Source organism: Chlorocebus sabaeus, chromosome 20 (assembly GCF_047675955.1).
Source record: "Chlorocebus sabaeus isolate Y175 chromosome 20, mChlSab1.0.hap1, whole genome shotgun sequence".
Lineage (NCBI taxonomy): Eukaryota > Metazoa > Chordata > Mammalia > Primates > Cercopithecidae > Chlorocebus > Chlorocebus sabaeus.
In genome coordinates, this window is record NC_132923.1 from 6,429,318 (window position 1) to 6,498,834 (window position 69,517).

The 69,517-nt window shown below is 52.8% G+C and overlaps 2 protein-coding genes across 4 annotated transcripts; one reads left to right on the top strand and one right to left on the bottom strand.

Moving 5' to 3' along the window:
* Positions 1 to 4,628: 4,628 nt before the first annotated feature.
* Positions 4,629 to 44,578, bottom strand: NTRK1 (neurotrophic receptor tyrosine kinase 1). Of its 3 annotated transcripts, XM_007976705.3 has the most exons (17): positions 25,312 to 25,598; positions 22,037 to 22,111; positions 21,666 to 21,737; positions 19,498 to 19,566; positions 18,030 to 18,175; positions 17,631 to 17,773; positions 14,374 to 14,506; positions 12,488 to 12,814; positions 12,069 to 12,086; positions 11,843 to 11,898; positions 11,461 to 11,563; positions 10,807 to 10,953; positions 10,232 to 10,362; positions 9,872 to 10,044; positions 7,101 to 7,341; positions 6,323 to 6,481; positions 4,629 to 5,021 (listed from the first exon to the last, which is right to left on the bottom strand). In XM_007976705.3, the coding sequence occupies exons 1-17, from the start codon at positions 25,521 to 25,523 to the stop codon at positions 4,836 to 4,838; spliced, it is 2,391 nt and encodes a 796-aa protein (XP_007974896.2). In that variant the 5' UTR covers positions 25,524 to 25,598; the 3' UTR covers positions 4,629 to 4,835. The 3 variants fall into 3 exon arrangements, with proteins under 3 accessions (XP_007974896.2, XP_072864368.1, XP_072864367.1); XM_073008267.1 differs by lacking the exons at positions 12,069 to 12,086; positions 25,312 to 25,598 and adding an exon at positions 44,084 to 44,578; XM_073008266.1 differs by lacking the exon at positions 12,069 to 12,086.
* On the top strand, positions 27,312 to 46,204 carry INSRR (insulin receptor related receptor). Its single transcript, XM_037997742.2, has 21 exons — positions 27,312 to 27,871; positions 32,014 to 32,565; positions 34,126 to 34,429; positions 34,528 to 34,670; positions 34,876 to 35,020; positions 36,826 to 37,040; positions 37,236 to 37,362; positions 39,535 to 39,773; positions 40,174 to 40,341; positions 40,478 to 40,673; positions 40,878 to 40,919; positions 40,995 to 41,215; positions 41,448 to 41,828; positions 42,011 to 42,116; positions 42,783 to 42,835; positions 43,028 to 43,257; positions 43,753 to 43,863; positions 44,006 to 44,165; positions 44,483 to 44,612; positions 44,750 to 44,884; positions 45,170 to 46,204. The coding sequence occupies exons 1-21, from the start codon at positions 27,787 to 27,789 to the stop codon at positions 45,411 to 45,413; spliced, it is 3,987 nt and encodes a 1,328-aa protein (XP_037853670.1). The 5' UTR covers positions 27,312 to 27,786; the 3' UTR covers positions 45,414 to 46,204.
* The last annotated feature ends 23,313 nt before the right edge of the window (positions 46,205 to 69,517 follow it).

A 69,517-nucleotide genomic window follows, 5' to 3' on the forward strand; every position in this document is an offset into this window, starting at 1 on the left:
CTCACTCCTGCCTCCCAGGCCACTCCTCTCCCAAACTGTGTCTCTGCCTGTCTTCCTTTCAGCAGACATTGGTAGCCCAGTGCCCACCCCAGGATATGGGTAAGGGGCTTTGTGAGAGTTTTCTGAGCCCCTCCCAACACCCCCGTGAGCCCCGTTATAAGACCAAGTGAGCCTGGAGACCTGGCGATCGATATTCCTCAAAGATGAAGACGCTAATAACTTTATCCCCTCTTGTCCTCCAACTCTCGCCTGCATTAGCTCTGACCACAGGCCCCAGGCAGCTGGGACCTGCCGTGGGCAGGCCTGGAGCTGAGTAACCCCTTCAGATCCAGGTGGGAAGCAGGAGGGTAGACTGTAAGGAAGGACTTCCTGGCACTCAGGAACGGGAAGCCACAGAGATAAGGGATACAAAGCTTTGGACGCATGTTTCCCGCTCCCAGGTCCATTCTCTTGGAGACCTGTCTCAGGGTCTATGAGGATTTGCGCCCTCAGAAGCACCCTTCAAGGGTACGAAGATCCCTGTCCAATCCCTCAGGGCTGCCCAGAGGCGGTGAGCTGAGAGAGAAATTCTCACTAGGGAAAATCAGGGAGTAGGAGAAGAGTAAATGAGGGACACGGGGCAGGGGAGGCTGGAGGCTTTTCCCGCATCAGGGCCTTCTGGATCAGTGCAGGGACCCGGAGCCCACAGGGTGTCGGAGGGAGGGAGAAGCCCCTTCCTCACCTCACACTCTCTGCAGCAGGGGACTGGCAAGACCCCTGCAGCTAGAGGGAGTGGTTGGGATCAGGGAGTAAGAGCTTCTCTTCGGCAAGCACTATCCCTTCAAAACATACAACCTGCCTCACCGCCCACATACCAGGGCTAGGGCCTGGGCTGGCAGGATAGAGAGGAGGAGGAAGAATAGGGAGGGAAGGAAGGAGGGGAAAGAGTGTTTTTACATAGCAGCTACTAAGGCCAGGCCCTACAGGGAAAGCTTTCCACATGAGACTTGTTTAAACCTCATAACAGTCCTTCGAGGTTATTGCTATTATTATCCTCATTTTGCAGAGGAGGAGACCAAAGTACAGAAAGGTTGAGTAACTTGCCCAGTGTCACACAGCTAGTAAATGGCACAATCAGATTCCAGAGTCTACAGGCTTAACCACCAGGAAACATAGCCCTTTAAGAAGTGGAAGGGGGCCCAATTCAGTGGGAGGTGGGCTCAAAAGCCTCTCCTCCCCAGGGCTGGACTAGAAGCAGGGCTCATGGAAAGCGCATGGCCTCTGAGGTTCTGCTTCTGTGGCTCTTGGGTTCCGTCCTGTATCTCAGGCTCTCTGCCTTCTTCTCTGTTCCCTGCACATGCAGGGCTGAGTCACTGCATGGGTCTGGGTTGCCTCTCCTCTCCGCCCCTCCTTGCCCCCGTGTGGGCTCCTCCTGCAGCTCTGGCCTGTCTTGTCTCTCTTTCCTGCCTCCAGATCTCCCTCCTGCCCACCACTCTAGAGCCACTGCTGCTCAAACTTTCCATCTTAGCACGGGAGTCCGTCAGCAATGGGGTGGGAGTGGAAGACAGAGAGAGACAGTCTGGGAGGGCACTGCTGTTTAGAGCAACGGGGCCACCTCACTCCCCAGCATCCCAGGGGTGCCTGAGTTGCCTGAGTCACCTGGCAGTTCAGTAAGCAGCGGGCTGAAAGTCTGGATTCCTGGGTCCTGGCTCCTACCAGAAGAATCCCCCTTCCCTACCCCTGCTGGGCAGCTTGTCCAATGCTGCTTCAGGAATTTGGCAAGACAGGCTCTCTCCAGCTGGTACTTAGAAAGGCCAGGGCCTCTGTCTGGAATTCTATCTAGGCTCTATCTTTGGCCTGGGGATCCAAGGGGGCACAGGCTGGGTCATTCTTCACCAGGGCTGTCCTAGCACTCTGCCTGTCCTTTTCCTGGAAGCCTGACAGATGCTCTGCTCTCCTGTCAGGAAACCAGCCCCTGTGGGAGCAGGGCAGGAAGGAGGCAGAGGCTCCTGAGGAAGGCTGAAGGGGTTGAGGGTGGCTTGCACCCCTGGGTTCTTTAGAGACCCCATCCCAGTGCTGGAGGCTCCTGGGGAGCCCGTCTGGTCTCTGCACCACTGAGTCTTTCCTTCTAGAGTAAATGCGGAGGAGCTGGCAGAGGCTTGCTTAGACGGGAGAGTTCCAGCTCCTTTCTTCAATGCTGGGTGTTCCTGAGGTGCCCACGACCCTTTCTGAGCCTCTGTCTTTCAACCAAGACAGCCCTCTCTGAAAAGGAAGGGGCCTGGGCCAGGTTGGGGGGAACCCAAATGTCCAATCTTTACAGCTTCAGGTTGTTGTCCTGGTCCCAGCCCCCAATGGGGTCCTTGGGGCCCCATTCCATCGATCCCCCAGCAGCAATCCATCTCAGCTGGTGCTCAGCCCCTGGGGTATGTCAGGGTGGGGGCCGCTAATGGACTTGGCACAGCCAGGAGGTAATTAACAGGGAGGGGGCAAGGGCCACAGCGGGGCGGAGGGGGGCACTGTTAATGACAGTGGAATCCAACAGCTATGAGTGATTGGGGAGGGGGGCTCTGTGTCTGTGTATGTGTGTGCATGTGTCTGTGTTTGCACATGTGTGTCTAGGCTGTGTGGGAGTAGGCCAGCTAGGACACAGATGTGCACTTCTGTGTCCATCAGTGAAGGGGAGAGAATGGGGTGCTTTCAGGGAAGGGAAATATGGGTACAAGCCCCCTCCTCACCAATCAAGACAAAGCCCCAGGGCCAGATCTACCTGAAGGGATTGGAGTGGCAGGCTCCAGCTCCTGCTCCCAGATCAATGAAAGATATCCAATTCCTTCTCCCTTGCCTGTCCAAACCTTATTCCCAGAATCCCTCACCTCACCTGCCCAGTTTTTCCAACAATACCTCTGGTTACGGTTTAAGAGCCTCTGATGTCCTCACGTCTGAGGCCTGATAACCTTGAAAATGGTTCACATGCCCTGGCAGCTGCCTGGTGCTACCTGACCTCCAAACCAGCTCTTTAGTGATGCCCCAATCCTGTTCTATATGGGGCGAACCTCAGGTCCCCTCCTGTCTCTACCCACAGAGCCTCGAAGTCTAGGTGTCCCATCCTCTCCTAGCCCCTGCAGAGAGGCTCAAAGGGCAGAGGTGAGGGGGCACGTGAGGTGGAAAGCCCCCTGGGGAGTCCATGATGTCCTCCTGGACTTCCTTCGATTGAGCCACTGCCCTACCTGTGTCTGTTTGCAGCATTGGTCTCACCCTCTGTCTCCATGAGTGTCCGGCTATGTCTGTGTGTCTGTCTCCATCTTTCTCTCTATCTGCATGTCTCAGTCTTTACATCTCCCTCTGCAGTCTCTCTCTATGTCGCCATGTCTGTACGTCCTGTCCCTGTCTCTCTCTGCACTGTCTCTCCCTTTGCATCCGTCCCTGGGCTCCCCTGTTGGATCTGATCCCTCAACTCTGCATCCCTCACCATGTTCCCAAGCCCTTTCCTCCCAATGGCTCCACCTGTTTTAAGTGCCCTCCCTCATAGGGGTGATGCGGCACCAGCCCCACCCATACCCAGCAGGAGAGGAAGGCCTGTGAACTTGGCCCTTGGGGGCCAACCACACACACACACACCCTAGTCCCCCCATCGATCAGCCTGCAGCCCTGGGTCAGTCCTCCATTAGCACTAACCAGCCTGGACAAGAGACAGACACACCACCGGGCTAGGCCTAGGGATGATAAGACACAGATTGAATCATGGGGCTGGGGGTGGGGTGGAACTGGCACCCAGGGACATGAGATAGCCATGTGATTAGCCCTGAGGAGCCATGGGAAGCTTGTGTTATTGCAGGAACTGGACAGGTGATTGGAAGTGATAGGGCTGAGGGTGGCGGGGAAGCTGTTCCTCCCTGGCTCTGGGTGGAATGCAAGCCTTTGGGTTAGGGAAGGTGGAGACAGGGCCCAGACGCCCTGACCTGATGGGGCCCAGTCTTAGTGCTGTTGACAGAGCCTCAGACCACTCAGTTAAGGCCAGTGGTGTTCCAAGAGACAGAGGAGAGGGGAGACCTCACCTACTCCCTTGGACAGAATGAGACAGGGAGATGGCTTTGTCCTTAGGAAATAGCCACTTTACATAGTCCCTGGCCTCCAGATGCTAATCAAAGCACCTAGAGCTAAGAAGAGTAACAGAGGGACAGGAATAAGGGGTCCTGCCTCCACCAATCCTTAGTCCAACTCCCTCCCTGTTCCTGTCACACACACACACGTTTCTCTCTCATCTGCTGCTCCGTGCTTGCTCTGTCCTGGACACACCAATACAAGAAAGATACCCCATCAATGCTCCCATCCTGTCTACCAGTACATCTAACTTCCGCCCCTTCCACTGTAGCACCAGCCTTCCTGAACATGAACTACAAAGATCGGCAGTTAGGCTCTCAAGGTCTGGGAAGTTTGACCAGAGGCTGCCTCAACAGCAGGTGAGCCAGGTGACCATGGGACTGGGATCCAACCTATAGTCAAAGGTGAGAGTGACAGGTCCATGGAGTAGGGGTAGGCAGCTGAGGGAAACCTCAGTGGGGAGGATCCCAGAGAGCTGTCCCCTTACCTGAATCCCAATGCCTCCCTCCTGGAACGACATCATCCCAAGAATTGGCAAGAGACACAACCAAGGGATAATAAATATAATTGCTATGACGGAACCTTGCCTAGAGAAGCAGGAACATCCTCTACTCCCAGCCCCCACCTGTCCCCTCCCGCATGCTGAGGGTGAGTTAGATGCTTTGAGATCACCCTGGGACTGCTGGGAGCTATGGGGGATGCTGAGGACAGGCCCCAGTATTCCGGCTAACCACTCCAGCCCCTGGGCCGGCCCCCTAGCCCAGGACGTCCAGGTAGACCGGAGGTGCCTGGGCCAGGGCTTGCAGCCGGGCGTGCACGTCCTTGATGCTGTGGCGTTGCTGGGGCTCCCGCTGCCAGCAGCCCCGCATGATGGCGTAGACCTCTGGTGGGCAGGCACGTGGCCGCTCCAACTCACGTCCCTGCGTGATGCAGTCGATTGCCTGGGGCCACCGGAGAGACAGAGGAGAAAGCACACTAGGCTGGGGGCAAGAGAGTGAGGCCACCCCAGTGCCCTCACTGAGGCTCCCAAGGCAGCTCATACCACTCATCTGGGCTTCTTAGCCACTAATAACCTGAATGGACACAGTGAACCCCAAGATTCATTTCTGCTCTGACACTGAGAAGTGAGAAGGATGAAGGCTTGACTCTGGGAAGCTTGGGCTGGGGTAGGATTGCTTCCAGAAAACTGGGATCAGATGCTAAGAAGACTTGCCAGGTGGGTTGAGGAAGGGGAGGGGCTGAGGTATTTATCAAATCCATCAGTTTAGTGTTGGGGGCTGAAAGGAGGAGGAGAAAGGCCCTCTGACTCTCAGTTCCAGAGAAAGAAAAGAAAATAGAGCAGAATTGCAGTTAAAGGCCTTGAAAAATAGCTGGCTTTCATTTTCAAGAAGAGGGCAATCCCCACTTCTTCTCTCTTCTGTGGATACCACTCTGTGGGACTAGCTCTCCCAAAAAGAAACTGCAGCAAGAAAGATCAAAGTTAGACTCTAGGAAGAACTGCTAAAGCAGTTAAGGATCCAAAGAAGGAGAAAGGGTGGCAGGGAGTGATTGGAGAAGGGGCCTGGAGCCTCTTTTCCCCTTCTTCCCCCCTCCCTATTAGAGGACTTGGGTTATGGGCGGCATTAATTCCATTTCTTCTCTCAGTGCTTGAGAAAATTAAAATCTATAACCCTCTTCCCCACCCCACCAGCCTCCAGGGAGCAGACTGCATTAGGAGGAGAAATGGAAACTGACAGCTGCGAGCCAAGGAGGGGGTGGGGGCAGCTGCTCTGGGAGACAGAACACCTGGGGCCTGCTCGGGCTGTGGCCAGCTAGGAGGGCAGGAGGAGGGGGTAGGACTGTCCTTCTGACAGTCTAACCTCCAGCCGTCCTGCTGCAGCGTTGGGCCTTCTTGTGCTGGGCTCCTCTTCCCGTGCTGGTCCCTTCCACTCTGATAATACCTGCTTAGGTCTACAAAATGCAGCTAGAGATGGGGGTCTGGGCTCCATGTACAAAGCACTTTGAGGTTCCCCCAGGGGCCAACTGGGCCTGGGCTTAGGACAGTAGGGTGAAGGCAAGAATAGGGGAGGAAGAGAAGAACAGAGCCGGGGTGGACGGAACACAGTGTCGGCATGGCGCTGGAAAGGGACCCCCAACAGGCTGTGGCGGAGGGGCGGAAGGGGAACCGAGTTCCCTGAAAAAGGGACCTGAAGGGGCATGGGAGGGGGAAGCCAGCAAAGGGCGACCATGGACCAGGGCTGACCTCAGTGTTGGAGAGCTGGTACCAGGGCTGTTTGCCGTAGGTGAAGATCTCCCAGAGCACCACGCCGAAGCTCCACACGTCACTCTCGGTGGTGAACTTGCGGTAGAGGATGCTCTCGGGCGGCATCCAGCGGATGGGCAGCATGGTGCGGCCTCCCACCTGCCGTGGGCGGGCGCTGCGTCAACTCCAGGGGCGCCTGGGACAGCCCATCAAGGCACAGCTCACCCCTGCCCCATCATTAAAAATAAATATGCCAGGCGCGGTGGCTCACGCCTGTAATCCCAACACTTTGGGAGGCTGAGGTCAAGAGATTGAGATCATCCTGGCCAACATGGTGAAACCCCATCTCTACTAAAAATACAAAAATTAGTTGGGCGTGATGGTGGGTGCCTGTAATCCCAGCTACTCGGGAGGCTGAGGCAGGAGCATCGCTTGAACCAGGGAGTCGGAGGTTGCGGTGAGCCGATTGTGCCACTGCACTCCAGCCTGGCGACAGAGTGAGACTTCGTCTCAACAAAAAAAATAAATTAAATAAATAAACAAACAGATGTGCCTCTCAGTGCTAAGAGGCAAAAACTGAAGGGTGCTGTTTCCGACCAGGATAGCCAAGGAGACAGAATCCCCACCAGTGGGGGCCGAGGAGGTAGGTTGAAAACTAGAGCCAGTGAATCTCAGACCCGTGCAGGCATCCTAGCAAGGGCAGGCTCTCAGTGGTCTTGGGATCCAGGGAGTCTACAGTTTGGAGTCAGGGAAGGCGTTGGGGACAAAGGACCCTTACACGGTAATAGTCGGTGCTGTAGATATCCCTGCTCATGCCGAAATCACCAATCTTGACCACCAGTCCTTGGCCCACCAGACAGTTGCGTGTGGCCAGGTCCCGGTGCACAAAATGCAGACCTGCCAGGTACACCATCCCCGCAGCGACCTGGCTAGCCACGGCCAGCAGCTGCCCCAGACCCAGGGGGCCTGGAGCCACATCCTCCCCACCAGCCAGCAGCTTGGCATCAGGCCCATGGGATCTGTGAACAAGAAAAGGAGTAGGGATAGGCTGGGAGGACAGAATCCCCAGGAGCCTGAGGAAGGTGATCCCCAGCAGCCAGGTGTGATGGGAGAGGAGACTGGGGGCCTAGTAGTGGAGGATTGAGAGAACAGTAGAGGCAGCTGTCCAGAGGAGCCGGATGGAGGAGCAGAACAGGCGTGCCCACCTCCAGGGCTTCCACCAGAGACAGCTCACGGTTCCCACATCCATGCCTTCCTCTCTGGCAGCTCCTTGAATTCCAGATGCCCACTGGCCCCTACATCCCTTGCCATAGGCACGTCAGACTCAGCCCTTGCCAATTGCAGCTCAGTGTCTTTCCCTGAGCTTGACCCTGCCTCAGGGAAGGGACCCTCCCCACCCAGGCAGACCCTGAAACCAGGGAGACCTTGATTGTCCTGTCTCTCTCCCCTTTGCCCTCAGTGACCAGCCATTCCTACAGGGTCTTCCTTCCTTTTGAAGGTGTCCAGGATGCCTGCCTTCTCCCCACAGTGAACACTTGGGTCAGTCCTAGTCACTCATCTGTATTCCCCAATGTTCCTTCTCCTGAACCTTTGCCTGAATCGATCACTTTGCCAAGAATGCCCTTTCCTACTAACCAATCTTCTCCTCATTCATTTAGTTGAGGCATTTGTTAAACATTTCCAACGTGCCAAGCACTGGGGCTACAGCGCAGAGTATGATGCAGATAAGCAGGTCATGGCAGTGCAGTGTGAGGGGCACCTAGCAGGCACGGTTGGGAATGGAAAAAGCCAGGGAAGGCTTCCTAGAGGAATGGACACCTAAACTGAAACTCAGCTCCTGAAGCCATTTGAAGGGGGCTGAGGCAGGGAGGGGTAGAGTCTGTGTGTCTGTCTCCATCTTTCTATGGAGGGAGGGAGGCCCAGTGCTCCAGGCAGAGGGAACTGGAAGTACAAAGGCTTGGAGGGGAGAAGGAACAGATGGTCCCTCCTAGGGGAAGTCTTCCAGACTCATCTCTGAGCATTAATGATTCCCTCCATTGATTCCCCCAGTGTTCCATCCAGCAGTTAGAGCCTCATCTCCCACAGCCTGGGCCCCAGATGGTGGTATCTCCCTAGCCTGTGTCCTCAAGACCAGCACTGAGCCTATGCCATGTCTGGGAGCAAAGAGAGAGGCTCCTCCCTGGCCTTCTCGGGCTCCTCTCTGCCGATCCTCCTCCACACTCAACCTTGGGTCTGGCCTCGCCTCCTGCTCCACACCCTGCATGGGCTCCCTCCTGGTCCACACGATAAGCCCAAGACTCAGGGGTCTCTCCTAGCTGAGTCCTGCCACCTGACTGCATGAATGACCCATCACTCCCAAGGGAATGTTTGGGGACCAGATCATGACCATCAGCTGGACAACCACACAGCGCTTGCTCATCCAGAACCACAGCCCTCCACTGTCCCTCTTACTGGTGAGGAAAGTGAGGGGAAAGCTACTCGGCAAAGAAGGCTCAGCTCATAAGTGGCAGCTGATTCCAAACCCTGGTCTTCTCCCTGCCTTGCAAACACTGCCCCATCCTCCCAGGGGCAATCTCATCAGAAGATGACCAAGGGACTAGACCGAGGGAACACGTGACCATCACATCAGGGGTTGAGAGTAGGGGCTCTGCCTGGGGTCACATCACCCCTGGGCCATTCACTACCTGTGTACCCTTGGGCAAGTCACCGAACCTCTCTAAGCCTTATCTGTGAAACAGGCACATTTCTCGAAGTTATTAAAATTAGCACAAATAGATAAACATATCAGAGTTGTTCTGTCCGAAGTCAAATAAATGAATTTTTTGTAACTTGCTTCAAGTATAGATTGCAATATATGCTTGGAGGCCATAAAGAATAAATACATATTTATATTATTGTACAAGATATATATGTCCCAGCACATAAAATCATAATAAGAACGAATCGTAGAGTCAGGTGCAGTGGTGTGCACCTGTAGTCCCAGCTACTGGGGAGGCCAAGGTGGGACAACTGCTTGAGCCCAGGAGTTTGAGGCTGCAGTGAGCTATTATTACACCACCACGGCACTCCAGCCTAGGCAACAGAGCAAGACCCCATCTCTAAAACAATAACGCTAATAAATACATTAAAATACAATAATAATAAATTATAAAGTATATAACATAGCACCTGGAACATAGAAGGTGCCTGATAAATGTTCATTACTGTTGTTATTGTCGTTGTCTGAATTGCTACCCTTAGAGGCCTGGCCTTTGTGTGCCACACACAAATGCACATACATCCTCTGCAAAGCCCACCCACCCCAATATTTTAGCTCACGGCCTTTGCCATCGCAACGTCCCTGACTACTGACACTTGTCCTTTGCAAGAGTCGCCCCTACATTCACACGTCTGTCTCCTCTACCATCTCAGAGCTCCTTGGGGATGGGAATGTGCCTCCTGATCTTTCTTGGTGTCTCCCCTTGGTTTGAAAGACAAGCAGGGATGTCTATAGGGAAGGGATGATGGGGCCCAGAGGCAGGGGCCAGCGCTGAGGCCAGGTGCTGGTACCGGAGGAAGCGGTTGAGGTCCCCATGCCGCATATACTCAAAGACCATGAGCAGGGGGCGGCCCTCAGTGCAGACGCCGAAGAAGCGCACAATGTGCTGGTGCTGCAGCATGGTGAGCAGCTCAGCCTCGCGCTGGAAGTCCTGCCGAGCACTCTCCGACACCTCCTTCAGTGCCTGGATGGAAGGGGCAGGCACAGGGCTGAGTGGGGGCCCAGCCCTCACTGCTGTTCATCCAGGGCAGCCCGCTCACCCCAGCCTCCAGCCATCTCAGCCCTCTGCATCTTCCCCCAATCTGTCCTGATGTGATGGAGCTCCTGGGGGTGGGACCCAGTCCAGCAGTGCCCCCTGGGCAGGGTCTCACCTTGACAGCCACCAGCATCTTGTCCTGCTCAGGCAGAAGGTTGTGGCACTCAGCAAGGAAGACCTTCCCAAAGGCGCCCTCCCCCAGCTCCCACTTGAGCACGATGTCCCGGCGCTTGATGTGGTGAACACCTGAGGGGGCTTGCAGGGTCAGACGGGAACCCCAATCTTGGGAGGGCTGGGGTTGTAGGGGAGGACTGTTTTGGCAGGGCTGTGTGCTGCACAAGGCTGCCCAGACAAGGGGCTGCATGGGGGCTAAAATTCAACCTGTGCCCCTTCACCAAGCCCCAGGTCATAGTATGGGGCTGCATCTGCCCAGACAGGACAAGGTGTGAGGAGCTAGCTGTGACTCCGGGCAGGGGCTGCAGCTAAGAGCCGGGCTGGACTCAGCCTGAGAATAGGCTTATGGCTGGAATAGGGCTGGGGAGGGGTGGGAGAAAGGGAGGGATCGTTCAGGCCTCGGTGGGTAAGGGCGATGGCCTAGGGGCTTCTACACACACAGACACACACACACACACACATACACATACACACACACACACTCGCCCCTGCCCTTGACCCAGCATAGCCCCTCACAGGCATCACTGAAGTATTGCGGGTTCTCGATGATGTGGCCTTGGAGTCCAGAGCCTTTGCCCTCGGTGGGGGACAGGGAGCTGCCACCCAATGTCATGAAATGCAGGGACATGGCCAGCCCGTCCTCTGGAGCCAGGACAGCCGGGCCTAGGGAGGAGACACAGCCACATGGAGGGGTTTGCCCACATCTTGGCCCTGCCTACCCTTGCCTGCAGGATGCCTGGTCATCCCCACCTTGTAACTTGCAGGGGAGAGACTGAGGAGCTAGGGAGCGAGACAGCAGGCACGGGGAAGACAGCACCACCGCCTCTCCCTGTGCTGGCTTCTGTCCCACCCGTGGCCCCATGGGCACCAAAGAACTCCCCCGCCCCACAGAGCCCAGACCTCCCAGACCCACTTAGTGCTTGACTACAATCCAGCCACCAATTAGCAGCTGCCGCCTCTGAAACTACCTCAGCACCAGCCCGACACACACTCACACACACACTCACACAAGCCTCACAGCCAGGCCTTCATTTATACCCCAAACACACTCACACGCTCTAGAACTCCCATGTGCACAGCCCCCCAGACAGAGACAGAGTCAAGAAGAGCCAGTAGGAAACAAAGCCAGGAGAACAGACAGACAGACAGCCCTCTGCAGCCTCGACTCACGGTTGATCCCAAACTTGTTTCTCCTTCCACATTTGTTGAGCACAAGGAGCAGCATAGAAAGGAAGAGGCAGGCAAAGACAGCCAGGCCCACAGCCACCGAGACCTGGTGGGAGGCAGGGGTGGTTAGATCCAGGGGTTTCTTCTGCACTCTCAGAGCCGCCCGTAGCAAGCCATTTTTTCATCCTGCATGGGAGCCCAGAACCAGGCGTCCAGACCTGCCTCATCCTCCCCTGGGGACCCCTGCAGTGGCTGTGAGGGTGGCAGTCAGAGCTCAGGCCAGATGGTAGTGACCTCCCTGCTCTGACCAGAAATGACGTGCAGATGAGCCTCTACCCAGCCTCCCGGTCCCAGAGTCTGCACAAGCTTCTACTTCCTATCTCACCCCAAAAGGTGTTTCATCCTTCTTCTCCACCGGGTCTCCAGATGTGCTGTTAGTATCTGTGGGGACACAAGGCAGGAAGGGTGAGCCTTGGTGCACACTGTCGCCTCCGGTAACCCCCCAACCCTGGCCCCAGCTGGCCTCTCAGGGATCAGGTCAGCTGTACCCTTTGCCCTAGCCTCGGGTCCAGAGACCAGGCAGAACCTACCCTCCACCTTGGGCTACTTACCCACTGGCGAGAAGGAGACTGCAGCAGGAGGGAGGAGAGAAAGCAGTCAGAGGGAGAAGGAAAACAGTGAGTCCCCTACCTATTCTGGGACTCATTCCTTCATGGGGTGAGGGGGGATGGAGGTGGGCTGCTGGGCCTCAAGGGAGAAAATGCATGTGACCCTTTTCCAGCTGGGCCATGATGCCCTGGTGCATGGCTGTCTCCTCAGCCAGCCTACAAGGATGGAATAGCTCAGGAGTTCAGGAGTCCTGGCTTGGGGAGAGGGTAAGGAGGCCAGAACAGCTGGACACCAGGACTCCAGACTCCTTTCTGTCCCGAACCAGGCACTCCAATTTCTGGGGTAAGGGCTATAGCAGGAAGTTGGCTGTAACCCAGGTGGAGCCCAGAAGTGGGAGCAGGGTTCAGGATAGCCCTCGCACCAGGGATGGGGTCCTCGGGGTTGAACTCGAAAGGGTTGTCCATGAAGGCAGCCATGATGGAGGCGGAGGCCTGGCCCAAGGGGTTGGCAGCCAGCAGCGTGTAGTTGCCGTTGTTGACGTGGGTGGGCTGGTTGAGGCGCAGACACCCATGCCGCACAGTCTCATTGGCCGCCGGCTCCAGGAACTCGGTGAAGATGAAGCTGGTCTCATTGAGCACGGAGCCATTGAAGAGCCAGCGCAGAGATGGTGCCGGCTGCCCATCCACAGAGAAGGGGATGCACCAGTGGTGCATTTCCACCGCCGTGTGCAGCTGCACACTGGCCGGGACTGTGGGCCAGAAAGAGCAACAGCAGGAGGTCAGGGCGCAGCTGGAGGAAGCCCAGCACACACCCGACAAGTCCAGGGGCAAAGCAAGTAGAACCCGAAATCAAAGGGCAGGCCTGGGAGAAACAGGTCAGCAGGCCCTAGGAAATTCACCAAGGAGAGACGTTTTGAAGAAAGTTGACAATACATGTTAAATAAATCAGGCAGCAGGCATATAAAATGCAGAGGCTTAAAGCCTGTAAGTGGTGGGCCATAAATAAGTCATAGCCCCACAGAAGTGGGGTACCAGCTTATGACAATTAAACATGGAGTCTTTGGTGTAAAGAATCTAGAAAAAGTCAGTGTAACCAAGCTGAAGAAGATGGGTCAGGGGGCCTAACAATCAAACAAGCTAAAAATATACACAGTTAAATTTGGGGGAAAAGCCAGGCACAGTGACTTGCTCCTGTAATCCCAGCTACTCAGGGTGCCGAGGTGGAAGGATCGCTTCAGGCCAGGAGTTCAAGGCTGCAGTGAGTTATGATCCCAAAGCATTCCAGCCTGGGCAACAGGCTGAGACCCCATCTCTTCAAACACACACACACAGACACACACATACACACAGACACGCACTTTTTGAAAAAGGTATGGGTTTGAAATAGACCCAATCTGGTAACAGCAAAAGCCCCTCAATGATAGAAAAAAAGTATATGTATGCATAAATAAATACATACATATATATAATATAGCATTTATACACAGGAATACTATTTAGCAATGAATTGTGTGAGCTACATACAGTGACTCCCATTAACATGAATGAATCTTATAAATATAATGTTGAGAGAAAGAAACCGGATACCAAATAATACACGCAGTATGATTCCATTTATATAATGTACAAGAACAGGCAAAACTAAATGATACCGATAGGAAAGCATATTTGAGAAAAATTATTTTTAAAAGCAAGGAAATGGTTGTCCTGACAAAAGTCAACATGAGATGGGAGAGTGCGATGGGATTGCGAATAGGGAGAGGTGTTGGGTGGCGGGGGCGGGGGCCTTCCGTGGTGCTGGTAAGAGTAGTTATTGTTTAAAGTATATACATTGTTTGCACATTTCTATGTACATTTCACAATAAAAGAAGAAAACTGATGTAAAGTAGAAAATTTAAGGTAATTTGTTGGCTGACCTAGAGAAATTAGGCAGTGAGCCTAAAGAGGAACTCAGGAGGACAATTTCCTCTTTTGAAACTAGGATGCGGGAAGAAGGACCCGATGAGGGACGGGCGTGAAAAAATACTTCGGAGCAGTGGGAACAGCCGGGCATCTGGTGTTGAGGGCCTCAGGTAGCAAGGCTTGGGCAGGGGGCCAGAAAGAAATCCATCTCTGTCCCTCTGGCCTTGACGAGCCCCCAGGACTTCCCCCGAAGGATCAGGTTTTCATGGGAATCTGGAAACAGCTGGGAGGGAGCAGCTGTGGAGACACACATCCCACCCTTTCCTCCAGCCCCCACCCTACACCCTCTTTTGAGGGAAGAAGAGATGAGTAGGGGCTGGGTGCAGGGGCTGCCACTGAGACTCACAGGAGACGTTGACCTGAACAGAGACCTCTGCCCGGCCTACATCATTCTCTGCCCAGCACGTCACGTTCTTCCTGTTGAGGTCACTGGTGACATTGGCCAGGGTCAGCCCCAGGGACGGCAGAGCCCCAGATTTCTAGATCAGGAAAGAGAGGTGGAAATCAGAAGGAGCTTTAGCCAGCTCGGGGCTGGGGCTGATGTCTTTGGAAAGCCCCTCTGACTCCAGATGGATAGGAAAGGAGGGCTGGGAGGGAAGAGGAGGGAGAAAGGGGTCGGAGAGAATGTAGCAGAGAATGTCCTTCCTCCTTTAGGTTTGTTCATTGACTATCTCCTGGATCACATTTTTTTTAATTTTATGTTTTATTTTTGTAGCGACGGTGTCTAACTGTTCTGCCCAGGCTGGTCTTGAACAGGGCCTCAAGTGATCCTCCCACCCCGGCCTCCCAAAGTGCTGGGATTACAGGCGTGAGCCACTGCACCCCGCCTGGATCACGTATTTAATTATGTGAAAAATCTAAAATATAACCAATAACCTCAAAATAGGCACAAAATATCCCAAACTGAAACTAAGACCAGCCATCTGAGCAGCTAAATGGATGTCATGCATCCCAAGTACCAAATCTGTACACCGCGCATTGGAGACCCCACTAGGACCTCACCACCTATTCATTCCTGTTTTACACACAGTTCTAACAAACGGAGTCTCAGCCCAAGGAAGATCAGAAACAAAGAGATGGTGCGAATAGCACAGCAGCAGTTAGAAACAACAGCAGCAGCGTCGCCTCCTGCAGCAGATCGAGGACCATGGGTGAGGTTAGACAGGCAAAGTGACTTGATTCTGAATCATCGTCAGGATTGAATCAGATCGCGTTTCTCTTCCTAGGAAACTGTGGATTTGTCATGTGTAAGTTACATGATCTTACAACAATTCTTCGCCTTGCTGAACCATGGGGTTTTTTTGTTTGTTTTGTAAGCTGAAGAGGTGGACAAATTATCTTCTGACACTTTAGAAAATGATTTTCACAAAATGATGAAAATAATGAAGTGGTGGATAAATCTCATTTATCTGAAAACTTCATAAATGTGGAATCCTCTGACCACATGCCAGAGGAGGTATGGTTTCCCCAGGCTTCCAGTGGAATACGTGAGTTCAAAGGCTCCAGTAGAGTTTCCAGCCTTTTGTGTAAGCTTTGGGTTCCAGCCACCTTGAGGGGAAGCCCTGCCTTGCCCTCTGCTTCCCTTGGCTGTCCCATCCCCTCCACTTACTATGAGGCCAATAACTCTTCCTCTTGAGATGCTCTGCCACCCTTATCCTCCTAACTGAGGGAGAGCAGCCTCTCTTCCCTCCATTTAACCCAGTTAGGGTGCAATTATTTTTTAAGAGATAGGGTCTCGCTTTGTTGCCCAGGCTGATCTCAAACTCCTGGTCTCAAGTGATTCTCCCTCCTTGGCCTCCCAAAGTGCTGGGATTACAGGTATGGGCCACTGTGCCCAGTAGGGAGTGACTTTTGTATAGATAGTTTCTAGAAAACACAGATGGTAGCAAACATGTAAGACTCCCAAAGAGAAAGCAAATCCTAGAATCGCCCCAAACAGAGAGTTGATCTAAGGTCTCTCCATGCAGGGGCATGGCCTCTGCCTGGTCCCCTTTCTTTTACTCACTCTAGGCAGCTTTGCTGTCTGGAGGGAGAGGATCCGCTCAGTGGCTAGTGGTCCCTCCACCACGTCTGAAGTCTCCTGCTCAGCGCCCAATAGCTCCTTCCTCAACATGGTTCCAGGGGCCTCCAGCAATTCTGGGGTTGACTCTCCCACCAAAGTGAAGGCTCCCCAACTAAACACCACACTCCCAGCCCCCTTGGCACACATTCCTGGTCCCTTCATATCTACTCCTCCGCCCAGGTGAGCCAGCTTTTTGGGTGGGCACAGCCCATTGTCAGCTGCTGTCGACCTCGTCAGCAAGGCCAACTGAGTTCCCTGTTGCTACTCTCATCTGCCCATCGCCAGCCTAAGGACAAAGGGTAAGGCCTGGGAAGGTGTCCAAAGACATGTCTGGATAACAGAGATAGAGGCCAGAGAACGCCCAGGGGCAGGCAGGACATCAGAAGGCCATCATGTCCACCTTCTCAGCTTACAGATAAGAAAACCAAAGTGCAGGCAGATTAAGGGATTTTTCTGAAAGTCACTCCCAGAATTAATTAGTGAGAGAGCTGGAGCCAGACCTATGCCTCCCTTACTAATGCGTTCATCACATGCCCAAGAGGATGCTCCTTTCAGAATCTCCAGAAAAAAAGACCACGAGGCCCCCAGGAACTCATCCCAGATGCAGTAAAACTGATATTGTGCCTCCTCCCTGGGTCCCAGTTTCATTATATAGAAAAGTGATCGGCCAAGCACAGTGGCTCATGCCTGTAATCCCAGCACTTTAGGAGGCAGAGGCAGGTGGATCACGAGGTCAGGAGTTTGAGACCAGTGTGGCCAACGTAGTGAAACCCTGTCTCTCCTAAAAATACAAAAATTAGCTGGGGGTGGTAGTGCATGCCTGTACTCCCAGCTACTCCGGAGGCTGAGGCAGGAGAATCACAGAATCACTTGAACCCGAGAGGCGGAGGTTGCAGTGAGTCAAGATCGCGCCACTGCACTGCGCTCCAGCTTGGGCAACAGAGCAAGACTCCATCTCAAAAAAAAAAGAGAGAGGGAGAGGGAGAGAGAGGGAGAGAGGGAGGGAGGAGAGAGAGAGAGAGACAGAGAGACAGAGAGAGAAAGAAAGAGAGAGAAAGAAAGAGAGAGAGAGAGAGAAAGAAAGAAAGAAAGAAAGAAAGAAAGAAAGAAAGAGAGAAAGAGAGAGAGAAAGAGAGAAAGAAAGAAAGAGAGAGAAAGAGAGAAAGAAAGAAGGAAGGAAAGAAAGAAAAGGGATGTATGGGAGAGATGGTCTGTTGGGTTCCTCTCAGCTCCAACATGTAAGATTTCTGTGACCCTCTCCCTTGCAGCCAACACCATGTTCCCAGAAAGGGGTCCTGAGGCTTCAAGTGTAGCCTGGGGTCCCTGCTGGGTCAGTGCCCAACCGGAGGGTGTGCATGCCCTGGGCTGCCCCACAGCATAGGCCTGAGCCCTGTAGGTCTAAAGCATCTCTGTCCATCCCTCAGCCTCAGTGTGCTCCTTATTTGTTGTCTCTTTCCTCCACAGTGTGTCTCTCTTTCCCCGTCTTTGTCCCCTGTGCTCTGCCTGGACCTCTTGGAGGCTGCGGGCGAAGGGCTTCTCACCATCACTGTGGCTGACTGCTCCAGCTCCGTGAGGATCCAGCCGGCCTGTTCCAGGCCCCGCCCCTCCACCTGGCACCACAGCAGCACATCGTCCCCTACATCCACGGAGGCGTTGGGCACCTGGACCTTCAGCATGGGCACACCTAGCCACCCAGGATGCCCGAGGGCCAAGGGGTGTTAGAGCTGGGAGTGGCCCCAGAATTCTACTGCAGGGTTACTCCTTCCCCCACCCTCCTCAGTGACCCGGAGCCCAGGCAATGTCACCCCAGGCAGTATCCCCCAGCCTTTGCCAATGCCCATTCCCCAGGCCTTTTCAGTGCTTGCTCAGTGCCCTCTCCCCCAGGCAGGTGGGTCTCTTTCCCCAGCCCCCTTACACCATCTCCCTCACCCAGCACCTACCACAGCTGGCATTGGGCATATGGGCCAGGGGCCCTTGCCTGTGACACTGCAGCTTCTGTTCATGCACTCCGCCCAGTCCCTCCTCCTCCCAGCGCTGTAGCCAGCGCAGGGCACAGGAACAGTGCAGAGGGTTCCCCGACAGGACCCTGGTGGGCATGGGGGATACCAAGTGAGTCAAGGAAGGGGCCTGAGGGATCACGGGGATAAGAGAGAGCAGTCAGTTAGGCAGCAAGGAGGACGGTCTACAGGTGAAAGGGAGGACACAGAGGTCTTTCCATCTGACTCCAGTAACAGGATGTTATTCAAAGAAATAGGCCGTTGGGAGGCCAAGGCAGGTGGATCATGAGGTCAGGAGATCAACACCATCCTGGCTAACACGGTGAAATCCCGTCTCTACTAAAAATACAAAAAATTAGCCAGGACCACGTGGTGGCGGGCACCTGTAGTCCCAGCTACTCGGGAAACTGAGGCAGGAGAATGGCGTTAACCCAGGAGGCGGAGCTTGCAGTGAGCTGAGATTGCGCCACTGCACTCCAGCCTGGATGACAAAGCAAGACTCCGTCTCAAAAAAAGAAAGGAAAGAAAGAAAGCAAGGGGGGGGGGGGGAGGAAAGAGAGAGAGAGAGAGAAAGAAGGAAAGAAGAAAGAAAGAAAGAAAGAAAGAAAGAAAGAAAGAAAGAAAGAAAGAAAGAAAGAAAGAAAGAAAGAAAGAAAGAAGGAAGGAAGGAAGGAAGGAAGGAAGGAAGGAAGGAAGGAAGGAAGGAAGGAAGGAAGGAAGGAAGGAAGGAAGGAAGGAAGGAGAGAGAAAAGAAATAGGCCAGGCGCAGTGAGTCACACCTGTTATCCTGGCACTTTGGGAGGCTGAGGCGGAAGATAGCTTGAGCCCAGGAGTTCAAGATCAGCCTGGGCAACATGGCAAAACCCCAACTCCACAAAAAGAAAAAATAATGTAAAAATGAAAGAAATTGAATGCAGAAAGTGGAAGACAAGACAGTTCATGGCTGAGGGATGCATGGGGCTCCCTCACCCCAGGCTCCCCAGGATGAGAAACCAGGCAAGGGCTCTCAGTATGGTGACAAGGAGGGAAGGGCACAGCCTCCCAGAGTGACCCAGAGGCCTTAGGTGCCCACCAGGTACACATGGACCCCTGCTGCCTCACTCACCCCTGTGCAGGGTGCCCTGGGAATGTTGTCAGATGTGCCGTGGACACACAGTGGGCCTGTGATCTGCTCAGCCAGGCCCAGCACACACACAGTCATCCAGGCCAGCTCCCCAGCGCAGTAGCCCCCTTAATGGGTGGTCCTGCAGCCCCTGCTTTGATGGGGGTTTCACTGGCATGCACATAGTCCCCAAAGAGACCCCCCAGCAGTGCCACACAGACACAGTGACCCAATGCCATCCCACAGATCCAAGTGCACGCAGGCACACACACACTTGGTGCTCTTGTCCCTGGAAGTGCCCCCACTCACAGTTCCTGTAAGGAGAGGCCCTGCACAGTTTTCCAGGAGAGAGACTCCAGAGCATTGAAGGAGAGATTCCTACGGGCGTGGAGACACAGCAAGACAGACCCCTTGAGTGACCCGACCTCACTCTGACCCAGAGTGAGGGAGGGGAGGAGCCGAGAAAGAAGTTGACATCTGGCTCCCCCTCCCCAGTCTAGGCAGCCAGAACAAGCCCTTGAAGGCAGTGTGTGTGGATGGATGGGGGGGCGTGGTGGAGGGCTTTTTGAGTCCCACTCCTTTCCCTGGGACAACAAGGGTTAACCCTACTTAGCCCCCTCTCCAGACCCCAGGGAGGGGGATCTGAGGGAACAGCCGCTCCTCCCTCCCCCACTGCTTTGGCCCCAGCTGGCAAAGTGCTGAGGCCACAGCTGGGGGAAGGGCTCCATCTGTGCTCCCCTCCCCACAGAGCCCAGGATGGGGCCAGAGGAAGAGGGGGAGGATTGAGGTTGCCACACTCCCTTGACCCTACCTGACCACAAGGAACTCAACGCACTTCCTCAGTTCCCCTCCACCTCCGCCTTCCAGGCCCTCTTCAGTGACTAAAAGGTCAAGCAGGAAAGGACCCACACCCCCAGCCCCCTCGTTGTAGGGATGGAAAAAGTGAGCCCAGCAGGGGCCTGGCCACACAGGAAAATGATGTAGGAGCCCCAGTGCCCTGTGCCCTTTGCCAGGCTGCTGCTGCTGGGACCCTCTGCCTCTGAGGGGCCTATCCTGACCCCTCTCTTTTCCTAGTCAACCTAGAATTTGTGGTGGCTGGGTTGGAGAGGTACCACCACATAGGGGCCAAAGACACAACCCACTCTAGAGCCAGATAGAGCGGGTGTAAGTTCTATCCTGCCACTTACAACTATGTGACCTCAGTCCAGAAACTCAACCTCTCTGATTCTCAGAATTCTCATCTATGAAATGGGGACAAGAACACTCTCTCTCTCACCAGGTTGATTGTGAAGATTCATTGACATAAGTACCGTGAAGTGTCATTGAACACGTTTTTAACTGAAGCCCCGGTGCATAGATGGTGATACGACATCACTTTATTTTGCCTTGTTAAATTGCTGGACGCAGCAGAGTGTAGAGGACCCCGCATAACTCCATGAATGTCAGCCCCACCATCCTTCCCATCTCTCCGCCTGTTCATGTTGGGGGACAGGGGAGCTGAACTCCCGCCCTCAGAAGGCCAGGGAGGGGCTGCCAGGGACTCTGATGGTCTCTCCTGCCCATCCCATGACCCTCTGTGTCCTACAGCAGGGGTCCTCAATTCTCAGGCCACAGATGGGTAAATAGTGCCACTGTTCTCCAGCCTGAGCAACAGAGGGAGACCCTGACTCTTAAAAAATAAATTAAAGAAAAAGAGAGGGACAGCGAGGAAGAGGGGCTATAAACAGGGTAAATATGTGGTCTGTTAGGAACCGGGCCACATGGCGTGAGGTGAGCAGCGGTGAGTGAGCATTACCGCCTGAGCTCCGCCTCCTGTCACATCAACAGCAGTATTAGATTCTGTGAACTACTGCGCATGCGAGGGATCTAGGTTGTGCGCTCCTTTTGAGAATCCAACTAATGCCTCATAATCTGAGGTGGAACAGTTTCATCCTGAAATCATCCTCCCCTCCCGCACCATCTGTGGTAAAATTGTCTTCCATGAAACCAGTCTCTGGTGCCAAAAAAGTTGAGGTCCGCTGCTCTACAGGAGGGATAGCTATGACTCCCGAGAATGAGGAGGGTGACAAGTGGCAGACCTAACACCCCAGCTCCCAGGATGTCCTAGGAGCCAAGTCAATGCGTCCCTGGGAAATGGAGTCCCAGCCAGAACACAGGAGTCCTGCTCCTGACGCTTGCTCCCTTTGCACTGGTGTGTATCTGAGCCTTGGGAAGAAAGATGGGGCAGGCACCTTTGAGAAGTATCCTTGCAGCATGGACCATGGAAGTGAGATGGCAAGGAGGACCTCTAGCTGGCGGGGGCAAGAGCATGCCATCCCTGAGGGAGATGGGAGGAAGCCCCAGGAGAATGGGTGAGGTGACTTCCCTGACCAGGCTTGGGTGTCTCACAATCATTCCCCGGGGAGAGCCAAGCCCATTAGCAGCCCAAGTCTGGGTGTCCTCCCCAATCCCCACTGCCCAGCACTGGCCACACTCACAGGCGACTGAGCCGAGGAGTGAAATGGAAGGCATCTGGCGCCACGAAACGGAGACCACTCTTCACGATGGTGCTGGGGAGGGGTGCAGGAGGATCAGTCCCCAGGTCTCAGCTACTCTGGGCCCCTGGCCCTCCCTGCCCATCCCAGCCTCCCAGTCCCCTGTGCTGAACTCCTACCCCTCCTCAGGCCCCTCATTGCTTCCTCAACTACCCTAGACCCCTCAAAGCCCTGAGCTTCCTGACCTCTCCCAGTCCCTCAGTCCTCAGCCTCTCAGGTCCTCCCAGGCCCTCAGACCCTTGAGCCCTCCCTGACCTTCTGGTCTCCCCCAGGCCCACGCTGAGCTCCACACCCACAGTCCCCATTTTCCTCACAGGTTTCTCAGCTCCCCCAGGCCCCTCAGGTCACGGAGCTCCAGATGCTGCAGATGCTGCTGGTTCTCGATGTAGCTGTGGGGAGAGGGGATGGGAGTCACAGGGCTCAGGCCCACACTTGAGTTCCCATGCCGACCCACCTGCTCCCTCACAAGACACAGGCACATGCCACATGCACATCACAGCCACACGCATATGCACCTGTTCAGACCTGCATACACACTTACATGGCATGCACACACGAATGCATACATATGCACATGAACATGTGTGCATGAACACACAAGCGCACACATGTATGGATCCCCAGACACTCACACATATGCACACTTTCACATACCTCTTGCACACATGCACACACCCAGGTATGCACATGCACACACGCAGAGGCATAAGCATCTGCACAGATGACGCCATGCACATGCACATGTGCCTTCAGGAAGAGGCTCATACATGGACACACAGAAACAAAGCTCACACCCACCTCTCACGTGCACACACACAAGTCCATTCTCACATTGTTGTTCTGCTTTTATATCAGGCATGCCTGGCACACGCTCACCAATGGGAGGTTATACTGAAACACTTGCTACCACAAAGGGTCAAGGCTCATCCCTGCCACTACCCCACCCAGCACAGACAAAGCCTGTGCTCATGCAAATGTATGTTCCCAAACGTGCCCACCCAAGGGCCACTGCCCGGGCTCACCTGTACTACACAAACACACACACACATATACACACACAAACATCTCTGCACCCCCATAGCCTCTGGCCCCTCTCCACACCCAAGCAGCAACCCCTACTCCACCGAAACCTCCCCTACCACCTTTTCAGCAGATCAAGCAAGAGGCTTAGAGGCTATCAGTCAGGGACCCCAAGGAGGGACCCAGGAAAGAGGAGAGGAGCAATGAGAGGGTGCAGTCAAAATGTTGGGAAGGGGAGAAGAGGCACAGACTGGCTGACTTACACAACGAGAGACAGCAAGAGAGAGAGAGAGGGAGAGAGAGAGAGAGAGAGAGAGGGAGAGAGAGAGAGAAAGATGGAAAGGTTCAATGAGGAGGGTGGGGGCAGAAGGGCAGAAAAACAAAGAGAGAGTGAAACAGAGACACTGAAAGAGAAACTGACAGGAAGACACTGTCAGAGAGATAGTGACAAGTAAGAAGGAAGACAGATAAGGGAAGGGAGACAGCGAGACAGATAGATAAGGACAGATAGCTACAGAAAGCAAGACAGACAAGAACGAAAGAAGAATGAGTAGGCATTCAGGTCTAGGGGACGGCTGATGCCCTGGGCCCTGCCTGACTGCTGGATCTGACGTACCAGGGAGTTCCTGAGAACTCAGCTGCCCTGCAGTGACATGTTAGTGTGCCCCCCCACCCCACAAAACACATGCCAGGGGCCCCTGACTCACTGCCGGTTCTCAGAACTCTCCCCCTCTACCCTCTAACTTTCCCTACCTTATAGGAACCAGGACCAGCCTAAGTGACCCCTCCCTTCCTCCTTTCCTCCCTTTCCAGCCTTGGCCCCACCAGGACAGCCAGGATCAGATCCTAAGTTTCCCTGTGGACTTAGTGGAGACCTAGAAAGTAACCTCCACTGACTACAAGGGAGGCCAGGTGCCTGTTCTACCCATCCCCCAGCCCCTGCCCAGAAGGTTTCAAACTGTAGGGACCCAGGGAGGGAGTGAGAATGCGGTGGGCTGGCAGGGTGTGTGTGAGCTGTCAGGCCAGCGTGCTCAAAGCTGCCTCATTCGTTTGGATTCATAATCAATCTGTCTATTCGAGTCCATTATCTCCTCGTTAGCTCTGCGGGTGAGGGAGGAGGGAGGCGCTGTGCAGGCAGTGAGGAGGGGGTGTCAGGCTGCAACCCCACCCAGGGGGACATCTCAGCTTGCCACCCTGCATGCCTCCTAGTCCCCAGTCCTGGCCTGTCCACTTCCCCTACCACTCCATCCCTACCCTGCTGGACCCACTTGGGACTTGGAAGGAGTTGGGAAATGCGAGCCCTGATGGCAAGCACTCGGGAGTCTGGACCCCAGTTTGAAGGCCCAGGGTGATGAGAGAACTGGACTAAGACTGGCAGCCTGTCTCTCATGCCCCCTCCCATCATGCAGAGACATAGGCCCAGACCAAGACAAGGCCATCTCCTCTACTCCTGGTCTCCCTGGAGCTATTAGAGAGATTGAGTACCTTCCCGTTGATTACCATAAGATACACGAGTAACTCAGTGCCAATTATTGCAAGCTGCTCAAGTAACTTCCAGACATTGATGATCCTCACCTTGATACCTTCCAGCCCATCACTGCATGGGGCCAGGGTTCCTTGTCCACCCTGTAAACCCCAGGCCACAGGAGGAGGATTTTCTCGCAGTTCCTCCCCTCTTCTAGATGTCTTGCTGGCCATGATAGCCATATGTAATATTCAAGTATTTTCCAGCCATCACCATGTGATGCCTGAGTACCTCCAGGCCAGTCATCACTGCATACTCCCATAGGTTTCATCAGCTGCTAAAAAGTACTTCAGTATTTTGTAACCAATTCCTGCAGAATGTCAGAGTCCTGCAGAATGCTGAAGATTCCTCCCAGCTTTGTGTACCAAAGGGAGGAGGGTTTCTCAGCAAGGGCCCTGACTCCCCGCCCCGGGTTGGAGAGGGAGATGGGAGTGGAGAGAGAAAATCCAGGAGGGGGTCCCATTTCCCAGATCCAAATCAAGGGGTTCTGGGGAAAGGAATGGTAAAAATGGAAAGAGGAGAGCTCACCCACCCAGCTCCTTACCACCTCCCACCAATGTCAGCCAGCTCAATCCCCAATTCCAGGAGAAAAGCTGGGGTTGCCTCCTCATAACAAGGAAGTGGGTGGGGGCTGGCTTGCCCCTAGAAAAGGGAAAAGGTAGTAAGGGTGTCAAACTGGGAACTTCTCTGCTGGTAACCACCTTTCTCTGTTGGACAGAGCAGGAGCCTCTGACTGAGTTCCAGAAAGCAGCTTCTAGACGGCTAGGCTCTCTCAGACCTGGTCCCCGGAGATACTCCCCTCGATCTCCCTGAAGCCGGCGGCCCAGCTGCCCTGAACACTAGGGGACATCCAGGCAGTGACCGTAAAGGTTGCTAGGGCAGCAGCGGCTGCGGAGGAACGCCCGTGCACCGCCAAAGGCTGCGTCGTGCCAGCCTTCCGTTGTACTCGCCCTGCCTGACCAAGCAAACAAGCGGAGAGTCCGCGCCCTCGGGGCATGGCAATTCCTGCCTGTCCCCGCGCCCCCTCGCACGCCCGACACTCACAGCTCAGTCAGGTTCTCTGCGCCGGGCAGGTGGTGGAGGCTATCCAGGGCCCCATCCCGTGTGCATCGCAGTCCCGAGGAGCCGTGGGGGCAGCAGGCATCGGGGCAGGGTGAGGCGCCCGCAGATGCCAACATCAGCCAAGCCAGCAGGCTGCCCGGCCCCGCAGCCCAGCTGTGCCAGCCGAGCTGCCTGCGCCGTCCGCCTCGCAGCATCGCGGCGGCGCCCGCCTTGCTCCGGCCGGGCAGCCGTCTGTGCGCTCTCAGCTGCTGCTGCCAGGCCTCCCCCGACATGTGCGCTGGGCGGTGTTAAAGACCCAGCCGCCAGGAAAGGGCGGAGCCAGTCGCCCCCGCCCGGCCCCGCCCCGCCCCTCGTCTCCACCCCCTTCTCTCCCCTCTGACGCCCCCAACTCTGCCCCCTCTCCTGTTAGGGGCCCCCAGCGTCAGCCTTCTCCCCGAGGATCCCCCCCAGCTCCGGGAGATGCAGAGGGGCCGCAGCAGAACGCCTCGGAGGTGTCTGCTGAGGCCGGGGGTGGGAAGTTGATACGTTATTTCTCTCAGCTTAAAGCAACTGCATTTTTACATTTGGGGAGGAGGGAAGATGATTGAGTTGAGGAAAGGTTGCTGTCCAGGTCATCCTAGTCAGCCCCAGACTCGGCGCTCCATCCTCACCGCGCGCGTGCCTGGGGGAGTGCACATGCCACTTGGAGTAAGTTAGGTAGAACATTTTCCGAACTCTAGGAAGAAAAGAAAAGGACTACCAAAGATCAATCGCAGAACCTGGGGAGGAAGACACAGACCGGGCAGAGAAAGGGAAGGGTCGCTTGATCTGGCCGAAGGGAGTCCAGAGAGCTAAGACCGCGCCTCCAAGAGAAGCCACAGGGTGGCGCGAGAAGCCCGCCCGGGCTGGGTGGCTGGGGGTGCGATCTGCAGCCCCCAATCAGCAACGCCTCAGGTCTCAGCTTCAGTCCCTGACCCGGCCAGCCAGCGCCGGCCCCGGGGCAGGATAGGGTAAGGCAGGGCAGGGCTGACATCGATCGCCTCCCTGACAAGAGCATCGATTTATTCGTGAAGAAATTAATAGATCTCTTAGCTCCTCGGACGGGGGAGCCGCCCGCGGGTGGAGCTGAGGACCGTGCACCTTGGTGGCCGCGCACCTGGAAAGCCCCGGGATCCCCAGCACCCAGGGCAGCAGAAGGCTGGTCCCAACCCCTCCCACCGCGCAAGCCTCTGTGGCTGCACGAACCCGTCCGTCTCAAGCTGAGGAGAGCAAGGGGAAGAGGGGTCTCTCTTGGCGGGGAGACAGGCAAAGCCCCAGGGCGCAGGCGAAGGATGGCCTCCTAGAGGCTCGCGGTTCTCCTCTCCGCCAAGGCCCCAGCATGGATGGTCCCCCAAATCCCCGAGACAGGGACACACTGACCGACCAAGCAGCCTGAGTTCAAGAAGGTGACCAGACGGAGGCAGAGCCCCACACAGTGATCGCCTTCTTCATCGGTCAGAACCAAGGGACTAGGCGGTGACGGAGCCTGGCGCTAAGGGGTCTCCAAAGAGGACAGGGAGGCCTCCTGGGAGGCTGAGAGGGGCTCTGAGAGGCCAAAGGCTGTCCACGTTCTCCCGGGTCGAGGCTGCCAGAAGTTACCCGGCAGGTGTCAAGGCACCGGGAAGCAGAATCTAGACACAGTCCTCCCCAGAAGCCCGGGCGCTGGCTGCCCCTCCGGCGGTGCAGCCCCACTTGGAAGAAGCCTGTGGTGGGGACAAAGGGTTGGGGGGACCCGCTGCAGCCGCAGCGGGATTTGAGGAAGCTCAGTTCTTGGCCCACCCTTCCCCCCGTATTTTGGCCTTATTTCCCCAACAGATACGTCCTCCCCTCAGTTGTTAGGCTAAATATTTTGGCTTGACTGGAGGGGCGGAGAGAACGGAGAGGTCCCTGGGAACCAATCTGTTTCGGCGGGGGGCGGGGAGGGCGGGAGCTGGGCGCGGCCCCTGCGTGCCTGCCCTGGGAAAGACCGCAGTCAGCGCGGTCAGCTGGCGCTGGGGGGGCCGCGCGCCCGGAGGGATCCAGGGAGACTCTCCCCGTGGAGTCTCACGCGTCCCGGGACCCCCGCTGCCCTCCTTGGGAGCGGTCCCCAGCCTTCTGCTCTGCCCTCAGGGTTGGCTGGCCTCTCGGCCTGCCTTTTGCTCAGAACCCTGTGTCATTTTCTCTCTCTCCCTGTCACTGTCTGCATCTCTGTCCCCATCTCTCAATCTCATGCTGCGTCTCTCTGTCTCCAGCTGCCTGTCACTGTCTTTGTGTCTCTGTGACTCTCATTTCTTTTTTTCTGTCTCCTGCTATCTCTGTGTGGGATTCCTTGTCTCTCTGTCCCTGCCCTCCCTCTCCTATCTGAACCCTGGTCTCTGTGTCCCTTAGGGCTTGTCAAATCCTTCTCCCCAGGGTCACCAGGAGGAGAGCCGGGACTGGACACAAACCAGGGCTGGGACAATGGCAGTGCCTAGTCTGTGGCCCTGGGGAGCATGCCTGCCTGTGATCTTCCTCTCGTTGGGATTTGGCCTGGATACAGTAGAGGGTGAGTCCCCAGAACTGGCTCCCAGACCCCTACCTCCCTCCCAGCCAGCTGGGAGGCCAAACAACTGAGCTTGCAGCCACAGCACATCCACTTACTCTGCACTGGAACACAGAGGCTGGGGTTAGCTCTCCAGAGAACTACCCAGCAGAAAAAGCAGTTAGTTCCCCACATAAAGGTGTTTTTCCCTCAGCTCCCTGAGAGGTGAGAAGAGCTTCAAAACGAGGATGAGTAGATATCTTCCATCCCTACTAGTTAAACTGCGATCCCAGTGAAGCTTGCCTGAAAACCCAAATGAGGCCATGAGAGTGTTAGAAGTCATCTCTAGGGCCACTGAATGGGAAGAGGCAGGGGTGGGATAGGTAGCTGAGAACCAGGCACCATTAAGTAATGGAGGCAATGTTGCCTACAGGAAACTGCAGCTCTGAGAACTAAGGGTAAATCTAGACTGGGTCCCAAGCTCCTGCCTCCAGGGCCCTGTCCTGTGTCCCGCCTCTTAGGGCGCAATCCCTACAGGGAGGAAGGCTGGTTTTGGGGAAAGATTGCTTTTCCTCAACACCCCAGGGCCTGTCCCACAGGCTAGATACTTCCCACGAATACGTTTTAGACAGGAGGGGCGGGGGCACTCTATAGACTAAATGACCCTCATGGAGGTACTGGGGGCTTGGTAGAAAGAGGAAAAAGAGCTGAGGGTGGAAGCTTCAAAAAGGGAAAGAGTAAGAGGTATCCCCTTCCCCAGTCCCACCATTCTCTTCCAAACTGAAGCAGCTCAGGAATCCAGACTCTGGGCTTGCCCCAGGGGTCCTATGATGCTCCTCGGACTGGGGGCTCCCAGGGGCAGGGGAGTCTCCTCTTCCCATGGAGACAGGAGAGTGATGCAATGGGCTAGGTAGGAGGTCCCCTGAAGGGTGCTAGTCACAGAGCCTCTGTCTGTAAGGCATAGCACCACTCCCCCAACCACCGAACCCCCCTCCTCTTCTGCACGGCACATGCCAGCTGGGAGTGTGGTTGTCAGGACAGGAGCACGTCCTTGCAGGGGCCAGTATTTGCTTAGGGGACCCAGATGTTCTGTTCCCAGTGCAGCTCTGCATAGAGCCAGGTCCTGAGGGAAGGCAGGGGTTAAATTGTGAAGGTTTTAGATTTGTTTTTCCAAATGACTCCCATCAGGGGAGCCCTGGAGAGGCAGGGGCATGATGGGAAGTGGGCGCCTGAGAGAACCCCCATCTGCCTGGCAGAGCCTGATTGGCTTTCGCCTGGAAGGGATAGAAGTGTTTTCTCATTCTCTCTCCCTCTTTTCTGTGTGTGTACCTGTGTGGGCTCAGACACACACACACACACACACACAGAGCTGCTGGGCAGAGCCAAGCTCAGGACCATTAATGACAACGGGGAGAAGATGTGAAGTAACCCCCAGGGAGTCAGCCTTGCCTGCCCACCTCTCTTAACAAACTATCAGCAATGAGGCCTGGAGAGCGTGGCATGTGGCGTGTGGTGTCTGTGATAACACCGGAGGGCTCGGTGGGAAGGGAAGTAGAGGCTGGAGACATTGTCAGGAGCTGAATGTCAGGCTGAAACATTCAAACTTGAATCTTCCGCAGTGGGGAGCCACGGAAGGCCCTCTTGGGAGCAAGTGAGTCCAGGGAGAGAAACGGAAGTGGGGCTTGGGCTCTAGTGAAGAAGCCAGACACATCCAGGTCCCCAAGGAAGGAGTGGACTTGGGATCCAGACATCCATTGTCCATGGTTCCTGAGTGCCCAGTGGTTCCAGCCCTGGACTGGGCACAACTGAGGGAATGCAGAGCTGACTGACAAGGGTCCCACCCTCCTTGGAGGGGGTGACAGAGATGTATACAAAAATTTTGGAGCAATGCCCCCAGGTAATCTGATGTGGGCGCTGGACTAAGTGTAGCTGAGCCTGAAGGGGAAGTGATTAACTCCAGGCCAGAGGGTCAGGGAAGGTAGGTCTGTCCCTAGAGGCTGAAGGACCCTTCTGAGGCTGGAGGCATTAGTAAGGAACAGTTTATCTACACCCTACAATGTCAGGCTGAGGAAATGAAACTTGAATCTTTAGCAATGGAATGTCCCTTCAAGAGTAATCAAATTAATTCAGGGAACAGGCATCCAACTCCCTTAAGGCTGGGAGAGACATGGGACCTATGAAGCTCAGATCACTTCTTCCCAGTCACAGAATTCACTCATTCATTCATTCATCAGTTATTTATTGAGGGCCAATTTTGTGCCAGGAGCTATACCAGCTACGAGGGTACAACATGAATTATACAAATATCCCTGCCCTTATGGAGCTTACAATAAACAAAATATATCTGTTTCTATAAATAAATATCTATATTAATATATAAATTATATTTTAGCCAGTGTTAAAAATAAGTATATGGCCAGGCATGATAGTTGATACCTGTAATCCCATCACTTTGGAAGGCTGAGGCGGAGGGATTACTTGAAGAGCCAGGAGTTCAAGGATGGAGCGAACTATGATCCTGCCACTACACTCTAGCCTGGGCAACAGAGTGAGACCCTGTCTCAAAATATTATACACACACAAACACATACACACAAACACATACACACACACACTAGTCAGTTTTAAGAATTATAGAGAAAAATAAAGCAGAAGGGGGAGTAAAGAGTGTCACAATTTTATTTTATTTATTTTATTATAATTATCTTTAGACAGGGTCTCACTGTGTCACCCAGGCTGAGTGAAGTGGCGTGATCACAGCTCACTGCAGCCTTGACCTCCTAGGCTCAAGAGATCCTCCCACCTCAACCTTCTGAGTAGCTGAGACTATAGGTGTGCACCACCATGCCTGGCTACTTTTTGTATATTTTTGTAGAGATGGGGTTTCGCCATGTTGCCCAGGCTGGTCTTGAACTCCTAGGCTCAAGTATTCTTCCCACCTTGGCCTCCCAAAGTGCTGGAATTACAGATGTGAGCCACTGCACCCAACCAGTGAAAATAGAAGTCAATTTTAAATAGGATATTCAGGCCGGGCATGGTGGCTCACGCCTGTAATCTCAGCACTTTGGGAGGCCAAGGTGGGTGGATCGATTGAGGTTACGAGTTGGAGACCAGCCTGGCCAACATGGTAAAACCTCATCTCTACTAAAAATGCAAAAAATTAGCTGGGTGTGGTGGCGGGCACCTGTAATCCCAGCTACTCGGGAGGCTGAGGCAGGGGAATCGCTTGAACCCAGGAGATGGAGGCTGCAGTGAGCTGAGATTGTGCCACTGCACGCTAGCCTGGGTGACAGAGTAAGACTCCATTATCAAATAAATAAATAAATAAAATTGGATGGTCAGAGAAGGCCTCTTTGAGAAGGGGACATTTGGCCAGACTTATGGAGGTGAGCAAGCCAGAGGGAAGAGGGTTCTGGCCAGAAGGAAGAGAAGGACAAAGACCCCAAGGCAGGAGCTTTGCTGGCTTGTCACAGTAGTAAAACTCCTGTTATATATAAGGAATAGCAAAGAAGTCAATGTGGCTGAAGAAGATAAAAAGGATGAAATCAGAGAGGCTATAGGGGCTCAAATCGTGCAGGGCCCTGTAGGCTGCGGTAAGATCAAGACAGATGGAAGTCATGAGGGGTTATATGCAGAGGAGAAACGTGATCAATCTGTGTTTTGAGATCACTCCGGCTGCAGAGTGGAGAATGTCCCAAAGAGGGACAAGGGTGGAATTGGGGAGACAGTTTGAGAGGCTATTACTGTCAATCCAGGGGAAGATGATGGTGGAAGCTATGAAGGTGTCGACAAGCAGTTCAGATTCTGGACATATTTTAAAGATAAACCTACAGGATGTAGAAGGTGAAAAAGAAAGGTGTTAAGAGTGACTTTAGGTTGGGAGCCTGACTGCAAGAATGAAGTTGCTATTAACTAAGAAGGGGAAATGGGCTTGGGAGAGAGGGTCAGGAGTTCATTTTTGCCTGTGTGGCTTATCTGGTAGAGACCCTGCAGACTGCAGGTGAGCCCTCCGGGGCCCAGGGAGGAGACCACCCCACACCCGGAGCAGAGCCTGGCTTCTCACTCATTGTCCTACTGCCAGTGTGGCTCCCCTCCAAAGCTGCCAGGACTGGATGGGGAGTTTGGCCTGGGCTGTACTCAATGCTGCGTGCCATGTATGCCCACAGTGTGTCCCAGCCTGGACATTCGCTCAGAGGTGGCAGAGCTCCGTCGACTGGAGAACTGCAGCGTGGTGGAGGGCCACCTGCAGATCCTGCTCATGTTCACAGCCACCGGGGAGGACTTCCGTGGTCTCAGCTTCCCTCGCCTCACCCAGGTCACCGACTACCTGCTGCTCTTTCGTGTCTACGGACTGGAGAGCCTGCGCGACCTCTTCCCCAACCTAGCAGTCATCCGCGGGACACGCCTCTTCCTGGGCTACGCACTGGTCATCTTTGAGATGCCGCATCTGCGTGACGTGGGACTACCTGCGCTTGGGGCCGTGCTGCGTGGGGCTGTGCGTGTGGAGAAGAACCAGGAACTCTGCCACCTCTCCACCATTGACTGGGGACTGCTGCAGCCAGCACCTGGCGCCAACCACATTGTGGGCAACAAGCTGGGCGAGGAGTGTGCTGACGTGTGCCCTGGTGTGCTGGGTGCTGCTGGCGAATCCTGTGCCAAGACCACCTTCAGCGGGCACACTGACTACAGATGCTGGACCTCCAGCCACTGCCAGAGAGGTGGGCACTGGCACAGAACATGAGTGTAGGGAACAGAAACAGCAGGGTCACATGGGGCTGGGTGGTCACAGGATGGTATGGCTCAGTACTTTCAGCTGCCACTGTTTTTTAATCCTCACTCATCCTATGAGGCAGGTAAAGAAACAAAGGCTCAGAAAAGTTAAATAACCAATGTGGCATAAGACAGCTAAGGGGTAGGCCCATGATGGCATCATGGAGTAGGTGAAGGACAGGTTCAAGGTGGGCATGGGGGGAAAACAGCAGGCACGAACAGAGAGTAGGCAGCACAAGAAGCAGTGTGCGGCAGTGGTTAAGTCCAAAGGCAGAGGGCCTGGGTTCGAGTCTCAGCTCTACCACTTACTGGCTATGTTCACTTAGCCTCTCTGTGCCACAGTTTCCTCAGCTGTAAAATGATCATTGGGTGTCATGAGGAATGAGATACTCTACAAAGCGTCAGAGCAGTGCCTGGGTCATGGTAGCAGTTCTATGTTCGTACTCAGAGTGGCCACAGCACAGTGTTCCAGGGTCAGCTGGCAGTACTGTAATGGGAGGTTGAGGTTTGGGGTGAGCAGGAGAAGAAAGGAGATGATCAGTGAAGAACTGAACAGGTGACAGCAAAGATGTAAGGTGGTACCTTCAGGATGATGCAAGGAGAGGAAAAAGGCAATAGAGAAAGGAGGAAGGAGAAAAAAGAGGGATGGCTGGTGCAGGAGGAAGCAAAACATTATAGGAAAGGAGAGGAAAACCTTTCAGAGGTGGGGAGCAGATCTGGGGTCCCCCAACCTGGGGATTTTTTCCACTCAGCTCCTGGAGGTCAGCTCCTCTTGCCCCCAGTGCCTCAGCAGCAGGGCAGGTGGGAGAGTAACCAGATCCCTGCTGCATCGGCTGTGCCCCACCTCCCTGATGCCTCCCTGTTGGCTGTAAACACAGCTGCTGCGCATCCTCTCGTGTACAGTGTCAACACGACCTGGCTGACCCCTACCCCACAGATCGTTCCCATAGCCAGCCAGCTGCCACTGTGCAGTTTTTAGGCAATTGGGCCCCCAACCCCAAACCCTCCCACTCCTGCTTGGAGCCACCTCCTGCCTAGGGCGGGGAGCTGAGGTGGGGGCGGTATGGGCAGGAGTGTGGGTAAAACGACGGATGTCGGCCCCTCCTTGCACACACACCCAGGCCCGTGGGCCTAGCTGCTCAGGAGAGGCTGGCCCGCTCACCCTGGCGCCATGCCCAGCCATGATCTGGGCACCAGGCCTAGACAGGATAGACAGGACAGCAGGCTGGAGAGCAACAACCCTGATGGACAAGGTCACTGCTCTGTCCTGAGCTCTGACACCCCCGACTAGGCACTGTGGGAGCTGGGGAGCACAGACAGGGCCACAGTCCTTGTCCTCAAGAATCCCATCAGAGGGGAACAGAGTCGGCTACCAGTGTCATCTGAATGGGAGGGACCTGGGTGCAGATTGAGTGTCATCCCAAGAGAAACAGGGTGGGGCCAGCATTGGAAGGACAGCCAGGACTGAGGGGGCATGGCCAATGTCTAACACACCACTCTCCCCACAGTGTGCCCCTGCCCCCATGGGCTGGCTTGCACAGCGAGAGGCGAGTGCTGCCACACTGAATGCCTGGGGGGCTGCAGCCAGCCGGAAGACCCTCGTGCCTGTGTAGCTTGCCGCCACCTCTACTTCCAGGGTGCCTGCCTGTGGGCCTGCCCGCCAGGCACCTACCAGTATGAGTACTGGCGCTGTGTCACAGCTGAGCACTGTGCCAGCCTGCGCTCTGTGCCCGGCCGCGCCTCCACCTTCGGCATACACCAGGGCAGTTGCCTGGCCCAGTGCCCTTCTGGCTTCACCCGTAATAGCAGCAGGTGAGTGTAGGGAGGGTGGGGGCACCCTGGGAGCAGTGAGGAGGCCTGAGGAGGCCCAAACTGGTCCAAGGCTCAGGATATCTGCTTGCTCCTGCTAGCATATTCTGCCACAAGTGCGAGGGGCTGTGCCCTAAAGAGTGCAAGGTAGGCATCAAGACCATCGACTCCATCCAGGCGGCACAGGATCTGGTGGGCTGCACGCATGTGGAGGGAAGCCTCATCCTCAACCTTCGCCAGGGCTGTCAGTACCTACTTTGGGGCCACACTCCTCCTCCTGGTCATACCCTTCCTCCCAGATACACCCCTTACAATGACCCAACTCAGCACGATTTTCCATCATCCTGGGTCCCAGTCCTGAGGGTCCACCCTCCCGGGGCCCCCATTCAGCCCCCTTGCCCCATGGACCCATCACCTTCCCTGCTCCAGCCCTGTCTTCCCATCCCTAGACAACCTGGAGCCGCAGCTGCAGCACAGCCTGGGGCTGGTAGAAACCATTACTGGCTTCCTCAAAATCAAGCACTCCTTTGCCCTCGTGTCCCTGGGCTTTTTCAAGAACCTCAAACTAATCCGGGGAGACGCCATGGTGGACGGGTAAGGGTTAGGCCTCTGACCAGCTCCTTCTATTACACTCCTTCCTCCAACACTCCCAGAACAGTGGTGAAGAGAATGGGCTCTGGAACCAATTTTGCTACTCACTAGCCGTGTGACTCTGAGTAGGTTAACTTCTCTGGTCTTCAGTTTTCTAATCTGTAAAATAGGGTTAATATAACATTACTTACTTCTTAGGGCTGTTTTGAATATTACTCAAGTTGTTATGTGTAAAACACATAAAACAATGCCTGGAACACAGTATATACAATATAAATTACAGTCACATATAACTCTATAACGGTTGGCTATAATTGTCATCATCTGGTCCTGTCAACTGCAGAGCAAGACTGCCTGGGTTTGAAACCCATTCCTATCACCTGCCAGTCAAGACCTACCTATAATGTAGCCAGGATTTTTTAAAATAAAAAGAATGAGCTGGGTGCGGTGGCTCATACCTATAATCCCTGCACCTTGGGAGGCCAAGGCAGGTGGATCACTCAAAGTCAGGAATTCAAGACCAGCCTGGCCAACATGGTGAAACCCCATCTCTACTAAAAATACAAAAGAAGTAGATGGGCGTGGTGGCACGTGACTTTAATCCCAGCTACTTGGGAGACTGAGGCAGGAGAATTGCTTGAACCCAGAAGGTGGAGATTACAGTGAGCTGAAATCGTGCCACTGCACTCCAGCCTAGGGCCTAAGTTACAGAGAGAGACTCCATCTTAAAAAAAGAAAAAAAAAAAGAATGTTTTAAATTACCATCCAGGCCGGGTGTAGTGGCTCCTGCCTATAATCCCAGCACTTTGGGAGGGCGAGGCAGGGGGATCACACGCCGTCAGGAGTTCAAGACCAGCCTGGCCAACATGGAGAAACCCCATCTCTACTAAAAATACAAAAATTAGCCAGGTGTGGTGGTGGGTACCTGTAGTCCCAGCTACTCAGGAGGCTGAGGCAGGAGAATCGCTTGAACCTGGGAGACAGGGGTTACAGTGAGCTGAGATCACACCACCACACTCCAGCCTGAGTGACAGAGGGAGACTGGCTCAAAACATGCATAAATAAACAACCATCCAGGCCAGATGCAGTGGCTCACACCTGTAATCCTAGCACTTTGGCAGGCCGAGGTGGGAGGATCACTTGAACCCAGGAGTTAGAGACCAGCCTGGGCAACATGGTGAAACCCGGTCTCTATAAAAAATACAAAATTAGCCTACCGTGGTGGTGCATGCCTGTAGTCTCAGCTACTGAGGAGGCTGAGGTGGGAGGATCACCTGAGCCCGGGAGGTCAAGGCGTCAGTGGGCCACAATTGGGCCACTGCACTCTGGCCTGGGTGACAGAGTGAGGAAAAAAAACAAAGTTACCATCTAGTCTAGTGGCTCCCTGTGGCTTCTCATGTCTCCAGACACATTGCATGTACCCCAGGGTTGTCCACACCTCAGCTGGAGAGGAATGGCCCAGGCTGAGCACCACTCCTCCTCCTGTCTCCCAAGCCTCCAGAGTCTGGCACATAGCCGGTGCTCAGTTTAAAGAGAGTCAAGGGAAGGATGGGGGCAGGGAAGCTGTGGATCCCATTTCACTGATGAGGAAAACCAAAAGATGGGGTTACTTGGCAGACATCATACTCCTAGTCAGTGGTACAGAGTGGGTATGCACGAATGTCCCCGGTGTGCTGGTGTGAGCCGGCCACTGAGTGCCCCCCTCTGTGGGCTCAGCAAAACCCCTCCAGGAGGAACCCATAAGCCATCCCCTTTCCTACCCGCTGCCCCCACCTCCCTGCAAAGCAAGGTCCCCTGGCCTCCCCCAGGAACTACACTCTCTACGTGCTGGACAACCAGAACCTACAGCAGCTAGGGTCCTGGGTGGCCGCAGGGCTCACCATTCCCGTGGGCAAGATCTACTTCGCCTTCAACCCGCGCCTCTGCTTGGAGCACATCTACCGACTGGAGGAGGTGACGGGCACACGAGGTCGGCAGAACAAGGCTGAGATCAATCCCCGCACAAACGGAGACCGCGCCGCCTGTGAGACCCCAACCCCAGTGCCTGTGGACAAGCGGCCACACACTAGACACGCGCACCCGGGGGAGGGGTGCTCGAGGGAGGACAGCCTGAGAAGTTCTCTTCGTGGTCTCACTGGGAATGGGATGCCGCGGAGTCAGGGTGGGCGCTCAAGCAGCTGGCGGGCGTGGTTGAGAGCAGGCCCCTCTTCCTACCCAGGCCAGACTCGCACCCTGCGCTTCGTGTCCAACGTGACGGAGGCAGACCGCATCCTGCTACGCTGGGAGCGCTACGAGCCACTGGAGGCCCGCGACCTGCTCAGCTTCATCGTGTACTACAAGGAGTCGTGAGTGCCGGGGGCGGGGCCGGAGCGGGGGCGGGGCCGGACGAGGCCAATTTCTTAGGGACCACAGGCAGGTGAGGGCGGAGCTCAGCGAGGCTATGAAGACCCAGGAAGCCAGGACCCCCAAGTTGTACTCCGTGGTAGGGTCCAGGTCTGGCTCTCTTCCCTCACCTTCTTCATGCCTCCGTGCCTCGGTTTCCCCTCACCAAGTGAAATGGAGAAGACAGGGCTTCTGAGAGCCCAGGAGAGCCATCGTGCTGGGAAGGCTTGGATCATTAAACTTCAATTTATTATGCTAATGTTCTACACTGACCACACGCTCCTGCCCCAGCAGCGGTTTGGGGAGCGCCCACTAATTTGGCCAGTTTTATGAGCAGCTCTGCCAGCATTTCATTTAAGCCTTAGGAAGGGAGGGAGCAGGGGCCGCCAGGGACCACACTGCTCTTTTCTTTGGCGAGAGTCAACTGACCCTAACAGTAAGGATAGTGGTTAGACCACAGGAAGAACTTCTCCAAAAACACAGCTAGGAATCAAAAGGAGACATCCTTAGAAGAGGGAGATGGATTTCGAATGCAGACTGAGACGGCAGGAGTAAGGAGTTGATACTCTGTCTCTGATAGGAAGTATAGAAGATGGAGGCCACCTGGCTTAGAAGCATTTCCTGTGAATTAGAATGGAGAGAACTTAGCTGACCACCAGCTCAGGGTCTGGTTTGGGAGGACAGAGGAAGGAAGTCAGTTGTAGGAGACCCACTCAAATGGCCAAGACTCTCCTAGGTCTCAGTGGTAGGTGAAGGTCTCTAGCATGGGCAGCTGGACAGTTTGCTAAATACAAATTCCTGGGCCTCACCCTCACTAATTCTGATTCAGTTAATCCTGAGCAGGGCCCAAGAATCTACATGTCTAATAAGCTCCTAGGAGATGTTGAAGCTGCTGGTTTGTGGACTGCACTCTATGGAGCACTGGCCTGACTACAATGTGAATCTCCCCTGGCTTCCCGGCTTGGGCACTTCACAATCTGCACAACTATACACAGCTGTCTCTGAGCTCATAGAGCAGAGAACCTTGGGAGCCCTTCAAGAAGCTTCCCTAACATCACTGCCTTGCAGTGTGGCTGCAGCTATGCTCCCTCAGAGACACACACTGTAGATCCTGCCCAACCCTGACTCCAAACAGACCCAGACCTGCTCAGTGTGTCATGCCTCACAGGACACCTGCTCCCAAGACACCCACTATGAGCCCCTGCGCACCCCTCCCCAAGATGCTCCTGGACTATCCTGCTTATAGGTCCCAACAAAGGCAGGCACTTCCAGCTGGGCCACAAGTTCCCCCATCACCACCCAATATGACCTCCCTCAAGTTTTGTCCCTGGCTCGACATGAATTCCATCACCCCCTTCCCAAACCAAAGAAACAAATATCATGAACATCAGTGTGATGTTCCATTGTCTCCCGTGGTCTATTCTGCTATCTCCCATGTGGGGCCCACTTTCATCTCCCCCAGGGAGCCCTCTTCTACCCCTAAAGCCAGTGATGCTTCCCCAAGCCCTGCCCCGAAACTGGCCTTCAGGCAGCCAGCACTAGTTGCCTCTGGCCCCTTAATTTCCCTGTGGCAATGGGTCTTGGCCTTTTAGGGTCATGGACATGTTTGGGAGCTGTTGAAGCTAGGAACCCTCTAGAAAATCACACATGCACAAAACTTTCCCTATAGTTTGGGAGGCTCATAAACCTCCAAAGTCAATTCAAGGGCCTAAGTGAAGATACTGGGAAGGGAGCAGTCTCCAGGTCCTGGTTCCAGGCAATTACACTTAGGGGAATTAGGATAACCTCATTGCTTGCTGTTTCTAGGAGAGGGGACTCTTTCACACACACTTTCTTGTTTTATTTATACAATGCAAGATTTGTTCAATATTCATTGAAACTAGAGCTCGATATTCCCTGCTAAGGATGAGGAGATACATCATTACAAATTTTACTGACACAGATATCAAAGGCCGTCCCCTCCCCACCTTTGCCAGGGTCTAACAGGTGGCTGGAGTCATGGCTTTGCCCTCACGCGTACTGGAAGAAGGACAACAATAGTCCTGGAGTGATTCAGTGTGGGGGAGAGGGTGGGGAGGTGCCAGAACTTGGGGGTGGGGTTGAATGACCCCTCAGCTCTGGGGATGGGTGTTCAGCCCATTCCAGAATGCCACAGAGCATGTGGGTCCAGATGCTTGTGGAACTCAGAGCTGGAACCTGCTGGATGTGGAGCTGCCCCTAAGCCGCACCCAGGAGCCAGGGGTGACCCTAGCCTCCCTCAAGCCTTGGACACAGTACGCAGTGTTTGTGCGGGCCATCACACTAACCACTGATGAGGACAGCCCCCATCAAGGAGCCCAGAGTCCCATCGTCTACCTCCGAACGCTGCCTGCAGGTAAGCATTTGGAGGGCACAAGAGTCAGTCAGACGCCTGCATCCATGAGAACAGGGGAGCACAGGCATCAGAAATAGAGAAGCCGCAGCACTGAACACCTGGCCCACAGAGACTGGGAGGCCAGATGCTTGAGTCCTAGAAAGAAGAGGGGGCATCTGCCTAGGTCCTTGCGGGGCTGGGATTGGGACAGTCCAGAGTCAGTAGCTGAGGGAACTGAAGGGCCTATGGCAGAGAAGGGGAGGACAGAAACAAAACAGTGAGTTCTAGGAAGGCAGAGATGAGGATCACCTATTCTTCGGGGGAACAGGGCTGTTGGACCCCAGAGAGAGGGGCTCATTACTAGACAGTATTCAAGAGGAAGCCCCACAACCCCTGAGTTGCATCCTTCTCGCACTCCTAGCTCCCACGGTGCCCCAGGACGTCGTCTCCACGTCCAACTCCTCCTCCCACCTCCTGGTGCGCTGGAAGCCACCGACCCAGCGCAATGGGAACATCACCTACTACCTGGTGCTGTGGCAGCGGCTGGCAGAGGACGGTGACCTCTACCTCAATGACTACTGCCACCGCGGTGGGCAGGGACGACGCGCAGGCCGGCCGCGGGGCGGGTGGGGAAGGGGAGATGGAGGCGCAGGGCCGGGGCAGATGGGGGAATCAGGGGCGGGTAGACGGCCTGTCTTACTAGTGTCTTCCCGCTGCGGCGCCAGGCTTGCGGCTGCCCACCAGCAACAATGACCCGCGCTTCGACCGCGAAGACGGAGATCCTGAGGCAGAGATGGAGTCCGGCTGCTGCCCTTGCCAGCACCCACCTCCTGGTCAGGTTCTGCCCCCGCTGGAGGCGCAAGAGGCCTCGTTCCAAAAGAAGTTTGAAAACTTTCTACACAACGCGATCACCATCCCCAAGTGCGAAGAGCGCTCGCGGCCTGGGCCGGTCTGATGGGTGGGGCCTGTGAGGGGTGGGTCTTACTGGAGGGGTGGGGTTTGTGGGCGGGGCCTTGCTTGTGTGGGCGGGGCCCGGGTTGTGGGTGTTTTGGAGGCAGTGCGCGCTGCAGAGGGCATAGGGGTGCATCCGGACAGGCCTGATAGGGCTACCCCTGGCCTCCCTAGATCCCCTTGGAAGGTGACGTCCATCAACAAGAGCCCCCAAAGGTGAGCAGGACTAGGGTCGGTGCTGAGGGGCGTGGCTTTTGGGGCTGGGCCTTGGCTCTGACTCGCTTTCCCCAGGGACTCCGGGCGGCACCGCCGGGCAACTGGGCCCCTCCGGCTAGGGGGCAACAGCTCGGATTTCGAGATCCAGGAGGACAAGGTACCCCGTGAGCGAGCGGTGCTGAGCGGCCTGCGCCACTTCACGGAATACCGAATCGACATCCATGCCTGCAACCACGCGGCGCACACCGTGGGCTGCAGCGCCGCCACCTTCGTCTTTGCGCGCACCATGCCCCACAGTAGGTGACCCACACACGCACCTTCTATCTCCATCACCGACCCCGAGGACCCTGTGCAAGGGTTTGGGGTTTGACTTCTTGCTAACCCCCGAGCCTCGCTTTGCTTGCTCCTCTCAGTTCCCATAATCCCAAAGCTTTCCCCATCTCCCAGCTCAGCCCAGTTTAGCTTGAGTTTGAACATAAAGTGAGATGAACCACTTTTGGCCTGGCTGCTGGATGCCCCTTCCCGCAGGAGAGGCTGATGGTATTCCAGGAAAGGTGGCCTGGGAGGCCTCCAGCAAGAACAGTGTCCTCCTGCGCTGGCTCGAGCCACCAGACCCCAACGGACTCATCCTCAAGTACGAAATCAAGTACCGCCGCTTGGGAGAGGTAGGCGCCCGTGGGATCCCCATCCCAGTCCCGTTTTGTGCCTCCATCGCCTTCTTAGCCAGCTGTTCTGGGTTACTCCAGGAGGCCACAGTGCTTTGTGTGTCCCGTCTTCGATATGCGAAGTTTGGGGGAGTCCACCTGGCCCTGCTGCCCCCTGGAAACTACTCTGCCAGGGTTAGGGCAACCTCACTGGCTGGCAATGGCTCTTGGACAGACAGTGTTGCCTTCTACATCCTTGGCCCAGGTATACGCAGCCTCTGTCACAGACCTGTATCACCGAAAAGCCCCACCTGGTCCCCAGCCCACCACAAGCCCCTCCCCCTGCATCCTTCCCCATCCTCACCTCCCAGCATGGAAAGAGAAGCATGACCTTCTCTCTGACTTCTACATCTTTGACTCTACCCTCTGCTGCCCTCTGACTGCCAGAGGAGGAGGATGCTGGGGGGCTGCATGTCCTCCTCACTGCCACCCCTGTGGGGCTCACGCTGCTCATCGTTCTTGCTGCCCTTGGTTTCTTCTACGGCAAGAAGAGGTGATGATAAGTCCCACCAGTCCCCACCCCCTTTTCTCCCTGAGCCCTCATCATAAAGTCTGTCAAAGGGAGGTAGATGAGACAGTAGAAAGACAGGTCTTCTGTACAGACAGTAACTCTTCCCCTGCGGTGACATGGAGGAAACATACCTCTCAGCTAGGGTGACCAACTTATCCGGGTTAGCCTGGGATTTTTCTGGTTTTATCAGTAAAAGTTCCGCATCCTAGGAAACCCCTCATTCCAGCCACACTGGGATTGTTGGTCACCACAATCTCAGCGCAAGCTGAGAAATAATAAAGCTGGTCCCTTATTAGGAGGAGAAGCAGGAGGCCTGGGGATGTGTTCCAGAATGCCTGATGTCAGATCCTTCCAAGGCTGACTGCAAGAGGAAAATGGGGCTGGACCTTGATCAGCTTGGCTATAGGGACTAGCTGATAGGGTGGAAGCCCCTTTACTCCTGTATCCTCCCTATTCCCTGTCGGAACCAGGAATAGGGCCAAGGCCAGCTTGGAGGGTACTTAGGGATCCCCAGCAGTCACCCTGACCAAGGCTGGGGGTGTGGTCAGTAACTTCCCTTCTCCTTGAAATGTCCTTCTTCCTTCTTCTGATGTTGCTCATTCCTTCCTGAGAACCCTTCCAACCTGACGCCCTCACCTCCCGTTGCAGAAACAGAACCCTGTATGCTTCTGTGAATCCGGAGTACTTCAGCGCCTCTGATAGTAGGTCTGAGAGTGGGTGGACAGGTGGTATGGGAAAGGGAGACAGGAGAGGAGCAGAGACAGACTTCCAGGAGACCTTCTTGCAGAAGATAGCCTTGGGACAGGAACCCTTCAGAAGAGGAGAAGAGAAGTTGGGGGGTGAGGTGTGGCAGAGAGTGCATCTTTGCTTTGCGACCCTCCAACTCGTTGCAGTGTACGTCCCTGATGAGTGGGAGGTGCCTCGGGAGCAGATCTCGATAATCCGGGAACTGGGCCAGGGCTCTTTTGGGATGGTATATGAGGGCCTGGCACGAGGACTTGAGGCTGGAGAGGAGTCCACACCCGTGGCCCTGAAGACGGTGAATGAGCTGGCCAGCCCACGGGAACGCATTGAGTTCCTCAAGGAAGCTTCTGTCATGAAAGCCTTCAAGTGTCACCATGTGGTAAGGGAGAGCCAGAGGCATTGTCAGGGTCATAATTAGTGTAAAGGTCATGTGGTAAGAAAGAAAGGGTCAGAGATGAGGTTAGGGCACAATTAAGGTCAAGATTGGGACCATGGTTAGGATCCTAATTGGGGTGAAGGTCATGGTTAGGGTTAGAGTCACACAGGGTCATAGTAGGGCCATGGTAGAGTCATGGCTAGGGCTGAGATCAGTCATGATTGGGGCTCAATATTGGGTGTCCAGATCATTACTAGAGTCCTAATTGGGCTCAAGGCCAAAGTTGGGCCAAGTTCATGATTGTGATGATCATCAGATATGATGAAGGTCATGGGTTAGGGTCAGGGTCATTGTTAGGTCAGGAGTCAGGTTATAGTCATGGTTGGGTTTAGGGTCAGATTTGGTGTCTGAGTCAGACTGTGGTCATAGCAGATCAGGCTTTTGGCCAAATGGCTCAATGGGAGCTAGGGGGTTTGCTAGGCCCTTTGTCTGTCCCAGGTGCGTCTCCTGGGTGTGGTGTCTCAGGGCCAGCCAACTCTGGTCATCATGGAGTTAATGACCCATGGGGACCTCAAGAGCCATCTTCGATCTTTGCGGCCTGAGGCAGAGGTAGGGAACAGGAAGACCCTGATCGAACCCAGGGGCTGGGGGTGAGAGAAGGGTTGGGCACAGTGTGGGAGGTGGGGGTCAGTTCTGGACAGGAGACCAGCCTCTGGGTTCCTTCCTCACCAGCCCCCAATCTTGACTCTAGAACAACCCTGGGCTCCCACAGCCAGCACTGGCGGAAATGATCCAGATGGCTGGTGAGATTGCAGACGGCATGGCCTACCTTGCTGCCAACAAGTTTGTGCACCGAGATCTAGCAGCCCGCAACTGCATGGTGTCCCAGGACTTCACCGTCAAGATCGGGGGTACAGAGGGTGCCAGACAGATGAGGGAAGCCTGAAAAGTAGAGAGATTCCCTTAAGCTAGGCATCAGGAAACCCACAGCCCTGGTCTTGACAGCCTGTGAGACCCTTGGCAAGTCACCCTTACTCTGGATCTTAGTCTCTTGTCTGAGGGCAGAGGGGTTTGGATGGGATGAGCTCTGAGGTCCATTGAGCCCCTACTTTCCAGGGTTCTTGGTGACTCTGGAGGATGAGAAGATTGGGAAAGGTATTCCAGGGGCGGGAGCAAGTGTGTGGCTCTTATGCCCCACACCTCCTCCACCCTCTCCCTCACTTTCCAGACTTCGGGATGACTCGGGACGTGTATGAGACAGACTATTACCGCAAGGGTGGGAAGGGGCTGCTGCCCGTGCGCTGGATGGCCCCTGAGTCTCTCAAAGATGGGATCTTCACCACCCACTCGGATGTCTGGTGGGGCCGAGCTGGAGCACAGGGCTCCAGGGATATGGAGATGGGATCTGGGGAGGGGCCTGGAACACCCCCGTCCCTTGCAGTGTACCAAGCGGCACGAAGAGTGCTGGGCTTAGGAGCTCCTACATGCCCTCCAGGTCCTTCGGTGTGGTACTCTGGGAGATTGTGACCCTGGCTGAACAACCCTACCAGGGCCTGTCCAATGAGCAGGTGCTCAAGTTTGTCATGGACGGCGGGGTCCTGGAGGAGCTGGAGGGCTGTCCCCTTCAGCTGTGAGTCACCTCCCCTGCCCCTTCCTCATTGCTGATCTACCTACAACCCTCCCCCACCCGGCCCCACGATTCTGGCTCACCTCCTCTGCTGCTTTGACATCCACTGACCCTCAGTTATGAGCGCCCCCCGTTCCAAACCCCCACGACTCCCATTTAATCCCTTCTCACTCTCCCAGGCATAATGGCCCACGATCCCCACTCCTACCAACTGACCCTCAGTGCAGGAGGCTGAGAGTGCGGCAGGGGCTCCCGGATGCCTCTGACCCTGCTCCCCACACCCACCAGGCAGGAGCTGATGAGCCGCTGCTGGCAGCCGAACCCACGCCTGCGCCCATCTTTCACACACATTCTGGACAGCATACAGGAGGAGCTTCGGCCCTCCTTCCGCCTCCTCTCCTTCTACTACAGCTCGGAGTGCCAGGGGGCCCGGGGCTCCCTGCCTCCCCCCGATGCAGAACCTGACTCCTCACCCACCCCAAGAGGGGCTTCATCAGACTGCAGCCCTCAAAATGGGGGTCCAGGGCACTGAGGGGCACCCCATTCCCTGGCTGGCTGGCCTCCCATGGGGAGAGAGGAAGGGACCCGACCTCTGTGGCTGAGAGGTCTGAATGTTCACCCCCACCCCCACTCATGGCAAGGGGTGGCCGAGGGTGGGGCAGAGAACAGGAGCAGGGGAGACTGTGGGGGTGGGCAGAGGGGTCTCACCATAGGAGCTTCTCAGACTCTGAGTCCCTCGGGGGAAAGCAAGCAGGGTCAAAGCCAGAGGAGTGGAGATCAGGCCAGGGACAGACGTCCTGCCCTCAGAGAAAGGGACGCCACTCAGACTAGGAAGAGGGGGCCCGCCCACCCTAGAGGTCCTGCCCCTCAGTTTGGGGTCTCCTGTGGACAGGTAGGGCCATTGACATGTTTGAAATTAGATGAGCAATCAGAAGCAGGCCTGGGGCGCTCTCCATGCATGTGTGGGAGGCGGGGTGGGGGGTCCACATGACTCCCTTGCTTGCCACTGCTTTTCAGCTCCTCCCCTTAGCTCCGCTGACCAGGTGGCGTGGGGAGAACCCAAAGGCCTGCGGAGTGGTTCCCAGCCTGCCTGCCCTCACCTCCTCCTCTCCTCTTGCCCCGCCCAGGGCTCCCCAAGCTTGGTGCTCCTTCCTCCTTTCTTCCAGGGGCATCCCTTGGAGTATAGTCACCCTTTCTCCAGTCCCTCCCCTCAATGATTAGCCCTGGATGCTTAAGGCTTTCAGAACCTGGTCTTCCTCCCTCCCCTCACCCTCGCCCAGCCCCGCCCCCACTCCTGCCTCTCATGGGAAGACTGGAGAAGGCACAATAAATGCCGAGGCCTGTTTGTACCCTGGTCCCAGGCAGCCATTATCTCTCCATCTACATGGTGTTAACACTAGATGAACTTCCTTTCTCCCTCCTCTGGGACTCGAGGTGGTGACCCTAAGGCAGAGACACAGGATAAATACACTGCTGTCAAACACCACCTCCATGAGGACCCGAGCAGCCAGGGTTGCCATGGCAGTGAGGCAGAACAATTTGCAATTATCTCCTGCTCAGGACCAGGAGTGGTTGAGCCCGGCAGGGAACCTTTGTGTCTGGCCTCCAAGCAGAACCAACCTGTCCCCAACATCTCATCTTAATTTCATCCCTTGTTATGTCTGTTATATCGTCCACTGGATAGGTATTTTCTGGAGTGTCACAGGACACACTTTAAGTGGTCAGACATGGGGCAGGGGAGAGGCCCTGATGACATCACCTGTTCATGCCAGATGCCCCCACCCAAGCCAGGGGACACACAGCAGAGCAGGGTCTGTGCGTCTGGCACCCTGTGGTTATCCTGGGAGGCCAGAATCTCAGTGTTCATCTGACACACCATTGAGGCATGTGGATGTTGCACAGGAGAGTCCGTTCCCAGGTTTTTCTGCCAGTGCCATGAGGGCATTTGAGAGGGAAGGTTGCAAAAGAATGACTTCAAACCTTGACGAAGCGGGTGGCAGCAGGAGGGGCTGCCCAAGGCTCAGAACTCTTTAGCTTCCTGCACCCAAGGGCTTGGGGTATAGCTGCTGTGCCACACACATGCCATGCGCTCTGGGTCTGGTAAGATGAGCCCTTCTGTGCACCCTTGCTCACGCCCGCCAGCAGCTGTCCTGCAAACCACAGCTCCCTCACACCAGAGTGGAGTGGGCACAAGTCTGTGTGAGGCCGTCTCTGTGACAACTACCCTGTTATCCCCACAGGGTCAGGGTGGGCAGCAAGGACCACCTGTGTGGAGCCCCACCCCGCCCCTGCCCCGCATTGGTGACTGAAGCAACAGTGACCCCTAATGGTTACCAGCAGAACTGCAGCTAAGGGAGAAAGTTGGGGAGTTTGGGCTTCCCTACCTTCTGTTGCTGGGTCTCTGAGAGGCTTCCAGGAGGGTGGAAGGGTGGAGAGACTCCACGAAAGCCCTGGCTCTGAGACCTGCACACTCACACAGAGCACACAGGCACGCCTGCATTTGCAAACGCCCACAGGGCAGCAGTGGGGTCAACCCCTCTCCCCACCACCTATGCCCCCTAACCCTCACAGTGCTGGTCGTCTGGATGTGGAAATGCTTAAGGAAGGGATTGGAAGTCAAAGAAAAGAGGGCTTCATTAATATGCCATCGGGGCTGCATCTGCAAAGATGGGCAGGTGGTGGCTGGTCCAGAAATACTTCTGGGGGAAGGATGTAGGGATGCTAGGAAACAAGCTCTATTGCTGTCCAAGTCCCAGAAAAGAAGTGGATTTAAGTAGGTAGCAAGATAGATGGAGGTTGGACTTCAGGAGGGACTTCCCAACGCTACAGGGAAGCTTTGAGGAGGGAAGACATGTCTCCTATCTGAGAGACAGTTGCAGACAGACAACAGGTTGACCTGGAGAAGGAAGGAAGGACACCTACCACAGAGGCAGAACAGTAAATGCAGCGACTAAAATCCAGAAACACCCATCTTGGTCCCCCACCTCGTCCCCAGATTCAGAGAGAACTCCAGAAAAAAAAAACAAAAACAAAAACAAAAAACCTGTGGCTGGTTGGGAGAAGACAGCTGAACGTAAAAGAATGGCATGTTTACCATCCATCCCTCAAAACTGTCCCTGTGGCCTTGTGGCAGATCCTCCACCCATGGGGACTATGGATCTCATACCCTACCCCCTCTAAGCTCAGGAACAACTGATGCATCTTTGTAGGGGCCAGGAGAACAGGTTGCAGTTCTCTGGGGAGAGAGGCCCAGAGGCCTGGGGGAGGAGGTGGAAATGGTCTGAAGTCAGGTGAGCTGTGCCACTGAGCCAGTCCTCGGTGGCAGCGAGATGAGGCTCCTCTTCCTCTGGGCTCACAGTTATTCTTCCTCTAGGCTCTGGCTATGGAGCAGAGGGTTGTTCCTGGCTGTCACCAAGTAGGAAGAAGAATGGGGTACAAGGACATGAGAGCTCAGCTTCTGACACCTGATTTTACCAACGTCTTTTATCCCGCCCTGTAATACCAAGCTCCAAGTCCCGGGAACTTGGACGGCAGAGTGCCAGGTCTCAGACGCCCAGCCAAGGGGCAGTCCTGGAGCAGACACTTTGGACCTTGCCCTTGGCCCAGTGTCGACACACTGTGGAAGCTCCTCCCCTGGTCCATTAGGTGTTTGACATCTTCTCCAGGTTCTGTTGAGGGCTAAGGACAAAGGGGATGTTAGTATGTGACCGCCAACCCACAGCGAAGGTCTTCCTGCTTCCAGCCAGAGGCTCCCATGCACAACTCCTCAGGCCACCACCACCTGCTCCCAGCGGTGGGACTGAAATTTTGGTCTCCTCCCAGCCCTGTGAGGTCAACTGACAAAGTGCTGACACTCCCTGCCCACCCCCTTTCTTTGCACAGGAGGCACAGAGCTTGAACCACCTGGGTCATCTCCTGGTCATCCACCATGAAATTGAGCCCCTCTGGGTTACTCGTCCAAGGGCCCACTAGTAAGTGATCACTAGGGTGGCACCATCCACTGCTGGAGAGGGTGGGGAATGTAGCATCCTCTTGAATGTGTGCCAAATAAGGAATCCAGGTGGGCGGAGCTGGGGATGGGTTTAGTGCAGATGATACTCGGTGAGCCCCTGGACCCTGGATGCAAAGCTGAAGTGGTGCTTGGGGAGCCCTGGCACATAGTGCACAAGGTACCTTGTGAGCCCCTGGTACACAGTTGGAGCCCAAGGTGCTTGGTGAGCCCCGGATGCACAGTCTGACGGGAAGGGCACTTGGTGAGACAAGAGCTGGAGATCAAGTCCTCAGCTGCAGCTGATGCCTGGCTGAAGCACGCTCTTTAAAGGGGCCACATGGCTCAGAGTTCTGATGTCCTTGCTGTTGAAAAGTGGCCTGGCCGGGCGCGGTGGCTCAAGCCTGTAATCCCAGCACTTTGGGAGGCTGAGACGGGCGGATCATGAGGTCAGGAGATCGAGACCATCCTGGCTAACACGGTGAAACCCCGTCTCTACTAAAAAATACAAAAAAAAAAAAAAAAAAAACTAGCTGGGCAACGTGGCGGGCGCCTGTAGTCCCAGCTACTCGGGAGGCTGAGGCAGGAGAATGGTGTACACCTGGGAGGTGGAGCTTGCAGTGAGCTGAGATCCGGCCGCTGCACTCCAGCCTGGGCGACAGAGCCAGACTCCGTCTCAAAAAAAAAAAAAAGTGGCCTGATGGGCCATGGGGCAACTGTTCAGAGTGGGTGTGGCGAGGGGTGGGGTGATCCCTGGGTGTGGATATCTGGATTTCCCTAACTCTGAAGTATTTGCCCTTCTCCAAACCCAGGAGATCTAGACCCCTGCCTAGGATCTTGGCTAATTGCATAGCTTGTCCAGCCCCAGCTTAGATATGCTCTTCATTCAGCCCTGTGAAATATGCTCCTCATTCAGTCCTGTGAAGGCAGCACATCTGAATGGTTTGGCCTCCCCGACTTAGCAGGCCCAGAGTTGCAGGCAGAGTCTAGCCTCTCCCCGGCGTCATCACTCCCACCATGAAAGAGGAGGGAGGAGGGAGGGGCATAAGGGAAGCACTCACAGGATGAAGGTAGGACTGAAGTTCCAGGGCCAAAAAGTGAGGCTAGTTCAGGGACAGAGGGCATTCCTTCTTGTCTCTCTCCCCACCTTCTCCTTCCACACAGAGGGAGGTAGCTGTCAAGCACCAAGGCCTCTAGATGTAAGAGGGAGGACAAGAAAGAATGGAGATGCCAGGTAGGTCATGAGGAGAGAAAGAAACAGAGTGGGGTGTGGGAGAGAGAGGCAGCGGGAGGCAGAAAGGAACTCAGAAACGTCCCTATGCACAGCTGTAGAAGCTCTGAGGACACCCCGGGACATTTTACCCAGCCCTGCCCCTTTGATGTCTGTGGGTCTGTCCCCCAACCCTCCCCACTTGTGAACAACAGGGGGACTTTCTGCTCAGTCATTTCCGGAGATGAGACAGGTCCCATCCTGGGGGCCCGCTCTGGCTCTCAGCTTCCCAGGTGTGTCACGCTGTGTCTTAAGCAGAACTGGACAGGAGAAGCAGGGTGGGCAGACACGCAGGAGGAGACAGGGGAGGATAGATGAAGCAGGGAAGACGAAGGTGGCAGCCAGGAGGAAATTCTGAGACTATGAAGAAAGATTCCCAAGAAAATGAGACAAAAAGGACAGAAGTTGACAGCAGGGTCAGACAAGAAGCGGAGAGGGAGAAGGGGCCTGGCCAGCATCCCCCCCTAGATGGCGGCGACTTCCGGGGCATGGGAGGTACAGGTGTGAAGGAGGCAGGGGTGCCTCTTTTGGAAGCAGAATTTCCTAGGGGAGAGGCCTTCATGCTGGAAGGCCAAGAGCTGAAATAAGATAATGGATGCCCAGTGCTTTGTAAGCTATAAAGCACTATACAAATTATTGTCATTGTTATCTGGTTGTGATATCATTTACAAAGATATTGCAGAAGTACATTTAGTGACATGGAAAGATGGCCACGATGAACTGTGGCGTGAAAAGAGCAGGTTACAAATAATATAAATGATGCCATTTTTTACATTTCCACGTACAGATTCAGAAAAAAATATCTGGAAGCATAAATATGCATCTGGGTGATGAGTTGTGGATGATTTATATCTTCTTTTTGCTTCTCTGTATTTTCTCTTTGTGTTTTTTAAGGAACATACATTATTCATGCAGGGAAAAACAAGCAGTTTGCTTTGAAAAGAACAAGGCTTCCTGCCCAGAGGTCTGGGCTCAGGATGAGTGAACAGAGACTTACAGCCCCCCGCTCTGCCTCCTCACTACCTGGGTGCGTACTACAGGCTGTCTCATACATACTCTCCAAGAAGAATTTTTTCCTCCATGTTTTAGGCTGGGCCAAAGTCCATTTTCTTGAATTCAAGATTGGCAGCATGTTTTTGTAGCCCTACCATGTCTTCCATCCCAGGAGACATAAAACAGGTGGGAAGTAGAGAAAAGCAGACACTTCTCAGAGATTCCTAGCAACCCTAGGCTTACCCCAAGGGAGGCCAATAGCTCTCTGCTTACAGGATCTTTGGGGCCACAAAAAATGAGGGCACCTTCCCCTCCCAACCCTGTGGGGTCGGCCTCTGCCTATAGTGGCTCAAACTCCTAAGTCTGGGTTCCCACACCCTTCCATTTCTCACACATTCCATGCCCATCGCCCAGGCATGTCTCCTTTTTCCATTCCTTCCCTCATTCTCTGCCCACCCTTTCCTCCCAGTCTGAGTGTGGACCATCACACCCCTTGAGGCCTTCCCCAAATTCTTCCTCACCGGGATCCCACTCTCCTCTCTTTCCCAACCTAAAAATACAACCTCCCCGCCGCCACCTGCTCCACTCCTGAATCTCCTCCCCCAGAGCCACTCATCCCCACCTACCCAGAATAGTTTTTGTTCTGTTTCATGTTTTGTTTTGTTTGTTTGTTTGTTTGTTTGTTTTTGTTTTTGAGACATGGTCTCTATCACCCAGGCTGGAATGCAGTCAGAATAACATTTAACATCAGTGACTCCTTACACTGGCAAAGAGTTTTCTATTTCCAAATTCGATTTTTTAAAATCTACTTTAGAGAGGGCAGCATCAATGATCTGAGAAGCAAAATGACTCGCCTAAGATCACATAGCCAGTTACTGGAGGTCCAGCCCACATCCACTACCCCAATCTGCCTCGAGGACTGAGAATATAGCTGCATTTTCCTCTCTTGGCCTTCAGTCTCTGTCTATAGTTATAAATCGCATCTTCCCTGTCCCTAGGCTGTGGCATTTAAGCCTTCTACTTCTAGCTGCAACCTGCCTTTTCAGCGTCATGATATGCCCCAGCCTAATACAAAGCTCATGTTTCAATCAGTTTAGACTCTTCCCTGACAGCTTGTACCGTGTCACCCTACCACCAAGCCTGGGACTTGCATCTTCTGAGACTGGCCTTCACATCTGTCCCCATTCCCTCCTCTGCATCCTTGGTCTCTGTGGCTTCCCCGTGATGCCCTTTCTGATCTCTATACTGCCCACAGGGCACTAAATACCTATTACCATACACAGCTATGGTATGAGTGTTAGGGGTCCCCTTAGGAAAACAGAAACCACTCTAGGTATTTCCACAGAGTGAGAATATTGAATATAAGGGATTGACTTTACTGGTGTGAAAGCGTTGACAAGCGAAAAGAGAACACTAAGTAACACAGAGATAACTGCAGGAAGAAGCTAACTCCCGTAGGCTGGGGGAACAAAGAGGTGAGGCTGAGGTTGTGAGAGTCTAAAAATTCAAAGGGACCCTATAGAGGTGGGGTCTCTCAGAGGAGGAGGTGGTGCTGCCCAGCTGGTACCCCAGCAATACTGAAAGGAAACAAACAGAAAGAAGTGAGTCTCCCTACAGTACCCACTACTGGCAGAACCTAACAGAGCAGGCAAAGGAGTCTGGGAAGTGTGGTTGGCAGAGTTTCAGCCCCAACCTTACAGAGTAGAGTATAGAAGGGAGGGTTTAGAGCCAAGAAACAATAAGCAAGTGACCAGCATCGTGGTAGCTATTATTTTTCTTCTACCTAAAATATATTGAGCACCTACCACATGTCTACGTTTGACATACTTTTTTTTTTTTTTTTTTTTGAGACGGAGTCTCGCTCTTGTTGCCCAGGCTGGAGTGCAGTGGTGCGATTTCAGCTCACTGCAACATCTACCTCCCAGGGTCAAGCAATTCTCCTGCCTCAGCCTCCCGAGTAGCTGGGATTACAGGTGTACGCCACCATGCCCAGCTAATTTTGGTATTTTTAGTAGAGATGGGGTTTCACCATGTTGGCCAGACTGATGTCAAACTCCTGACCTCAGGTGATCCGCCCACCTCGGCCTCCCAAAGTGCTGGGGTTACAGGCGTGAGCCACCATGCCCAGCCTTGATATACACTTTAACACACAAAACAATCTGGTAAGCTCACACTATTGCTGACATTTACAGATGAGGAAACTGAGCCTTACAGAAGTCAAATAACTTGCTCAAAGTCCCACAACTAATAAATGGCAGAGCTGGGGTTCAAAGTGAGATCGGTACGCATATTTTCCACTGTATCACGCTGCCTACATGATGCACCACTCTGGACCGAGAGGGCTTTGGAGATGGGTGGGCATAAGTCCTTATGAGCAGGATGGTGTCTGTATGGCCCCAGCACCAAAATGTCTTTAGCAAATAGTGATGTGTTGAATACCCGCTCACAGCAGGTCCTGCAGTGGGTGAAGAAGTCTCACAAAGATGGGCAAGAACAAGCCCCTGCCCTGAGGGGCATGCTGTCTGCTGGGAGAGAAGATATGTAGACAAACAATTGCAGTACACCATGGTAAACCCTCATGGAGCTGTGTAAGAGCCAAATGCTACAAGGGCACCATAAATGAAGGAATGAGGATGATGAAACTCGTATCTCGATGCTTCCCTGCTGAAAATCCTTCAATGACTCCCCAGTGCTGATGAGGTAAGCACATAGCTTGCAGGCAGGCCTACCTCTAGGCTTCATCTCTCAAGCCTCCTGCCCCTTCACACCCATACCATCCTCCAGAGGGCTTTGCAACTCTAAGCCTGCATGCCCTCATTCACTTTGCTCCTGCTACTCAGCATCCTCCACTCTCCTCCACCTCTCCCTTCCCATATATCTTGAGGATCACCTACTTCCCCTTTAAATCAGCTCTTTCAACTGCTGCCTCCTCTCTGAAGCCCTTACTGATTTCTCTTCCCCTTGCAATCTCATCCTAGGCAGAATAGACCACTCCTTCTTACACCCCTTCCCCCAAATCTTTGCTTCAAAGTTAAACTCCGAATGACCTGGATTTGTTTGCCTATATATCTTTCTTGCCCTCATGCCTCATTTATCTTTGTATCCCTTGAAACCATAACAAACTCCAGCACATTCTAGGCTTCAAATAGATGCTTGATGAATTAATGACAACAAACCAACTAGGGGCAGAGAGTACAGAAAGGAAAAAATATACTACCTTGAGAGCCAGACCTGAACTGAATCTTGGTTCAACATACTTAACTAAAACTAGTTAAGTTTAGTTTGCTCCTGCAAAGTTATTGGTAATTTACTTCAATCCTCAGGTTAAGTCGCCTGTCAAATGGAAAATCCACCACGTACCTCGGGACACATGATCCCTGAGCCAAAGCATCAGCTGGACCAGCTGCCTCTTCCCTCAGGTGCTCAGGGATGATGTTGGGACCAGATGTGAGGACCTCAGTCCCTGGGGCTACACTAGGAAGTCTGGAGGCCTGACTGTCATGACTCCTCCTCAGCCACCAAGTCTACACTCAGCCATGACAGAGGAGGGAAGAGTGAAACCCTTCAATCTCCCCTCCCCTCTAGCCCTCTAGTTCCAGCGCTCAGAGTCTGTGAGATCCTCAATTCCCTCTAACATCTTTCTGCCCTAACTATCACATCCTCTAGTTGCTGTGATACCTCCAGCTTCATGGGTCCCTCAGAACATCTGGAGCCTCCTTGGGTTCTCTCGGATATCTCTTGGTGTCCTTGAGACCACCAGGATACCAAGCAGTTTCCCTCCCTGATGACTGCCAAGCAGTCCTGGAACTTGGCTGTCAAGTCGCCAAGCACTCTTTCTGCCAGCCTCTCCAGATTCCCAGGCTCTCTCGTTCTCTTCACCATCCCTCTCCACCCCCTCCAGGTACTGCCAGCTCTGACCCAGAACCATCTGGACACACAGCCACCTGACTACAGCTGCTGCAGGGCTCCTCCCCCTGCCCTCCTGTCACCGTTGCCCCAGCCAGTTCATTGCAATTCAGTCTAACAGCAAATTCAGCCTCAGGAAACTTCTGGAAGCAAAGTACACACAGCAGGAGAGAGAAGGAGAGAAGTGGGAAAGGCAAACTGATCTGACCCAGCGTGCTCCTGCCACAGCTCCAAGTGACCCCCCTGCCTCCACATCCTTGCTAAAGCCCTTCCCTATGCTCGGGACACCCTCTCCACCCATGACTTCTTATTGGGATTCTGCTTAGCTCTCAAGGCCCAGCCCAGATGCCCCCAGACTGCACTCTCTTGAGTCTCCTCCCCTTCTCTCTAGGATGTAAGCCCCTCGAGGAGAAAGGATGACATTTGGGAGCCCTTTCAGGGCCCTGCAGCATGCAGGGTTGAAGGGAGAGATAAAACCAGAGGGGAGACCTGAGGTCTGACCCTCAGCCCTAGTCAGCAAGAACAAGAAGGTTGCTAAATGCTCCCTTCAGGATTCTGGGGGCTGGTAGAAAAGAAAGGAAGAAAATACCCAAGCCTCTGACGGCTGGCACATCCATTTGCTGATAGAATCCCAGAACCTTGCCGGGCACAGTGGCCCACGCCTGTAATCCCAGCACTTTGGGAGGCCAAGGTGGCCGGATCACCTGAGGTCAGGAGTTTGAGACCAGCCTGACCAACATGGCGAAACTCCATCTCTACTAAAAGTACAAAAAATGGCCGGACCTGGTGGTACACGTCTGTAATCCCAGCTACTCGGGAGGTTGAGGCAGGAGAATCACTTGAACCAGGAGGCGGAGGTTGCAGTGAGCAGAGATCACACCACTGCACTCCAGTCTGGGTAACAGAGCAAGACTCTGTCTCAAAAAAAAAAAAAAAAAAAAAAAAATCCCACCTCTCTTCTAGAAAGGTCTTCTTCCCCCATTTATCAGACAGCAACTGAAGCTTGGAGAGATCAAGTAACTTGCCCAGGTTCACCTGGGCACAAGGGTGGAGGAGGGGTGAAGACATAATAAGAGAGGCTATTTCCCAGCTAACTCTATCCCAGTGAAATGTCGAGGCACACCGGAAATTCCTGTCAGTCTCATAACCTGGGCTGCGTGTAGACAATGCTGTCATGGAGGGCTCAGCTGTTCCAGTGTCCGAGACAGCCCTCTCTGCTTGACAGAGCTGCTGTCCTGGGCCCAGGCTTCCACACACAGAGTAACTGATTCCATTTTAAAGGTATTGCAGTGATTACAATGTGTATCAAAGTGGTCAGCACGTTTCCAGAAGTGGGCTGTGCAAAGCAGAGTTCAGGCCATGCAGCGTGGAGCCACAGATGGGCAGTGCTGAGACTGCCCTGTTGCCTGAAGAGCAATGCTTAGACAGCAGGCTTCGGAAAGAATGGCAATCAGGTGTTTGAATGCCAACAATCAGACTCACTGCTCTCCTTGTTTGGCCCTTTTCAAATAGAAAAAGACAACTGGGCCAAGCGCAGTGGTTCACACCTGCAATCCCAGAACTTTGGGAGGTCGAGGCTGGTGGATCACCTGAGGTCAGGAGTTCAAGACCAGCCTGGCCAACACGGTGAAACCCACATCTCTACTAAAAATACAAAATTAGCCAGGTGTGGTGGCGGGCACCTGTAATCCCATCTACTCGGGAGGCTGAGGTAGGAGAATCCCTTAGAACCTGGGAGGCAGAGGTTGCGTGAGCTGAGATTGTGCCACTGCATTCCAGCCTGGGTGACAAAGCAAAACTCTGTCTCAAAAAAAGGAAAAAAGAAAAAGACAACTGGTTTGAGTCTGGGGGTTGATACTTGGGTGCAAGCAGTCCTACTCCTTAAAGTGTCATCCTACCCAGAGCTGGGCCCAGTGAGAGACCGTCCATCCCCAAGGGCCTCCCTGTCCAAAAGGCCGGATCCTGAAGGTGGCCAGGACTCTGGAACTCTCTGCAGAACCTGGGCTGGGGAGGCAGACTTCTGGGCTGGAGGGACCTGTGCAGCCACTCCACAGCCCTCCCCACTGCCTTTTTAGTTCCTCCCCATCTTCGGTCCTGCTCTGCTCCACCCCAGAACTGAAGAGGGGGATAAGGGATGCAGGGAGCCTTGTTCTGTGGCTGTGCTATGTGCTCTAGGTGGTGGCACCCACTGTCCCTGTTGGGACACTCTCCCTAGAGCTTGAATGGCTGGCTTCTCACCTGTCACCTCATGGAGAAGCCTTCCAAAAGCATCACCTACCCTACATCTAACACCCTACGCTGTCATCCTCATACCTCCTATTCGCTCCTATTGTGAGCTGAAATCACTTTTCCTATTTGTTCATAAGTTTATTTCTCTCTCCCCCACCAGAATAAAGGCTCCCAGAGAGCGAGGCTGTGCACATCTTGTTTGCTGCTATATCCCCAGGGCCTGGCACTGCCAACTACATCAAGGGAGGGCTCCACTCTTGAATGAGCTGACTGGATGGACTTCCACTTCTTATTACTCCTCTAAGGATATGATAAATAGAACAATGATAATAATTCCAGCCTGACAGCAGCAGCCTTTTACAGTTGACAAAGCAATGCACTGAGTCACTGGTCATTTCCTACGTACAATGACTTAGTCTGGGTTATTCCCATTTTACATATGGGGAAACTGAGGCTCAGAGGGCCTCTAGGATTTGCCACAAGCCACGCAGCCTTTCTGGTGGCGGAGCAGAGACTCAAAAAGACCCTGACTCCCACCACTCTCCTTCCATAGCCTCACAGTCATCCGTACAGGGAAGGGTAAACCACAGCTCCTTCTTCCTCATCATCCTCGTCCATGCGGGTGCCCGTGGCAAACACAGGCGTGTGAGTGAAGAATTATCTGCCACACACAGAGGCTGACCCACGCCTGTGCATGGAGAGAAGCACGGAGGCAGCCTGTGAGGCAGCCCAGCCAGGAGCATGGAAGAGGAGTCTCTCCCTGGAGGGGCTGTTATCCTCTAAACCTTCCTTTTCTTCCTTTCTTTGCTTTTTTTCCCCTCAAAATGTCAATACATAGTTATTCAGCATATCCTGCATGCCAGCATTTTACCAGGCACTGAGAATTCAACATAAATAAGACAAGGTTACCACCTCAGAGTGAAAACAAATGAAGAAAATAAACTCGAAACCTATCACTTCTGTCATTGATTTATTGTCTATTCAAGTAAGTCAGTTGATCTTTGAGCCCACTATAATATATTAAAAACCAAGCAAATGATCTAATTTATCAATATCAATAATAATATTACAATTGCAAATGGCCTTATAATTTTCAAACATTGGATATATTATAGGCTGGATGTGATGGCTTATGCCTGGAATCCCAACACTTTGGGAGCCTGAGGCAGGAGGATCGCTTGAGCCCAGGAGTTTGAGGCCAGCCTGGGCAACATAGGCCCCCATCTCTTAAAAAAAAAAAAAAAAAAGATATATTAATATACTACATAACATTTTGTGAAATAAGTTTTTTTCATACCTTCATAAGAACAAGGAATGATTTTACTAGGCCTGGCTCATTATAAATTCATGCACTAATTCTATAATAAAGCCTGATTTAGAAACCCAGTCAGACACATGGCAGACCCACAGAGAAAAAGTAGGTGTTGAAGTCAGGACCAGAAGCTGACCATTTCAGGTTCATAGTCTCTCGCTTCCATTTCACTTCTTTTGTTACCTAATTTTTCTTTTTTTTTTTTTTTTTTTTTTTTTTTTGAGACGGAGTCTCACTCTGTCGCTCAGGCTGGAGTGCAGTGGCGCAATCTCTGCTCACTGCAAGCTCCGCCTCCCAGGTTCACGCCATTCTCCTGCCTCAGCCTCCTGAGTAGCTGGGACTACAGGCACCTGCCACCACACCAGGCTAATTTTTTGTATTTTGAGTAGAGACGGCGTTTCACCATGTTAGCCAGGATGGTCTCGATCTCCTGACCTCGTGATCTGCCCGCCTGGGCCTCCCACAGTGCTGGGATTACAGGCGTGAGCCACCGAGCCTGGCCACTTGTTACCTAATTTTTCAATTAGAAGTAAGAGGCACTAATATGCAGCCAGGCAGAGTGGCTCGCGCCTTTAATCCCAGCACTTTAGAAGACTGAGGCAGGAGGATCAATTGAGCCCAGGAGTTCAAGATCAGCCTGGGCAACATAGCAAGACCCATCTCTACAAAAAAATTAAAAAACAGGCTAGATTCAGTGGCTCACGCCTATCATCTCAGCACTTTGGGAGGCCGAGGCATGTGGATCACCTGAGGTCAGGAGTTCAAGACTAGACTTGCCAACATGGTGAAACCCCATCTCTACTAAAAATACAAAATTAGCCAGACATGGTGGTGCACACCTGTAATCCCACCTACTCAGGAGGCTGAGGCAGGAGAATCCCTTAGAACCCAGGAGGTGGAGGTTGCAGTGAGCCAAGATAGCACCACTGCACTCCAGCATGGGTGAAAGAGGGAGATTCTGTCTCAAAAAAAAAAAAAAAATTAAATTAAAAAATAAAAATTAACTGGGTGTGGGTGGTGGTGTGCACCTGTGGTCCCAGCTACTTGGGAAGCTGAAGTGGAAGGACTGCTTGAGTCTGGGGGTTCAAGGCTGCAGTGAGCTGTGATTGTGCCACTGTACTCCAGCCTGAGTGACAGAGAGAGATCCTGTCTCAAAAAAAATAAATAAAGCAAAAGTTAATATGCAATAGTTATTTTTTTCCCCCAGAAGTGAACTCCAAAACAGGGAGCTGAGTTTTTATTTACTTTTGCATGTTTGGTGAACTGTAGGCATAGAATCCATAGTGTTGACTAAATAGATACAGGAAGAGTAACTATAAAGTAATGCTTTGGCTCTACAAATGCTTAGAACTGCTCAGAGAAAAGGCATTATGCGAAATCTAAGATATCCCACTGCTCCTTTCAGTAGTGTTGTGGGAGTATGTTATGATTGCCCATGATGTTGGCAAAGCACATTCTGCTGAAAGAAAAACTACTTGCAAAAAGATACTATGGTTCTGCAAATGAGTGCATGTTTTGGGTTTAAAAGGCTGCAAAGCATACGTTTCTGCAAGGGTAGGGTTTGGGCTGGTGGTTAGAAAAACATCCTGGATTCCGGTTTCTTAAAGCTTGAAACTCAACTGGAAGCAGGGGTGTGTGCCTCTGGCCCCAGCTACTGAGAGTTCAAGTCTAGCCTGGACAACATAGCAAAACCCCAGCTCTTGAAACAACAAACCAAAAAAAGCTTGAAACGGGTCTTCTCAGGGCAACTCCATACAGAGCTCTTTTGCTCTAGTAATAGTTCAAGGCTTTGGAAAGTCCTGCTCCATTTCCTTTCTCCTCAAGTGTCTTTACCATGAACTCATTCCGTGGAAAAACAGTTGGCAGGGCCCACCCATCCGTGGGGGGTTGCGTCCGTAACTCTTTGGCAGCTATACTGGCTATTGATTGAGATCTCAAAATCTGATACCAGGTCATCTTGTTCTAATCCCCACTTCTTTTCTGTGTGACCCTGGGCAAGTCATTTAACCTCCCCAAGTCTCAGACTTCCTGTCTGTAAAGTGGGGAGAATAATAATAGCACCCACTTCATGGACCAGTTCTAAGGGTAGGTGAGTTCAGACCGGTAAAGCGCTTAGCACAGCATTTGCTCATGGCAAGCAGGACATGACGGTATCTCTCTCTCCACCTCCATGGTCTACAAGTTCCAAACTGGAAGCCCCAGGTTCAGACTGATGTTCTTACTGTGTGACTGAAGCTAAGTCTCTTGACCATGATCTCAGTTTTCTCACCTGTAAAGTGGCACCAGGTAATCGTTAAATAAGGCAAGACCAGGCCTTGGCAGTTATTTGTCAAATAATAACTGAGTATACAAGGTAATGATGGGCTGTTGTTAAGGTCTGGACACAAACGGCAGGATGGTAAAAATTAAAACCCATCAGTTGTGTTCCCTGAAAGCAGACAGTAGGATTAAAAAAGTGAAGAACTCTATCTGTATGATCCACTGTGCATATTATTCTTGCTATATCGGACACAGACCTCCTCAGATTCCCTCCATCACCACATTCTTTCCAAAAGCCTCATCCTAGAACTTGCTATAAAGGACCAGATGTTGCACCCTGCGCTTCCTAGCACTGAGAAAGAGGCAAGGCATTTACTTGGCCTCTTTGGATTTTGGAGGCAAGATATGCTGCACTTGAGAATCTCGTTCAACCTAGTTATCGGGTGACCCAGAATTCAAGCAGCTGATTCAAGCGAGTCCCAGGATAAGAAAGGTCCCTACTGGGTGGGGTGCAGGGGCTCATACCTGTAATCCCACCACTTTGGGAGGCCAAGGCGGGTGGATCACCTGAGGCCAGGAGTTAGAGACCAGCCTGGCCAACATGGAGAAACTCTGTCTTTACTAAAAATACAAAATTAGCCGGGCATGGTGGCACATGCCTGTAATCCCAGCTACTAGGGAGGCTGAGGCAGGAGAATCGCTTGAACCCGGGAGGCGGAGGTTGCAGTGAGCCGAGAGGCGCCATTGTACTCGAGCCTGGGTGACAAGAGAGAAACTCTGTCTCAAAAAAAAAAAAAAAACAGAAAGAAAGGTCCCTACCACCATTCAGGCTGTGGCACAAGCTGCTCTGCCTCCTGGGTTAAGTGACCCAGCATGTCCAGTGGTGCTGGAATCACCATGGTGGATAAAGGATGGAGTCTTTGGTGAGCTTCCAGGGAGAACTGCAGCACACACCCTAGAGTTCTAGAATAACCCTCCCACGTTATCTCTGACAAAGATGTCATGCTCTCTCTGACAAAGAATTACACTCTGAAAAATAGCTGTAGTATGCTCTTGAGCCCTAGCAGAGACTAAGTGCCTGACCAATGGGCATCAAGTGACCATTCAGCCTGAGATGGCCATCCTAAGCTGAATGATGGGACATAAGGTTGGACATCCAAGGCAGCAATCCATTACGTGATGGGAGCAATACATTCAAACCAGGCTCAAGCTGGTTCAGAGCACATAAGTAAATTGCATGAGCAGGTGGTGGCCCAGACTCCTAAATCACCTGCCTCTATTTCACTACTTCTTCAGTCCACATGTATGTCCTCTGGGCAGGGGTGGGTAGGGGGTCCATATAACCAACTGATAAATGTGCCAGGATGATATGCTGGTGCTAACAGCACTGTGGCTCCACTCGGGAGGTCCCTGAAGAACAACAGTAAAGGAGAATCCTGCCAGGGATCAGAGCTGCAAGCATGTAGCTGGTCATCCACTTTGCACATGGGAAGCGATAGTCCAGGGTAAGAATATACACTGACTACGGGGAAGTGGCACCTGGCCTGGCCAACTGGGCAGAGCTCTGAAAGCAATAAAATGGAAAGACTGGAGAAAAGAAAGTCTGAGAAAGATATAGGGTATGGCAGGGCCAGGACTAGGGAGCATTTGCACAATCCTAAGGATGAGTGCCTCGCTAGGAACCTACTTGCCTCATCCAGGCCCAGCCCTGACAGATGGGCCTATGGAAGTGGGCGCACAGGGTGCAGATCTCTGGGACTCACATTAATGCCCACCAAAGAGCATCTATCACTGGGGAGGCAGTGAACAACGCACTGGGCAGGATAACTCATCCTGTAGATGTTAATCAGCCTTTCCCTTCAGCCACCTGTACCCCCAGTGCTGGCACAATGGGCTGATCAACATAGTGGACTTGGTGGCTCTTCATGGGCTCAAGATCATGGACACCTTCTCACTAAGGTGCAGAGCTACAGCCAAGCGCCAAACTTGCTGGCAGCAGATTGACACTGAGCCCTATACCTGGTACTATTCCTTAGCAGGGAGAGAAAACATCCAGCCATAAGGTAACAGGTTGATGACATCAGACCCCTTCCTCTTTTGAGGGAGCAGTGATGTGTCCTTACCAGAATGATTACAAACTCCAGCAGCACCCTCCATGTGCTTACAGAATGCCTGATCTCTCAGCATGGTATCCCACATCACAGTGCCTCAGACCAAGGAACCCATTTCACAGCAAAGAGGCACAACAACAGGCTCGCGATCACAGGGTGGACTGGTACTTCCCCATCACCCATAATTAGTCATCTTGATGGAATGATGGGGTGGCCTGTTGAAGGCTCAGGAAGGCACCATCTGGGGAACAACCCTATGTGGGGTTGGAGCCCTCTCCTCTAGGATGGAGCTTGAAACTGAACTGGATGTGGTGGTGTGTGCACAATATTGTACTGTGTCCCCTATGATCAGAATACACAGATCTGGATATCAAGGACTGGAATCAGAAATGGCTCCTCTCACTATTACATCCAGCAACTTATTTGTGAATGTGTGCTTCCCTTCACCATCATCTTGGGATCCTCCAGGGTACAGGTCTTAGTTAACAGAGGTAGAAGAATTGTACCAGTTGACACAGTAAGAATTCCATTGAACTGGCAGCAGCAACTACCACCTTTTCACTTGGGGATCCTCATGCAGTGGACCAACAGGCAAAGGAAGGAAGTTCCTATACTGACTGGGATCATCAATTATGGTTACCATGAGGAGCTAAATTAGCTGCCACACCATGAGTCAGGGAGAATGTCTTGTACCCAGGGACTCTCTGGGACATCTCTGAATAGTTTCATGTGTCTAGTGTTGACTGCGAATGGGCTGCTACCACAACCAACAAGGACAGGGCAACTAGAGATCTACACCTTTTGGCAGTGAAGGTCTGGATCACCCTACCAGGAAAACAGTTCAAACTAGATGAGGTGCTAAGTGAAGGTGGAGCATCTGGAATGGAGGAGGGAAATGATGAATATCAATTAGAGCCTCTGGACTAGCTACAACTAAGAAAGCTATAGCTTTTTTTTTTTTTTTTTTTTTTTCTACTAATCTTTTCACCTTGGTCTTTGAGAAAAACACTTTTTTTCCTCAGTGATGGGCTTTTGCTCTGTCACCCAGACTGGAGTGCAATGGTGGGATCACAGCTCACTGCAGCCTCCAACCCTTGAGCTCAAGCGATTCTTCCACCTCAGCCTCTCAAGTAGCTGGGACTACAAGTAGCACACCACCATACCTGGCTATTTTTTTTCTTTATTTGTTGTAGAGACAGGGTCTTGCTTTGTTACCCAGACTGGTCTCCAACTCCTGGCTTCAATCGAGAGAAAAACACTCTTGACTATTACCTTGAAGGGGACCCTGTGACTGGCGGGACCTGTAGCTCCCTTCTTGAGGAATAAGTAAGGAACTAGGAATGTTGCACAGGACAAGTTGAAGCCCAATATTATCATCTGGGAGCTGAACATAATAAGAGGGCACAGGGGGTGGACCGTGTTGGACACAAATTGTGTATGCTTCCTTAGATTCTTTTAATTGACTCTTTCTTTCCAAAAGGGTTGCCAGCCTCCCTAACTACCACCACCTCTATCAGAGCCCTTTTTTGTGGCCAGAGCTGCCTGGAGTCAAAGCTGTAGTCCTAGGGATGCATGGTCTTCACACTCACATGTTGAGGCTGTCTCTCTGGGTCATCCCTCTATTTCTGATTAAAATCAAACATCACACATGGGCCATGGCATCTGGCTTCCCAAGTGGACACCAAGGTCCAAAGGATGAAACCTCTATGTCAGTTCCTATAGGATAACCTTGACCAATGGGAAATGGGAAGCACCAGGGAGTTGGGCAGATAAATTGCTCCTCCTTTCTCCCTTCTGTGGATTACTCCAACATGTGATTTCACTTTGCACCCTGTCTGAAGAAAGTCCTCCTTGCCAAGTGAAATGCTTTCCAAGCAACTGGACACTGCACTTTGCAGCTCATTTTGAAGTAGCCAATGCAGTAACATTGTTTGCATCTGTTTTTTGCTGCACTTCTCCTTTCCTCACCACTCTGAGCTTTGTCTCCCTCTTCTAGAAACGCCTTTCCCCACCTTCTTCGACCCTACTCATCCTCCACAACTCAGCTAAATCTCAAGTCTTCTGACATCTCAACCCCCTACGCGCATACATACACACACACACACACACAGCCCAGGCTAAATTAGGGGCTTCTGAGGGGGGGTTCCCATAGCACCAGCCTACACCACTAACCCACTACAAGCTTTAATAAGTATCTGCTAGGAAATCCTGCCAAAGCAATCAGACAAGAGAAAGAAATAAAGGGCATCCAAATTGGAAATCAAACTGGAAGTCAAACTACTGCTGTTTGCCAATAATATGATGGTACACCTAGAAAACCCTAAAGACTCAACCATAAAGATCCTAGATCTGATACATTCAGTAAAGTCTCAGGATACAAAATCAATGTACATAAGTCAGTAACACTGCTGTACACCAACAACGACCAACCTAAGAATCAAATCAAGAACTCAATCCCTTTTACAACAGCTGCAAAAACAAACAAACAAACAAAAAGCTTAGGAATGTACTTAACCAAGGAGGTTAAAGCTCTCTGTAAGGAAAACTACAAGGAACTCTACAAGGAAAACACTGCTGAAAGAAATCAGAGATGACACAAACAAATGGAAACACATCCCATGCTCATGGATGGTAAGAATCAATATTGTGAAAATGACCATACTGCCCAAAGCAATCTACAGATTCAATGCAATTTCCATCAAAACACCTTCATCATTCTTCACAGCACTAGAAAAAACAATCCTAAAATTCAAATGGAACCAAAAAAAAGCCCGTATAGCCAAAGCAATACTAAGCAAAAAGAACAAATCTGGAGGCGTCACATTATCCAGCTTCGAATTATACTACAAGGCTATAGTTATCAAAACTGCATGGTACGGGTATAAAAATAGGCATGTAGACCAATGGAAGAGAATAGAGAACCCAGAAATAAAGCCAAATACATACCACCAATTGATCTTTGATAAAGTGTACAAAAACATAAATTGGGGGCGCTGGATGTGGTGGCTCATGCCTGTAATCTCAGCACTTTGGGAGGCCAAGGCAGGCAGATGGCTTGAGCCCAGGAGTTCGAGACCAGCCTGGGCAACATGGCAAAACCCCATCTCTACAAAAAGTACAAAAATTAGCCGTGTGTTGTGGTGCATACCTGTAGTCCCAACTACTTGGGAGACTAAGGTGGGAGGATCGCTTGAGCCCAGGAGGTTGAGGCTGCAGTGAGCCGAGATCGTGCCACTGCTTTCCAGGCTGGGTGACAGAGTTAGACCCTGTTTCAAAAAATAAACAAATAAATAGATTGGGGAATGACACCCTATTCAATAAACGGTTCTGAGTAAACTGGCAAGCCACATATAGAAGAATGAAACTGGTTCCCCATTTCTCACCTTATAATAAAATCGACTCAAGATGGATTAAAGACTTAAATCTAAGGCCTGAAACCACAAAAATTCTAGAAAATAACATCCAAAAAACTCTTCTGAACATTGACTTAGGCAAATAATTCATGACTAAGACCCCAAAAGCAAATTCAACAAAAACAAAAATAAATAGATGGGGAACTAATTAAACTAAAAACTTCTGAATAGCAAAAAAAGTAATCAGCAGAGTAAACAGACAACCCACAGAGTGAGAGAAAACATTCTCAAACTGCATCCAACAAAGACTAGCACCCAGAATCTCAAGGAACTCAAATCAGCAAGAAAAAAAACAAATAGGCCAGGCGCGGTGGCTCATACGTGTAATTCCAGAACTTTGGGAGGTTGAGGTTGGTAGATCACCTGAGGTCAGGAGTTCGAGACCAGCCTGACCAACATGGAGAAACCCCATCTCTACTAAAAATACAAAATTAGCCAGGCGTGGTGGTGTATGCCTGTAATCCCAGCTACTCAGGAGGCTGAGGCAGGAGAATCGCTTGAACCTGGGAAGCTGAGGCTGCAGTGAGGCAAGATCATGCCATTGCACTCCAGCATGGGCAACAAGAGTGAAACTCCATCTAAATAAAAATAAAAATAAAAAATAATAATCCCATCAAAAAGTGAGCAAAGGACATGAATAGACATTTCTCAAAAGAAAGTATACAAACAGCCAACAAACATATGAAAAAATGTTCAACATCACTAATCATCAAGGAAATGCAAATTAAAACCACAATGAGACACCACCTTATTTCTGCAAGAATGGCCATAATTAAAATGTCAAAAAAACAATAGATGTGGCGAGGTGCAGTGGCTTATGCCTGTGATCCCAGCACTTTGGGAGGCTGAGGCAGGGGTATCACCTGAGATCAGGAGTTCGACCAACCCCATTTTTTCTACTAAAAATACAAAAATTAGCCAGGCATGGTGGCATTCACCTGTAGTCCCAGCTACTCAGGAGGCTGAGGCAGGAGAATCACTTGAACCTGGGAGGCAGAGGTTGCAGTGAGCTGAGATCGTACCACTGCACTTCAGCCTGGGTGACAGACTGAGACTTCATCTCAGACACAGACACACAGACACACACACACAAATAGATGTTGGCATGGATGTGGTGAAAAGGGAACAGTTTTACATTGCTGGTGGGAATGCAAATTAGTACAACCACTATGAAAAACAGTATGGATATTCCTTAAAAAACAAAAGTAGAAATACCATTATTTCCAGCAATCCCACTACTGGGTGTCTATTCAAAGGAAAAGAAGTCCTTCTATAAAAAAGACACATGCACGCACATGTTTATAGCAGCACAATTTGCAATTGCAAAGATATGAAACCAACCTAAGTGCCCATCAACCAAAGAGTGGATAAAGAAAATGTGGTATATCTGCATCATGGAATACTACTCAGCCATAAAAAGGAATGAAATAATATCTTTTGCATTAACTTGGTTGGAGCTGGAGGCCATTATTCTAAGTGGAGTAACTCAGGAATGGAAAACCAAATATCATATGTTCTCACTTATAAGTGGGAGCTAAGCTATGAGGACACGAAGGCATTAGAGTGATATAAGGGAATTTGGGGACTTGGGGGGAAGGTTGGGTGAAGAATAAAAGACTACATATTGGGGACAGTGTACACTGCTTGGGTGACAGGTGCATTAAAATCTCAGAAATCACCACCAGATAACTTATCCGTGTAACCAAAACCCAACTGAACCCCAAAAACTATTAAAAATTTAGAACACGTTTTTAAAAGTAAGAAAACAGTACATAATTTTTTGAAAAACAGTAAGTCTTGGCAAGTACATCTCCCCCACCTGACATCTTGAGACAAAATTTTTTTTCCTCTCTGAGTTCTCAGTACCAAGAACAGTGCACAGCACATAGTCATGAACCTTTGGCCTAAATCACAGTGAAATTAGTGAAAGGAAGTCTAGCTTCTAGTCCCAGCATTCATACCAACTTCTTAGCCACTGAAAGGCCCTGGCCAAGACACTCCTCTGAGCTTCTGGTAAATGGGGATAATGTTCCTGTTCCCTTCTTAGTTTGTGAAGATCAATTCAGAGAGAAATGGGGTTGGTCCTTTGGTATGGTGGGAAGTCTAAGCACATTGAAAGTTTCATCAGCACCGGCCAATGCAGTGGCTCACGCCTGTGGAGGTCAAGGTGGGTGGATCACTTGAGGTCAGGAGTTCAAGACCAGCCTGGCCAACATGGTGAAACACTGTCTCTACTAAAAATACAAAAATCAGCCAGGCGTGGTGGTGCAAGCCTGTAATCCTAGCCACTCGGGAGGCTGAGGCACAAGAATCCCTTGAACCTGGGAGGCAGAAGTTGCAGTGAGCTGAAATTGTGTCACTGTAGTCCTGCTAGACTTTGTCTTAAAAAAAAAAAAAAAAAAAAAGACATCAACGGTGATGTTATTAACAGCAACTGCTGATAGTGTTGATACTAATGATGACCAGCTTAGCTGGAGGAATTCTCCTTCCTTCCTCCAGGATTGCCCGGTTTTTCCCTAACTCAGTTCCATTATCTGCTGAATGATGGAATCCAGCCCCCCTCCTCTCTAACCCCTTGTCTCATAAATTTCTTTTTTTATTATTAATTTTTAAAAATAGAGATGGGGTCTCACTGTGTTGCCCAGGGCTGATCATGAACTCCTGGGCTTAAGCGATCCTCTCGCCTGAGCCCCCCAAAGTACTGGGATTACAGGCGTGAGACACCATGCCCAGACTCATAGATTTCATATGTCCTCAAAAAGTCCTTCCAGAAGTCTAACCCACATCCTTCCTGTTGCAGCCCTGCCCCCTCCCTTCCTCATGTCTCCTCAAAGCATGACCCATAAGCACCTTGTGTGGCTTATCCTTGAGGCTGACCTCCCCATTCCCACTGCTCAGAACAGGCCCAGAGGCAGAGTGGGAGATTTTCCAGAGAGAAAGAAATAGAAGCCAAGAGAGATGAGAGAGAGAGAAAGGGAAGTTCTAGTTTGGGGTGAGGGAGCAGAGAAAGAATCTGGAGGGATGAAGGTCAGGTAGCAGTAAGGACTTCCTAACACCTAAACACAGAGTGACACAGATACCCCCCACCGCTATACCACCACTATCTATAGCTGCGTGGCTTCCGGGGGTGGGACAATCGTCTTAAGGCTTTCCAT

Coding starts and splice junctions, on each gene's coding strand:
- NTRK1 (XM_007976705.3), bottom strand. CDS start 25,523: ATGCTGCGAGGCGGACGGCGCAGGCAGCTCGGCTGGCACAGCTGGGCT. Junction 11,564..11,842: donor AGGATGAAACACCTTTTGGG/GTGAGATAGGAA, acceptor GCCTCCCACCAG/GTCTCGGTGGCTGTGGGCCT. Junction 10,954..11,460: donor AAACAAGTTTGGGATCAACC/GTGAGTCGAGGC, acceptor TCTCCTCCCTAG/GCCCGGCTGTCCTGGCTCCA.
- INSRR (XM_037997742.2), top strand. CDS start 27,787: ATGGCAGTGCCTAGTCTGTGGCCCTGGGGAGCATGCCTGCCTGTGATC. Junction 34,671..34,875: donor CCTCAACCTTCGCCAGGGCT/GTCAGTACCTAC, acceptor TCCCATCCCTAG/ACAACCTGGAGCCGCAGCTG. Junction 42,836..43,027: donor GTACTTCAGCGCCTCTGATA/GTAGGTCTGAGA, acceptor AACTCGTTGCAG/TGTACGTCCCTGATGAGTGG.